This window comes from Schistocerca gregaria, chromosome 1 (assembly GCF_023897955.1).
Source record: "Schistocerca gregaria isolate iqSchGreg1 chromosome 1, iqSchGreg1.2, whole genome shotgun sequence".
Lineage (NCBI taxonomy): Eukaryota > Metazoa > Arthropoda > Insecta > Orthoptera > Acrididae > Schistocerca > Schistocerca gregaria.
The window spans coordinates 584,830,821-584,902,909 of record NC_064920.1 but is presented as its reverse complement, the minus strand read 5'-3'; the positions used below and the strand labels follow the sequence as shown (position 1 = coordinate 584,902,909).

The window sequence follows — 72,089 nt, the reverse complement described above, 5'->3', positions numbered from 1 at the left end:
GAGGACATCCCATCCCTTACCCCTCACCAACTCCCTCCACACCCCTTCCATAAAAAATTGGTGGGGTAAGACTCAGGCTCATCTGGAGAGGAAGGATCTCATGATATGAAATTCAAATCCATATCAATAACATATCGATGCATATCCTTTATTTAGTTAGTTTGCAGCAGACAGTGTCCCCCACTTGGGTAGAGCTCACATCTGCATCCCCATTCCCGCTTCTGATTACATAATAATTGTAAGCACTGATGAATGGAATAAAGTGTGGTACAGCAGCTGAAATTTGAGGTTTTCCACGTGTGTGTCTGTCCTCCATGGATGTCATTCAAAACCATCCTAGGTCCTATTTACAGAACATGATGCTAAATACCGCCGACCACAGATCTGATGTTGGTCTCCTTTGATCTCGCAGTGTTAAACAAAGCATCAAATGGTCAGGAAATTCCATATTCACTTCCTATCTCTGTCTCTCTCAACAGGGTACTTCCTGTGTGTGTGTGTGTGTGTGTGTGTGTGTGTGTGTGTGGTGTGTGTGTGAACCAGTGCATCAAAACACAGAGACAGAGGACTTCATGTCAGAATACAGCCTTCCAATTGGGTAATGCTGGGTACAAAGGGAGGGCTGATGCAATTTTGTATCAGAAACATAGTTAAACAGTGTCTTTGCACTACTGTACGAAACTAAATGTTTAACAATTTATAAGAATCAGACAGATCAGTTAAAACATATTCCTCCACTTCATGATGATCCTTCTTCATAGTAAAACATATTTTCAGTATTTGAGTATCACACGCGAATATTACACAAAATTTCTGCCACAAATAGATCGTAGCACTAAATATATTTGAGGCCTCGCGGGCAACAAAATTTGACAATACAAGCGCCCACATCAACTTATCGTTTCCACCAAATGTATCTGGTGAAAAAATGCTACCAGTCACACAAACTAGTAATTGCATAGGGTCATTGTCAGCAGTCCGTTACACCATATCACAGCACAGTGCTGCATGTATTAACTGCATCGACAGTCTCCTGATATTCACACACCAGCTGTACCGGATACTCAGGGACTAGAAAGAGTACCACCAAGCAGTCAACCAATAATCGTCCAGCAGAAACGCCCATGATATTGAATTTTCTCACACAAAACACATGTCCGCTTCTGTCGCTGCTCACCCAGCACACGGGTCACTTTGCTAGCACCCATTGAAGGAGGAAAGAGCAGATATGTTGGTGTATTCTTTTTACTGAACCTTGTGTCACAGGCTAAGCTAGTCCATGATTTCCAAATGCTGAATTCTTCATGACTCAGAGTAGACCTGAGTAAGTGTTCGAATGTGGATCCACTATATGTTACATCTGCAAAGGTGTCTAGAGATATCCACAATGCGTTACATGCAGGATGGGGCTCAAATGTGAATCCACTATGTGTTGTCTGGATATCTGCTCTATGTCTGAAGGTAGGAGGACTGAGGTTAATGGCAGAATTTATGACAAACACAGAGATATATACAAAATAGTGCAAATGGACTGCAAATGTAGAATATGTGGTTGGATACATTCAGATACAGTGCTATACTATACTGTCCAACAAATGCGTTATTCTGTCTTATACATAAGAAAGATAATGATAGAGGACTGTCTCCCTCCATCCATCGGACGTCTAGTGCAAAAATGACGCGATTGGGGTGATCATGCATCTTTAGAGTATAAAAGCGGATGTGATAGGTGCAGCAGGATGCTTTGAACAGTTGTTATTACTGGAGAATCTAGACAATGTTGTTACAAATATTGGCAATATAAATTGTATCCAAGATATTATGCTCTTTAGCAGGATGAATCTAAAATACTGTAGATCGCTTCGCTATTTGCTGGGCTGTATCACTGTCGAAAATAATGTACAAGTGGTTGGAAACAAGACTTCACGTTTGTTAATATGTGTGAAGTCTCTATATGCATGAGAGTAGATCTATCAGTGGTTGCAGTTACAATTCTTTTCTTGATCATCTTATCCAAAATGCATGTATGTGAATCATCAGAAAGAGGGGAAGTCAGGATTTTCTAGTCGGATGGTGTATAAGACGATGAAATATCCTCGTAGAATATCAAACAACACGTGGTTATGTCAGCAATACGGCCATACACATATGGAAAATTGTGGAAAAAAATACCAAAAACGAAATAAAATCGGTAAAATTCGATCAAAACTTGGTATATTGATAAAAAATTTATGCGGAATATGAAAATGGTGGGAAATACGATGAAATATGTAAAATCGTGAAAACCTGGCAGAATTACAGAAACTGGCAGAGAATACGTAAAATTAGAGAAAAAATACCATGAAATGAGTACTGACCGAAATCAATAAAATTGCATGTTCGGGAGGAGAGTGGACTGATGCTACATATACACACCTTATTAGTGGAAAGAGGACACATTCTAAAGACTTGGTGTCAGGGCGAAATGGCCATATTATCCCACATATGAGTAATACAGGCTGACATTGGACTGTGACTTCAATGTGCAACATTTGTCATTTACGAATTCCTAACCAGGAGCTATATTTATTATATCACCTGTGAGCTTTAACAGTTCAATTTATTGTGTTTCTGCTTGTAAATTTAATATCTAATAGCCACAGTCGTCGCGTTTTTGTTTATGTCGGAAATTAAACCGATTTTGTGACATATTAAAAGTTCCTAGTCAGGGGCAAATTATTTAGTTTCACCTGAGTGCTTCGGTAGATAGGTTTTTGAATATCTACGTATTACTAGACAGAGTTCGTGCGTTTTCGTCAGCGTCTACAGTAGAGCTGCGTAGCGCGAGTCGGTAGATGTTTGTTTGCTTGCTTTGAAAACTAGTGTGACAGGTTGAGGGTGTTAGTCAGCCAGTCAGTCAGGCAGCAGTAGCAGACCGAGACAGACGCAGAAACAGGGAAGTAAACTGCTTTTGTCATTCACGAGTTCCTAACCAGGAGCGACTTCTGTTATGTCATCTGCGTGCTTTAATCCGTTTCTTGTGTTTCTGCGTGTAAATTTGATATCTGATAGCCACAGTTGTTGCGTTTTTGTTTGGGTAGGAAAATAAACCGATTTTGTGACATACCAAAAGTTTCCTAGTCAATGGAAAATTATTTAGTTTCACCTGAGTAGATAGATTTTTGAATATCTGCGTATTACTAGACACAGTTCCTACGTTTTCGTTCGGGTCTACAGTAGAATTGCGCAGCACGTGCCGATAGTCGGTTTAACTGCATAGTTAAGATTTCCACGGCCTTCCGTATGGACAGGGACTGCGACTGCTGTGTGAGGATGCGAGACGAGTTGGTGACACTTCGCTCTCAGCTTCAGGGTGTGATATCTTCGGTTACACAGCTTGACGCTGCAGTGGATGGGCACCACCGTTGTGGGTCGACCGTGGAGATCCAACGGACGTCCAGCACGTCACAGTCCTCCGATCGGTCCTCACCAGAGGCCAACCCAGTTACTGCTGGCACTGAGGCTGGACCCTCACCTGTGGTCGAGTTGGAGGTTGCCCCGGTGCGAAGCAGGAGGCGAAAGACTTCCCAGGCGGCCGCACTTAAGGCCTCCCCAGTTTGTCTGACAAACAGGTTCCAGGTGATGTCTTTGACTGACACTGTCGCTGAGCCAAATGCTGTCGCGTGTTCTATTTCAGAGGAAGCCACTCAACCTGCAACATCTGGGCCATCACAGAGGGTGGGATCATTGGTAGATGGAAGCTCCAACGTTAGGCACGTTATGTGGCCCCTTAGGGACTTCGCGGACAAGGAGGGTAAGAAATCCAATGTGCACTCTGTGTGCATACCGGGTGGAGTCATTCCAGATGTGGAAAGGGTCCTCCCGAATGCTATGAAGAGCGCAGAGTGCAGCCAACTGCAGGTGGTGGCTCACGTCGGTACCAATGATGTGTGTCACTTTGGATCAGAAGAGATTCTCTCTGGTTTCGAGCGGCTAACAGAAGTGGTAAAGGCTGCCAGTCTTGCTCGCAAGATGAAAGCAGAGCTGGCCATTTGCAGCATAGTCGACAAGACCGATTTCGGATCTCTGGTGCACAGCCGAGTGGAGGTTGTGAATCACAGGCTCAGACAGTTCTGCAGATTCCTCTGCAGGTTCTGCAGATTCCTCTAATTGCGCCAAAGGGTGGTTGGGTTTCGGGTTCCGCTGAATAGGTCAGGTGTCCACTATTCGCAGGAGGCGGCTACACGGGTAGCAGCGGCTGTGTGACGTGGGCTGGGCGGTTTTTTTAGGTTGGAGGGTCTTGGGAAAACACAAAAAGGGCTTCAGTTCAAAGGGTGTAGGCTGAACACAGGAAAAATGTAGATACAGGTACCAATGGTATAACAGTTGTAAATTGTCGTAGCTGTGTTGGGAATGTACCAGAGCTCCAAGTGCTAATAGAAAACACTGATGTTCAAATCGTTATAGGCACTGAAAGCTAGCTAAGCCGGATATAATCTCAACCGAAATTTTTGCGAAGGACCTAACGGCGTTCCGAAAGGATAGGCTAAACACGGTTGGCGGTGGCTTGTTTGTTGCTGTCTGTAGTAGTTTAACTTGTCGCGAAATTGAAGCAGATACTTATTGTGAGTTAGTATGGGCAGAGGTCATTGTGGGCAACCAGAATAAAATAATAATTGGATCCTTTTACCGACCTCTCAAATCAGATGATACAGTTGCTGAAAGGTTCAAAGAAAACTTGAGTCTGATTTCAAACACGTAACCGACTTACACGATAATACTTGGCGGTGATTTTAATTTACCCTCGATATGTTGGCGAAAATACATGTTTAATTCCGGAGGTACGCATAAAATATAATCCGAAATTGTGCTAAACGCATTCTCTGATAATTATTTCGAGCAGTTAGTTCATGAGCCTACGAAAAAAAAAATTTTTTTTTTTGGTCATCAGTCTACTGACTGGTTTGATGCGGCCCGCCACGAATTCCTTTCCTGTGCTAACCTCTTTATCTCAGAGTAGCACTTGCAACCTACGTCCTCAATTTTTTGCTTGACGTATTCCAATCTCTGTCTTCCTCTACAGTTTTTGCCCTCTACAGCTCCCTCTAGTACTATGAAAGTCATTTCCTCATGTCTTAGCAGATGTCCTATCATTCTGTCCCTTCTCCTTATCAGTGTTTTCCACATATTCCTTTCCTCTCCGATTCTAGGTAGAACCTCCTCATTCCTTACCTTATCAGTCCACCTAATTTTCAACATTCGTCTATAGCACCACATATCAAATGCTTCGAATCTCTTCTGTTCCGGTTTTCCCACAGTCCATGTTTCACTACCATACAATGCTGAACTCCAGACGTACATCCTCAGAAATTTCTTCCTCAAATTAAGGCCGGTATTTGATATTAGTAGCTGGCCGCGGTGGTCTTGCGGTTCTAGGCGCGCAGTCCGGAACCGTCCGACTGCTACGGTCGCAGGTTCGAATCCTGCCTAGGGCATGGATGTGTGTGATGTCTTTAGGTTAGTTAGGTTTAAGTAGTTCTAAGTTATAGGGGACTAATGACCACAGCAGTTGAGTCCCATAGTGCTCAGAGCCATTTGAACCATTTTTTTTTATATTAGTAGACTTCTCTTGGCCAGAAATGCCTTTTTTGCCATAGCGAGTCTGCTTTTGATGTCTTCCTTGCTCCGCCCGTCATTGGTTATTTTACTGCCTAGGTAGCAGAATTCCTTAACTTCATTGACTCCGTGGCCATCAATCCTGATGTTACGTTTCTCGCTGTTCTCATTTCTACTACTTCTCATTACATTCGTCTTTCTCCGATTTACTCTCAAACGATACTGTGTACTCATTAGACTGTTCATTCCATTCAGCAGATCATTTAATTCTTCTTCACTTTCACTCAGGATAGCAATGTCATTAGCAAGTCGTATCATTGATATCCTTTTACCTTGTATTTTAATTCCACTCCTGAACCTTTCTTTTATTTCCATCATCGCTTCCTCGATGTACAGATTGAAGAGTAGGGGCGAAAGGCTACAGCCTTGTCTTACACCCTTCTTTATTCGAGCACATCGTTCTTGATCGTCCACTCTTATTATTCCCTCTTGGTTGTTGTACATATTGTTTATGACCCGTCTCTCCCTATAGCTTACCCCTACTTTTTTCAGAATCTCGAACTGCTTGCATCATTTTATATTGTCGAACGCTTTTTCCAGATCGACAAATCCTATGAACGTGTCTTGATTTTTCTTTAGCCTTGCTTCCATTATTAGCCGTAACGTCAGAATTGCCTCTCTCGTGCCTTTACTTTTCCTAAAGCCAAACTGATCGTCACCTAGCGCATTCTCAATTTTCTTTTCCTTTCTTCTGTATATTATTCTTGTAAGCAGCTTCGATGCATGAGCTGTTAAGCTGATTGTGCGATAATTCTCGCACTTGTCAGCTCTTGCCGTCTTCGGAATTGTGTGGATGATGCTTTTCCGAAAGTCAGATGGTATGTCGCCAGACTCATATATTCTACACACCAACGTGAATAGTAGTTTTGTTGCCACTTCCTCTAATGATTTTAGAAATTCTGATGGAATGTTATCTATCCCTTCTGCCTTATTTGACCGTAAGTCCTCCAAAGCTCTTTTAAATTCCGATTCTAATACTGGATCCCCTATCTCTTCTAAATCGACTCCTCTTTCTTCTTCTATTACATCAGACAAATTTTCACCCACATAGAGGCTTTCAATGTATTCTTTCCACCTATCTGCTCTCTCCTCTGCATTTAACAGTGGAATTACCGTCGCACTCTTAATGTTACCACCGTTGCTTTTAATGTCACCAAAGGTTGTTTTGACTTTCCTGTATGCTGAGTCTGTCCTTCCGACAATCATATCTTTTTCGATGTCTTCACATTTTTCCTGCAGCCATTTCGTCTTAGCTTCCCTGCACTTCCTATTTATTTCATTCCTCAGCGACTTGTATTTCTGTATTCCTGATGTTCCCGGAACATGTTTGTACTTCCTCCTTTCATCAATCAACTGAAGTATTTCTTCTGTTACCCATGGTTACTTCGCAGTTACCTTCTTTGTACCTATGTTTTCCTTCCCAACTTCTGTGATAGCCCTTTTTAGAGATGTCCATTCCTCTTCAACTGTACTGCCTACTGCGCTATTCCTTATTGCTGTATCTATAGAGTTAGAGAACTTCAAACGTATCTCGTCATTCCTTAGAACTTCCGTATCCCACTTCTATGCGTATTGATTCTTCCTGACTAATGTCTTGAACTACAGCCTACTCTTCATCACTACTACATTGTGATCTGTTTCTATATCTGCTCCTGGGTACGCCTTACAATCCAGTATCTGATTTCGGAATCTCTGTCTGACCATGATGTAATCTAATTGAAAACTTCCCGTATCTCCCGGCCTTTTCCAAGTATACCTCCTCCTCTTGAGATTCTTGAACAAGGTATTCGCTATTACTAGCTGAAACGTGTTACAGAACTCAATTAGTGTTTCTCCTCTTTCATTCCTTGTCCCAAGCCCATATTCTCCTGTAACCTTTTCTTCTACTCCTGCCCCTACAACTCCATTCCAGTCGCCCATGACTATTAGATTTTCGTCCCCCTTTACATACTGCATTACCGTTTCAATATCCCCATACACTTTCTCTATTTGTTCATCTTCAGCTTGCGACGTCGGCATGTATACCTGAACTATCGTTGTCGGTGTTGGTCTGCTGTCGATTCTGATTAGAACAACCCGGTCACTGATCTGTTCACAGTAACACACACTCTGCCCTACCTTCCTATTCATAACGAATTCTACACCTGTTATACCATTTTCGGCTGCAATTGATATTACCCGATACTCATCTGACCAGATATCCTTGTCTTCCTTCCACTTCACTTCACTGACCCCTACTATATCTAGATTGAGCCTTCGATGAACCCTCTGCCAGACACTTAAATGTGATTTGCAGAATATCCATGTAGATGCAGATGTAGGAAGGTTGCTAGTGGCTGTGGCCAACTGTGATAAGGCTGTTAAATATCCTCTGGCTACTGATCGTGTAGTTTATCTCCTCATAAGGTGCTTCTGTTACTTTTTATGCATTTTCAGCTGCCAATGACCATTTTACAGGACTATTTGAACCTATCACAATTTATGAACGGTAATTGGGCTTGAACTTAATAAACCGCAGGCGTCATACACCTTCGGAAACCTATGTAGTGTTTGTTTTACAAAGGACCGATATTTTTTGTGTGTAGGGTGGTTATTTTATGACCTTACAGTCTGCGTCCATAGTTTATCGGAGAGATACTTGCAAGTAGAATGTGTACCATGCGCTGCAAATATATTTCTTACATTGGAATATTAACAGCGTTTCATTCCACACGGCTACACGGCTACACGGCTAATAAGTCGGAAACCGCACAGATCTAGCATTACGGCATCTTTAATTACAAATCTGTGTAGCCCTTGGAATGTGTTTATGTGCCCCTATAATTTCTCTCTTTCTATTACTTTCCTGGCACTGGCACCAAACACTGACCAATACTTCTGAATTTTTAGCAAAAGTGATTTACGTAAAATAATGCAGACTCATTTCCTAAGTCACTAACAGATATTGGTGAGGAACTGCAAATCCTGTGTGTGTATATTTGTTTGGTAGTTGTTCCCTTTACAGAGCTAGTGCAGCATCGTATGTAATTTCATACGCCAAACATCGCCCTATGCATGTGTTTATTTCCTCATGAGATACATTACTTTCCATTGCTGACGGTCATTTTATAGCACTGATGCGAGCATAGCGTTAAGTTCTGAACTATAATCGGGTGTGAGTGTGCTATATAACTCCAGATAGCTGTATTTTGATCATAAAGAATGTGTTTTTCTTTGTTGTGCTAGGAACTAGCTTTATCATCTTCAAATTTGTCACCATAGTGAGTCATATAGGAAACATTCAGGTTAGATGTCTGTCAGATATTGGACTTATAATTAGAGTACTTACAGCTTTGCACTCTGCATGATTAACACATCAGAAATGATATGGCTTCAACATTATAATAAGGTTTAAGTCCAGAAACGTTAGGTTCAGGTGCACATATTTTTATGTTCAACGATCATTTCTCTCTTGTCAGTACCTTCTTGGTACTGATCTCAGACACCAAAACAATAATTCACAATTGGTAGCACAGTTGATTTACACGAAATGCTTCAAACCTCATCCACATGGAGGTCCATCATGCATCCTTCATGAGACATGGAATGCAGCAGGTATAGTACCCTCCTACTTCTTGTCAGCAGCAAATTAAATCGACGACAGTGTTGCAGGGAAGACTGGTCAAAGACAGCCCCTGACTTTATGCTATGAATGCCAATATTCTCTGTGACTTCCTTAAAAACTACACAATACGATCAAAGTGCTAGAAACATGTAGACGATCTAACAGCGTCGGTATAGGGCGCTTCTGGTATACTTTGGTGCACATGTCCGACAATTAACCAAAAATGGACGTATTGCACAGTTATCTACATTCACAATCAAGTGTATGGTACTCACAAAGTAGTGGAGGGGTGGTTTAGCGAAGCTACAGACATTGGGGGGCATGCTGCCATATTATTGATTGGCAATGAAATGACGGAAAAAGTGGTAAAATTTCTAAAACTGATCAGACTATCAACTATGGTGCTTATTACAGTACATCGTCCGACATCTACGGAGTCTTTTCCGTCCCATCCATCCACGGGTACTCTGTTGATTAGCACTTAATGATTGACTGGCAACACTTGTTGCAGATGGAGAGAGGGGGTGGGAGCAACACCTTCAGGGGATGTAGAGCACCGAAATAGGTGTCGCGTACATGGCTGCAAAGTGAGGAATCAATGCCCTTGGTGTCTTCGAAATGGAACATCGAGACATCAACTGACCTGTCATTGTGGAAGCTTAGATTACATGTAGAGATCAGCACCTTTAGACAGCTGTTTGCAAATGCTCCAAATTTTCGCAAATTCTTACAGTTTCCATATTTTGCAATGCCTTTCACATTTTTGTCAATAAGCAACAACACCTTTGTCTTCTATTTCAACCATTCTGTCTCTTGCGGGAGAGCATACTTTACGCCATGCAGTGTCCAGCTTTCTGTGAGAGCCAATGGATCGAAGCATGTGAACGTCGGCTTAGCACGTGACACAAACTTCGAATTTATGGTAGATAAATAAAATGAACTGCTGTTTACGGAGCTGCTTCGATGTGTTACAAACAGCTTGTCAAACAAGAACACAAAACCCCTTTACTTGTGACCGGCAGTTGATTAGGTTTTCCACCAAGTACAGGGACTAAATATTACACAGGTCTCTGGAAACGACTTCGGTGACTGGTCGCCTGCTTCAGTAGGCGAACAAATGTACGTTAATTGAGATTTGTGGTAGTCGTCAACATGCAAACAATATTTATTTCCCAATATATTGCAACAGAAAGAAACGATAAAATCTTATTGAGTTCTTCCACAGGTGACTTTAGCGAAGATATTATAGTTCTTTACGAGGAGAGAGAGAAAGAAAGAGAGAGAGAGAAAGAGAGGAGGGAGGTAGAGAGGGAGGGAGGTAGAGAGAGAGAAAGAGAGAGAGAGAGAGAGAGAGAGAGAGAGAGAGAGAGAGAATGTGTTGTGAACGAAGCCACCGAGACACTGTCGTATTTATAGTGTGGTAAAATAGGACACAATAAAGGATATTAGGACCTGTACAGAACGATATTTATAGACCGTAATTCGTTATCGATGAATTGTAGGTGTTATGATTCTGAATTTTGTTCTACAGTATGTGTAGACTCTGCATGGTCGTGAATTTCCTCCTGTAGGCTATAGTGCTATTTTTCTCGTTGTGACAGTTCTCTGCCTGTCAGCCTTCTAACGGGACAGAGCTATGGGAACGTGATGGGATTTCACGAGAATTAGCACGGATCTGTGACTTAGCGGGGGACATATCTTAGTCGTAGAAAAGATGTGTATTAATATGCTATATATTCAAGACTGGAAGATCCGTGAGTATATGGTAGTTAAGCGATACTCCGACGAAGGGGGAGGTGTGAGCTCTACACTGCTTCTTGAAAGTGTGATGGGCATCCGGCCGCTGTGGCCGAGCGGTTCTAGGTGCTTCAGTTCGGAACCGTGCGACTGCTACGGTTGCAGGTTCAAATCATGCCTCGGGCATGGATGTGTGTGATATCCTTAGGTTAGTTAGGTTTAAGTAGTTCTAAGTTCTAGGGGACTGATGACCTCAGATGTTAAGTCCCATAGTGCTCAGCGTCATTTGAATAATTTTTGTTGTGGTCAAACATATTACAACCTCTCACGATTGTCTCGAAAAGTGACTGCAATACGAAAATTAGGAGTTAATATGGAAATTTTTAGCGAGAGGCAATCAGCAAAAGGTTCGTTCTTTTGCTTTGTTGATAAATAAAAGGCCACCTTCCTCCGTGAGTTTTGTGTGCCTATAAGTGGATGGACGACATCTTAATATGTAGACTAAATTTAGTTTTATCTATATGCTAAACTCTCAAACCATCGTACACTGTATGGCGGAGGGTACCTTGTGCCGCTATTAGTTATTCCCTTTCCTATTCCACTCGCAAATAGAGGGAAAGATGTACTATATGCCACCTTATGAGCACTAATTTCTGTTGTCATGCCTCCGCAGTCCTCATGCGAAATGTATGTTGGCGCTGGCAGAATCCTTCTGTCGTCAGCTTCAAATGTCACTACTCTCCAGGCATACGCGCTACAGTCTGGAACCGCGCGCCCGCTACGTTCGCAGGTTCGAATCCTGCCTCGGGCATGGATGTGTATGATGTCCTTAGGTTAGTTAGGTTTAAGTAGTTCTACGTTCTAGGGAACTGATGACCTCAGAAGTTAAGTCCCATAGTGCTCAGAGCCATTTGAACCATTTCTTCAGGCATTCACATGTGAGTTACCTGGCGAGTGTAAACCGACTGGTAAAAAGAAAAAATACTCGCCACGAAAAGTGACATCTTAAATTTAATTAAGTAACCTACCTATTTTGTATCAATGATGTACCGCCTGGCAGGTGGAAGCGAGGAATAGGGTACCACGGCTATGATTCGGAAGTTGAAGCGTTAATCATGCGTATTTTTTCTTTGCGCCGATAACTTTTAACGAAATTTTTCAGTATCTCCCTACACAGGTAGAGATCACCATCATAATAAAATGGGATTGTATTACCAAATTTATAAAGTGATATGTAGTATAAACCTCATATTTATAACTTCTCTGTGCGGAGACTTCGTACGTGGTGATGCATTCTGTCTTTAAGAGAGTTCGAAAGTGAAGAAGCATCCTATGACTATGGTAGATCTTACCACTGTAGTCTTGTGATGCAGGGCGTAGCGGATGTTAAGCTGATTAGAACAGATTTTTTTTCTAATAATACTTATAGGAAATATTGCATATGTCATACTTTTACAGGATTTTCATAACAAGTAAAAACAGTTTAATGATGTGAAGAAGTTTGTATGCCCCAGTTGCTTCTGTCTTCGGAAATAACTCGTATAAGTGGGATAAATCTACATTTTTCGAGAGAAATTCGAGGTACAATATATGGTCAACAACATCTTCAACAACATCCCTATCTTGGATAGAGGAAAGTGAGTTTTTTAAACTCAGTGGTTTGTATGTCACGATGAAATTCGTTAAAGCTTCAACATACATCCAGGCCACTGATAGTTGACTCGTAGTGTGCCGCTGCTGGCGACAGAGGTGGTCATTTGCACCTGGTAACCAGAAGTCTCGTATTACCTAAGCCTACAGCAGGTGGCTAGGTACAAAGAATGCACCGATCGTCTCCTCTTGCCTGCGGCAGCGGCAGATAGCAAAGTGACCAGTGTGCTGGGTGAGCAGTGACAGAAGGGAACGTGTGTGTTACTTGTGAAGATTCAATATGACAGGTGGTTGCGCTGGACGATTATTCTCTCCCCCTCCCCTCCCCCCCTCCATGTAATTTGATCGATTGACTGTTTGGTGATACCCTCTCCGGTCTCAGGTCCCTGAGCATCTGGGGTGACAGGCATATGAATACCGGGTGGTTGGTGTTTCACTGTCAGTGCAGCCGACGCGCTCAGCACAGTTCTTTCTCCATGGCGGATGACGCATTCTTCACAATCATGAGTTTGTGTTCCGACTAAAGTGTTGAGAAGATAGTAATATACAAGACAAAAACTATTTTGAGGTAAGACTTAAACCCTGATATGTGGACTAAAAGGAGAAAGGGGTACTGTAATGACAAGAAGTTAAAGCGATTGATAAGAAGTTAAAGCGGAAGCGATTATGGAGAAACTGCAGATATAACGACGAGTGTTGTCAGATAATGAGTAATGTGCTAGGTGGAACTTGTTGACAAGTTTGTAGCTCGCCGACACGTATACAAAGAATTCAGAAATCATGAAGGCGTCTCAAGAAAAGAAGACAGAGGACGTACACTCCTGTAAATTGAAATAAGAACACCGTGAAATCATTGTACCAGGAAGGGGAAACTTTATTGACACATTCCTGGGGTCAGATACATCACATGATCACACTGACAGAACCACAGGCACATAGACACAGGCAACAGAGCATGCACAATGTCGGCACTAGTACAGTGTATATCCACCTTTCGCAGCAATGCAGGCTGCTATTCTCCCATGGAGACAATCGTAGAGATGTTGGATGTAGTCCTGTGGAACGGCTTGCCATGCCATTTCCACCTGGCGCCTCAGTTGGACCAGCGTTCGTGCTGGACGTGCAGACCGCGTGAGACGACGCTTCATCCAGTCCCAAACATGCTCAATGGGGGACAGATCCGGAGATCTTGCTGGCCAGGGTAGTTGACTTACACCTTCTAGAGCACGTTGGGTGGCACGGGATACATGCGGACGTGCATTGTCCTGTTGGAACAGCAAGTTCCCTTGCCGGTCTAGGAATGGTAGAACGATGGGTTCGATTACGGTTTGGACGTACCGTACACTATTCAGTGTCCCCTCGACGATCACCAGAGGTGTACGGCCAGTGTACGAGATCGCTCCCCTCACCATGAAGCCGGGTGTTGGCCCTGTGTGCCTTGGTCGTATGCAGTCCTGATTGTGGCGCTCACCTGCACGGCGCCAAACACGCATACGACCATCATTGGCACCAAGGCAGAAGCGACTCTCATCGCTGAAGACGACACGTCTCCATTCGTCCCTCCATTCACGCCTGTCGCGACACCACTGGAGGCGGGCTGCACGATGTTGGGGCGTGAGCGGAAGACGGACCGTAGCCCAGCTTCATGGAGACGGTTGCGAATGGTCCTCGCCGATACCCCAGGAGCAACAGTGTCCCTAATTTGCTGGGAAGTGGCGGTGCGGTCCCCTACGGCACTGCGTAGGATCCTACGGTCTTGGCGTGCATCCGTGCGTCGCTGCGGTCCGGTCCCAGGTCGACGGGCACGTGCACCTTCCGCCGACCACTGGCGACAACATCGATGTACTGTGGAGACCTCACGCCCCACGTGTTGAGCAATTCGGCGGTACGTCCACCAGACCTCCCGCATGCCCACTATACGCCCTCGCTCAAAGTCCGTCAACTGCACATTCGGTTCACATCCACGCTGTCGTGGCATGCTACCAGTATTAAAGACTGCGATGGAGCTCCGTATGCCACGGCAAACTGGCTGACACTGACGGCGGCGGTGCACAAATGCTGCGCAGCTAGCGCCATTCGACGGCCAACACCGCGGTTCCTGGTGTGTCCGCTGTGCCGTGCGTGTGATCATTGCTTGTACAGCCCTCTCGCAGTGTCCGGAGCAAGTATGGTGGGTCTGACACACCGGTGTCAATGTGTTCTTTTTTCTATTTCCAGGAATGTGTTAACGTGTGGAGAAGTAGAATTAATTTTCTGTTTAGGATTTCAAGACAAGAAGCAGCAGAAAAGAGAAATCAAAAGTAAGGCGAATGGCAGGCGTGACACTGTTTCGAAAAAATGAGTGACTGACTTGAATCAGTCTAGCAGAAGCTGAATGAACTGTGTTCGCGGAGCATAAAGTTATGTGAACACTATTGTTCGGATTGTGGGTAGTAATATGTACTGTGGCTGAGAACTGTTTACCGCAAAGTGTTAATTTTGTATGATTATTCATCAGTAAAATGCTGTTTTGAACATTTTAAGTTAGTTTTAGGGTTCAGCCCGCGTGTGTGAAAAAGTTTAAATAAAGTGCACTTCACGCATCAGAAACTTTGCTACAAAACAGTTTCCGTTTGATAAATACACCATATCTAACTCCCATATACTCTTTTTCCCTAGAGAGAGTTTTAGTCGTAGAATTGATTTCTGGAGCCACAATTTTAGCAGAAGTATTGATTTTTGGATTTATAAAAAGCTTACAGCTGGAGCGGTCACCATCTTGTCGCCATCTTATAACAGCAGCAACAAGTGATCGAGATATATCACGTCAGCCAGCTTGTTCTACCGACAGCTACAACGACCAAAGGCTGGAGAGTCGCAGATTTACATGGTAAACAAAATCTTCGGCAATGGCTGTTAAAATATCTTAATTAAAGAGCCACGACCGGTTTCGCATCACTAGAGATACATCTTCCGTGGGTCTATACAAGAAATTAAAACAGTAAAGAATTAAAATGGCTTTAAAAATTGATGTGTCGTACCATAAAGAGCCATATATCAATGCTACGCGCCATATCTCACTGTTCATTGTCGAGACGGAAGCAACAGTGCGCTAAAAGCGGTTGTCCATGATTAAACTGACTAGGATCACATCGCTGCTGTAAGTGATAGAAAGCCGAATAAAACAATAAAAATTTCTGACCCCCGTGTACTTACGGGAACTGACCGAAAACAACACATTAGCATGTCTTAACTTTGACAGAGAAGCGTAATAGAACCGTGATAGTTTACTGTGCCGTAGACATCACAGAGGTGCGTACGGCGCCAGTGTAAACGGTACTGATGGGTCGGTATTATGAGCCGTGCGTACAGGGTGGTACTAGCACGAGGCTCGGACCGAACTGGTGCTATCTGTGTCGAGAGAGGTGGTGGTGGCTTTATGTGTTACATGAGTATTAGGAATATCTTTTCTAAAATATTCGTTCTTAGAAGCGGCTAAAAACTTTAATACAAGTTAATGCACCACTGAAGAAACCTAGCTAATAACATGAACATCTTTTAATGATACATTGCATTATTTTTTTTTTTTTTTTTTTTAGAACCAGCAAGCTTATAGCGTATCCATACTACCTCAGGCCAGATAAAGATGTGTCATTTTTAAAGAATCCGATTAAGTTGATTAAAAATAAAACTGAATTAAAACAAGTCTTATGAAAACCGAAGTCACAACAATGAGTAACAGTGTTGTGTAGGGATGCAACAGCTACGTGAGCTATTATCTACATAGGTAATCAAAACTGGATAACTGACTTTCATCCTGCGGCTCGGTCTGCACATTACTAGCAGTTTCGCTTAACTTTTTTAGTGGCCTATAAATTTCAATCCCCTCTAAAGTGTTCAGTGTAGCAGCCTTATTTCCGGCTTATCTTCAGAGTGCAGCACCTTTATATTCAAAACAACAACAGTAAAACTTCTGAACAATAACATAATATGAGAACGGTCTTGATGAGGAATCGTAAATTACAAAAGTTAAACTAAGTGGCATTACGAAAACAGTGGGAAAGAAAAAGAAACAAGATTTAGCTTATCTGTCACTGTGTACACAGCAATAGTGAATTCTCTGGCTGCTCTCTGACATACATTTGCTGCGTATACTTATGCTTGTACATAACTAGTTACACTTAGGTTGCTTGTAAAGTTGAAGAATAAGAACAGATTAAACTTTTTAATATCGTCTTAGGGACCTATAGTCGTAATTCACTTTAAAATAACGAAAACATTGTGAAATCCCTGGGATAGCAGGATACATACGAAACCCAAACGATCTCACTGCTTATAACCCAGACAAAGATAGTTCCAATTTTTAATTTAAGCTGGAAAACTTGGCTGAAGGCCATATAAAAACTAGAAAATATTTCATACGGCTTAAGGTCTAGACAAAAATTTCAAGTTTTGATTTGAAAGGGCTGAAGACTTGAAACCCATTTACGGCTTAAGGCCTAGGCACAAGGAATTTTCAATTTTAATTTTGAAAGTTTTAAACTCGGCTGAAGGTCACATACCAAACAAGAATCAATTTTTTTACGGCTTAAGGCCTAAGAAGAAAAGCTTAGTTTTTGAATTATCTGTAAAAGTAATTTGTTAGGTGCAAATCCTCAGAATGACGTATGACACCCATCTTGTGTTGGTCTAGAAATTCATGCAGCCTCCAGCTGATTGCGTTATCGTCCTTCCTATGCGTGAGTAAGAGGCGAATTTTTGTCTGATCTTCCGCAAGTTCATCGTGGTGAGCCCCTCTTCATTCAGGTGATAGTGAATTTGAAAGAGCTGGCAAGTTACGCGCTGAGACCTCATATCGCCTACATCAGTGTTCTATTGCTGTCGTACGTACCCCAGTGCTTTCTCCCCACTACCAGAATGTGGATTCATTTCTGCTGCATCACACTTCACTTGCGATAACGCAGTTTGAGAATCTACTTCTGTTGCATGGGACTGCGATCCACGAACTCTTTTCCCACTGTGTTGCCTTTCTTCTACTCGCAGTTCTGTACTTTGGTATCTGTCTAGTAACTCTGCCTAGTAATTCGATCCATAACTTCTTCTCTTAAGTATCAAAATATTCAAGGGTAATATTTCGCTCTTTCTGTCACCTAAAAAGAATAGGTCTTCCGCACTACAAGACTTAGGCAATATTTACGTTCCGAATCCACATTGAAACGTGGGACTTAGGGAAAGCAGGAAAAGGTGTGAACGGGGCCTGATCAGTTAACGTTGGTTGCACAGTAAACTCATACACTTTATTTAAGGAAATAATTTTTTTGAAACAATAATTTGAAAAAAATTAACTCCACATAATTCACTTCTTTAAAGTTAATACCGCCATTAGACTTTTTTATGTGCAGTGTTACATTTACACGATCATGATTTCGGCTTCAAAGTGTCATTATCAAGTACATTAATGTTATACAGTGCCTAATATGGCATACTGTCGTATTTAAAATACACTATTAGACACTTTTTTCACCAGAAATATTGGCCCTTAGACAATGTGTCTAATAGTGTATTTTAAATACGACAATATCCCATCTTAGACACTGTATAATATTAAAACACTTGATACTGGCATTTTGAAGCCGAAATCATGATCGTGTAAACGTAACAGGGAAATAAAAACCAGTCTAATGGTGGTACTAACTTTAAAAGAGATGTATTATGACTGTGGCCCCACATTATGAAAAAACCACATAGTTAACTCTATCTCTTTCACGGTCGTCCTAAACCTCTTCTTCCTGATGGATTGTACTTGTCCACGACTGTAATTTCGTCTTCATTCATCCGCTTGAGATGCTGTCTCCATTCATCCCTGCAGTCTTCAGTCTTCTCATTTAAATTACAGATTCCCAATTCTGCATCAATGTTGTCATTTTCATATGGTTTATCCTTGATCAACCTTTCAAAGTTCTTAAAATGCTATTTCTCCTGACTGTACCTTCCAGTTCCAGGACTCGCTGCCATAAAGTACCCAGCCAATGCCATAGTTTTATACAGTTTCATTTTCCTGATTTGTCTAGCTACATCCTTTTTAAGTTCTGTTTACAGTCCCACATATATGTTGTTGAAATTTGTTAGTTTCTTTGCCTAAATAACTGAAACTGGAGATTTGCTTAGGTACCTTCTTTTCGATAACAATCTTAGATGTAACTTGGAATGTTCTGTAGTCAGCATTAAGTTTTGTTTTAGTTGCAGATATTTTTACATTGAAATATTTTCTTCCTAACTCTTATGACAACATTTACAGTGTTGTAAGTCTATCTCTGTATTTTGCAATATAATTTCATCATCAACATATAACATAGCAACTGGATGGTAGTTTCTCCTCGTACCGGTGATTTTCCTCACAAGACCGCTATATAAAATTCAGTTAAGGTTTGGATGAATTAAAATATTCATTCACCTACACAAAAGTTTTAATTATTTCTTAGTTAATAAGAATATGAGGTAAATGTAAATGTCATGTGGCTAAGGACTCCCGTCGGGTGGACTGTTCGCCTGGTGCAAATCTCTCGAGTTGACGGCACTTCGGCGATTTACATGTCGAGGGGGTTGAAATGGTGATGATAATGACAATACAACACACTGTCACTAAGCGGAGAAAATCTCCGACCCAGCCGGAAATCGAACCCGGGCCGTTAGGTATGACATTCCGTCGCGCTGACCACTCAGCTACCAGGACGGACAGAATGTGAGGTGAAACGGAAGGCTTGCGGGGTAGCATAATCTCACAATCCTTTTCCAAACCAGCCAGTGACTGGTTGTAAGAGACAGTTGTGCATACTCACTAACGTGCACAGCTTGTCAAAGACCATTCGGTCCGTTAAATTATAAGCAGATGCATCATTTCTCCTATCACAGTGAAGTTACAATAATACAAGAGCTATTGTATGCGAATCCTTTCCTAAACAGCGAAAAAATTATTCGAAAATGCACTCAACGTGCTCGAAATGGATACATGCACCGTCCACCTCGTTATCGCGAATACAATGAAAATGACGCTCTTACGCTTACCGTTCTCGCCACTGGATTCCGAAATTAGTAGTCGTACAATTGAGAGACAAACTGGAATACCGAAATCTACTGTTTGGAGGATTTTGTAGGCACATAAATATCACGCGTACCACATCACACTGACACAGGCATTAACGCCGAAAGGTACGCAAATATACGCGCATTTCTGTCAATGGTCCTTGGAAATAATAAGAGGTGACAATGAGTTTTTTTAGATACGTTATGTTCACCGATGAAGCCACATTCAAAAACAACAGTGAATTAAATCGTCATGATTGTCATTATTGGTCCTCTGTCAATCAACACTGGCACAGACCCGTTGACAATCATCACAAATCGTCGTTAATGGTCTGGTGTGGAATTTTAAATACTTAATTGATAGGACCGTATTTTTTTGACCGAAATGTTACTGGGGAATCTTATTTACAACTTCTCCGCGATGATTTGTTGGAGCTATGGAATATGTTGATTTAGAAACTAGGCAATTAATGTGGTTCCAGCAGGACGGAGCAGCTCCACATTATGCTAAAAATGTGCAGAACGTTTTAAATTTACGGTACACTGGCCAGTGATTGGACTCGGCGGACCAATTCAGTGGCCTCCACGTTCACCAGACCTGATTTTTTCTTGTGGGTTTATTCAAAAAATTTTGTTTATGAAAGACAGCCCATAACCAGAAACGACATGGAGCAACACATTCGAAGAGCGTGTGCACCAAGACCACGGGATGTGCCGCTCAAAACTGTGGACAATTTCGCAGACGATTGACTTTATGCACTGAATCAAATGGGGTTCATTTCGAGCAACTTTTTCGTGACTAACTTCATTAATTAAACACCCCAAATTGTGAGACGTAAGGGGGCACACACTAATGAAGCACCCCAACATGTGAGAGGCAAGGAGACTCAAACTAATGAAGCACCTCATGGGAACATCATTCTACTACGTCCATGTCGTTGTTCCTGGGTAACTCTAAAAGTAGGATATAGTACATTTCGTACAAAAATAGCTTAATTTGGAGTTACGAAAGAATTGGTGCGCATTTTTTATCGATTTGGCGCGTCTTTCTCGGATCATTCTAAAGAAATCAGATTTCTTCTCCAATGTTACTTTTTTTCTCAATTTCAGCGCCATCTGTCAGTGGTTTAAAACATGTTTCAGACGCAACGGGTGTTTCCATTTAAGATTTATAAGTTGCCCCCCACCCCACCCATGGGGGCGGGGGCTGGAGGTCACGTGTAGTATCATTTGATGTCCCCTTTGAGCTTACGAATTTATCTTATCCACTATTTTTACCCGATACATAGTTTTCGAGATAATCTCATCCGAAACTGCAGATAGACCACCCTGTATATCACCACATAATAGCCTTGGGAACCGGAAGCGATTGTGATTTTCATTAAGAAAAAAATGGTTCAAATGGCTCTGAGCACTGTGGGACTGAACTGCTGTGGTCATCAGTCCCCTAGAACTTAGAACTCCTTAAACCTAACTAACCTAAGGACATCACACACATCCATGCCCGAGGCAGGATTCGAACCTGCGACCGTAGCAGTCGCACGGTTCCGGACTGCGCGCCTAAAATTTCATTAAGAAGGAAAGGGTAACTGTAACGGACATTTTCTTCAAAATCCTTGTATGTGTCTCATTTCAACATGTGGTAACACGTGTTAAGGTAAAAGAGGAAGATAGCATCTCGCAGGGAACATTCCATCTAATCGCTCATTCTTTCCTCCCCACGGAAGTGATTTGTTAGGGAAGAATACAGGCGATAATTCTTGTCAAATGAGTATTTCCTATTGGTTCAGGCGGTTCTCTGCGCCAATAAAGGTGCACAATAGGCGAGGAACACTTTTGTATGCGGCAATCGAAAATACTATTGATAGCTCAGCCAGAACTGCTGTACGTTCAGGGAATTGTGATTTTAAAGGGAAAGCAGATTAATGTTATCAAATGTCACTGTTCGCTATACATCCAACGTTATACCCAACCCATAATTCACAGCAGGTCAGCAAACGATCGCGCCGTGACATTTGTGTCAAAAGAGATAAATATGTCTACTATCAGTGTCACAATACTCGTATTTCCGGGCTGGTGTATTGGCACCGTGCCGGCGACGCGACAGCAATATGCGAGCGTGGTACGGCTGATGCGTCATGTCCCTTCCTTTTCAGCTCAAATAAAACGATGAATTACTTGGCTGAAATTCACAAAACATGTGCTGAAACTCGTCACATCACGTTTTTCCAGAGGAAGCTGCGTACACCGTACTTTGTCTCAGAACTGTATATCAACGTAAAGCAGTGAGAAATGTTTTAAATTCCGACACTGTTATCGATTTACTGTCTCACGGCCAGAAGGAGAGTCAGTGAAATTTTCGATGATCTACATTAAAAAGTCTGGTTTCGATCCCTATTACATTAGATCTTTGTCAGTATCCTGTGGTATGTTGTAGCAACTTGTACTCATTAATGCTTCTCCACCACTCACTTCGTCTTCGTAGTCCACGTGAAGACTGGGTTTCAGTACTGTGGTAGCTTTCCTTTTTTCCACAGAATACGCGTCAGCAATAGCTTCACCAGCCAGCGGTTGTTCTACGCTGATGAAACGGGACAGCTTGTTGACATGTCCGTTACAGAGGACAAGTGGCATCAACTGTACGGTAAAAAAAAATGTAGTACGGCGACGGCGGAAAAACACGACTCTGCAAAAAGCACAAAAACTATTGAAAGTTCGAAACTGTTTGGACAGACACTAGAACAAAAGATGCTGCAGGACAAGCTAAATCTCTGACAACGGGAACCGCTTCTATTATTGTTAACTCCCATTATGCTAATGCTATCGTCAATGATTGTCAGCGAATTCCAGACCATGGTTAGGAAACGGGATACAGAGACGGTTTAATATTCAGTCAACGACTAGATCGTTAGCGGAGGAGAACAACTGGTTTGAGTATGTAGGAAGGGGGATGAAACCAGTCGTGTCATTTTCAAAGGAACCACACAAGCATTTTCCATAGTATGTTTGGCAAATTAAGCGAGACGTGTATATAAATGTCAGGAAGGGGATTTGAGCTCATTTCCTCCCAGATGTGAGCCTAGTGTGCTGACAACTGAGCAACCTCGCTTGGGTAATGCGGATGCTAGAATACTGAACGAAAAGAAGCGCTGGTAGGTTCCAGGCTTCACCAACAGATGTGTAAAAGCAGTGCAAAGTGCCATCAAGTTTTCGTGTAATATTTATAAACTTGTTATCGGCTGAATTGTTAGTTTTTCATACGATTTCAGTAAAGAGAGCTGCTACTAGTAGGGAGACAAAACCGGTATCAGTGCATTTTGTTAGTGCGGGATTCTGGAGCAAACTTGATTGATCAATATCCCTCTCCCATCGTCTTAACCTATTGTTCTGTTAATTGATTTATGACCCTCAGAGGGTTGCTTTATGACCCACTGATGTTATTGGTCCTTCTGAGAAACCCGCCAAACCTCCCCCTGACCCCCCTCCTCCTTCTCCTCCTCTATCCCTCTAGGAAATCCCATCACTAATACAAGCACACCTTTCATATCAAGTTAAGTGACTAATTAATTAAATATATAAATTAATTAATCCCTCCTTTTCTGGGGAATCCCTCAGCACCCTCTCTCCCCGCTCCCCGTTACCACCGCCACCTGGAAACTGTCTGTAAAATTGAGTCGCTATTCAGCGGGACGTCGACGCACACACAGTCGCTGAGATGTGCAGCCGCGAGGAGGACGTACCTGCGCTTGCTAGCGACGCGAAGGGTGTGGCAGATCGCCGTCCGGCCGCGCTTGCGCCGTCGGCGGCCCCATCTGGCCCCCCACTTAATGACGACCAGTGCTATGGCCATGGATTTGGTGGACACAGCTCCGGAAACTTTGAAGACAGCACTGTCTGTTCCGCTCCCCGATTCTGAAGATGAGAACTCCACCGCCCCTCAGCCACACGGACGAAGCGGGAAACAGAAGAGGAGGGCAACAGCCGCGACGTCCGCTGTTCGCAGCTCGCCGATCGAGAAGAGGGCCAAGCAAGATTTCGCCCCTGACGCTGATGGTTTTGTCCCGCCCCTGCGCACTGCAAGACGCATGCAGTCATCGACGACGCTTCCAACTGCCGTGGCCAACTCATTCGACGCGCTCGCTGACTCGCCGGACCAGTTGCCGCGCGATCCTGCGCCAAAGAAAGACTCCCATCTCCCGCCGGTGGTCCTCCAGTTTCGGCCGCCCTATGGGGAACTGCAGAAGTTGTTGCGCAGCTGGACAACGGCCGTGTATACTGTGAAGCCTGCCGGACGAGACCTGTACAGGGTCGTACTCCGAACTGCTGACGACTATCGCCGGGTTACTCAGGAGGCGTCTGAGCGTGGTATCCCGTTCTATACCCACGCTTCCGCACCTGACGAAGTCTTGAAGATTGTCATCCGGGACCTCCCATTCAACATGGAAGCCGATCACCTGCATCGCGAACTCGCTGACCTGGGCTTCTACATACGGGCAGTCGTGAAGATGAAGTCGCCTAAATCGCGCGATGATATGCCGCTCTTCCTGGTCGTCTGCTCCGACACCGTGGAGAACCGCAATCTATACCAATTGACGCGGGTCGCCGACGTTCCGGTTCAGACCGAAGATCTTCGCTCCAGGAGAGGCCCTGTGCAGTGCTTTCGCTGCCAGGGGATCAATCACGTCGAGCGCCACTGCTCTATGCCGGACAGATGTGTTAAATGCGCCGGCGCCCACTGAGAAGCCGACTTGTGCACTCTGTGGCGGTGCTCACGTGGCCAGCTATCGTGGGTGTGAGGTGTGGAAGCGTGCCATCGCTCGCCAACGTGGCCAAACACCAGCGCCACATCCGAAGAAGCCAGCAACGAGACGGCCCGGCGTCTCTTTCGCGGCGGCAACGTCAGGGGCGCCCTCCGCCGTCCCGGCTGCGTCGGCTGCTCCTGCTCCTGCCGCGTCCGATGCCGTGCCGATACCTGAGGCTCCTGCGCCTCCACCACAGCTGCTAGTGGCGGACCCGGGTACTGCCTCTCCCGGGCCGTCGGCCAGACCGCGCCCCGCCAATCGCCTGCGCGGGGGTCAGCGCCCCGTGGGTACCCAGCGCTCAGCACCGTCAGTCGAGCAGCCCCAGGTGGACTCTCCAAGCGAGTCAGCCACGCCTCCCCCTTCCAGCGACGGGGCCGCGCCGGCTGCCTCCACCGCTGACCTGGCCAACCTCGTCGCGCAGCTCTCTGCCTTGGTGACCAGTGCTACGAAATTTGTAACTAGACTGTTTACGTTTTTTTATTGGTAACGCCGCCGCTACGTAGCGCTCTGTATAAAATCACTGGCTGTGCCGTGTGCAGTCTGTGGCTGGTTTGCATTGTTGTCTGCCATTGTAGTGTTGAGCAGCGGCAGCTGGATGCTAACAGCGCGTAGCGTTGCGCAGTTGGAGGTGAGCCGCCAGCAGTGGTGGACGTGGGGAGAGAGATGGCGGAGTTTTAAAATTTGTAAGAATTGGTGTCACGAACTGATTTATATATTATGACTATTAAGGTAAATACATTGTCTGTTCTGTATTAAAATCTTTCATTTGCTAACTATGCCTGTCAGTAGTTAGTGCCTTCAGTAGTTTGAATATTTTATTTAGCTGGCAGTAGTGGTGCTCACTGTATTGCAGTAGCTCGAGTAACGAAGATTTTTGTGAGGTAAGTGATTTGTGAAAGGTATAGGTTAATGTTAGTCAGGGCCGTTCTTTTGTAGGGATTTTTGATAGTCAGATTGCGTTGCGCCAAAAATTATTGTGTGTCAGTTTAAGCACAGTCGTGTATAAATTGTTCAAAGGGGACGTTTCAAATTGATTGAAGCCCTGTCGCAGCAACTCACCGCTGCAGTGCCGCTGGCCTCTCCGGCCCCGACCGCTGTCAACACTCACCAGCTGCACCATGGGCAGCGTTAGAGGGCTCACGGTCGTCGCGTGGATTGCCAACGGCGTCCGCACTCAAGCTGGTGAACTTCGCCAATTTCTTCGAGATGAAGCCGTCGACGTCTGCCTTATCAACGAAACCCACCTGAAGCCTGGGGTCGACGTCAGGGCGGCCAACTACTCCAGCTATCGCACCGATCGGCTGACGGCGGGTGGTGGGACAGCCGTTTACGTCCGCAATGGTATTCGTCATCACGTGATACAACTTCCACCACTGGCAACCCTGGTGGCCACTGGTGTCGTCGTTCACACCTCGGCGGGCGCCATCACGTTCGTCGCTGCCTATCGGCCGCCGTCTCGTCCACTGGATCCTGCTGACATCGATGCTCTGCTCTCCTTGAGGGGGCAGGTGTTCGGCGCCGGGGACTTCAATAGTAAACATGTCTCCTGGAACTCCAGGATCACCAATGCCCCTGGCCGCTGCCTGCCGCAGAACGCCACCATGCGCTTGTGGTGGGGCCGTACGATTTGACAATCTTCCCTGCCCGTGGCCTCCCGGATATCATCGACATCGCAGTCATCAAGGGCATCCCTCATCAGATCACCGCCACGACGAGGACGGCTCTGTCTTCTGATCATGTCCCAGTGGTTTTCGATATCGGCTTAGACGCCCTGCAACAGCCCAGGCGAGGCATCTCACTTGCTGGCATCGACTGGGGCAGGTTTCAAACAGCCGTGACGGACTCACTAGCCGCCGCGCCGCCCCCTGCAGCAGCTGGTGCGGACGCAGCACTTCTGCACTTTGCGGCAACCACGATCGACGCTGCCAACATAGCAACGCCGTCCCGACCTCGAACTCCGCCTGACTACTCCCGCCAGCTGCCGCCGGACATCCTTGCGGCCATCACTGAGAAGAACCGGGTCTACCGGGAGTGGCAGCGGACAAGAAATGCTGACACCAAGCGCCTCCTCAACAGGATGCGGCGGGATATCCGGGTCGCCATTGACAACCATCGCAATCGCGACTGGAATAACAAGGTCGCCACCCTCTGTCTTGACGACGGCACGGCCTGGCAGACGACGAAGCGTTTCCTACGCCGCACGCAACGTATCCCTCCACTGCTGGTCAATGGTCAGGCTGTCTGCGAACCAGCTGCGAAGGCTGATGCCCTCGCAGACGTCTTTGAGGCTGCGTTTACGCCGATCGAAGACCCGACCGACGCTGTCCACGACGACCTGGTTGCTGACTGGCTCCCACGCTACTTGGAGGCACGCGACGACGATGACGTCATTGAAGAGACGACGGCGGAGGAGGTGTCGTCCATCCTGCGTGCCCTGAACCCCAGGAAAGCTGCGGGCCCAGACGAGGTTTCCAACGCCCTACTCCAGAAGTTGCCGCCGGTGGCTGTCACTCATCTCGCCGCCGTCTTTAATGTAATCCTCCGGTCCTGCAGTTTTCCGCAGTCCTGGAAACATGCAGAGATCGTGGCGATTCCGAAGATGGGGAAGGATCTGCGTCAGCCCGCGAACTACAGACCTATTAGTTTACTGCCGGCCGTCTCCAAGGTCTTTGAAATGGTGTACATCAGGCGGCTGCAGCGCCACGTTGACGAGGAAGGCCTCCTGCCCGAAGAGCAGTTCGGCTTTCGCAGGGGCCACTCGGCAGTTCACCAACTCCTACGGCTAGTGGAAGATGCGTTCGTCGCCCTCGAGCAGCGTGAGTTCTTCGGCGCGGTGTTTCTGGACGTGTCGCATGCTTTCGACAGTGTGTGGCACCGCGGCCTCTTGTTCAAACTTTTTGAACTTGGGGTCCCGACGTCGCACGTCCGTCTCATCCATTCCTATCTTGCCGATAGGACCTTCCATGTGCGGGCCGCGCATGGCTTGTCCTCCGTCCGTCGCATCAACGCCGGTGTGCCACAGGGCTCGGTCTTGGGACCACTCCTGTATTCGCTGTACACTTCTGATGCGCCGAAGATCGACCGTGTGCGGCTCGCCCTGTACGCGGATGACACGGCTCTATATACGAGGAGCCTCAATGCCGTCGTCTGCAGCTCGCCGTTGACACCCTGGCAGCCTGGGCCGTCAAGTGGCGTCTACAATTCAATGGGGCCAAGACACAGTTCCTGATCGTCACCAGGCGACTCGTTCCTGCGGGTCTGCAACCGCTCACCGTCGGTGGCAGCCCTGTCCCGGGGCGTCCCACGGCGCATTACCTCGGCGTCACCATCGACCGCCGGCTCACGTGGGTTCCGCACATCCGCGAAGTGAAGGCCAAAGTGCGGAACCGGCTTCGCGTCCTGTACCCCGGTGCTGAACCCCGGCTCCCGACTACCACCGCGGCTGGGCATCACTCTCTACAAGGCGCTGCTCCGCCCTGTAATCCAATACGCCGCCGTCGTCTGGGGGAACGCCACCGACACGAACCTGAAGAAGCTGGAGACACTGCAGAATCGCATCCTTCGGCTGGACTTGCACCTGCCTTACGATTTCCCCACCGCTCATCTTCACGACATCGCGGAAGTCCCTCTGCTCCGTGACCTCTTCCAGGCGGCCGCCCGCACCTTTTATGAACGTGCTGGCCGGTCACACAACACCCAAATCCGGACGCTGGGCCGCAAACAGCCGCGCAGCGTCAACACCCGCTGGCCACACCTGCTCGCTGCATAGCTAGCACTGCAGAACTGTGCTGATGAGACACCCAAGAAGACATTCTACATGTGACGACGCATTACATCGGCATGCATGGGAGGCAAAGCACTAACTGCTGCGAACTCCATCACACATCGGAGGAAAAGTTATCTCCGTGCAGATCCACGCGAGGCTATTCGGCGGGAAATGAATTGTAGTGTCTGGAATGTTGATTCATCGATATGTGGTAGAATGTGTGATATATTGTTTATTCAAACAGTTTATTGGATAGTGTATAGAATATAGTTTACTCATCAGTTTAAAGAATTTGGTGCGTAATCGATTGCAGTGCATTGAATATTGTTTAAACAATTTCTGGTAGACAAGGCATTGTGTAGAATATTATTTGTTTAAACAAAGTGAGATATAAGACCGTGCTCTTAATATAGGAATTTGTAGATAAATACCGGACGCTCACAAGTCAGAGAGAGACAGTAAAAAAAATGGTTGAAATAGCTCTGAGCACTATGGGACTTAACATCAGAGGTCATTAGGCCCCTAGACTTAGAACTACTTAAACCTAACTAACCTAAGGACATCACACACATCCATGCCCGAGGCAGGATTCTAACCTGCGACCATAGCAGCAGCGCGATTCCGGACTGATGCGCGTATAACCGTTCGGCCACTCTGGCCAGCGAGAGACAGTCACCACGCAGTCAACCGATCAATCTACATGGAGGGATTAAACACCCATCATACAGAATTTTCTCACACAACACACACACACACACACACACACACACACACATCTACTTCTGTCACTGCTCTACTATCAAACTGGCTAGTTCATTATTCAGCTATCCAGAGTGGGCTGCGAATCCTGCCACCAGTAGTTGTCCCTGCAGCTGTGTGCATGAGTGGACTAACTGGCCAACCACAGCTTTTCTTTGTATGCATCACTCACTACAGCTTGAAGCTAGAATTGTCAATTCGTTCCAGTTATTGTCTATCTCCGCACACCACATGATGTTCTAGGAAACTAGCCAAGTATTTACCACAGTAATTACAATTAAGATGACATTCAACAATGATCAAAGTATCACAAACACATTCTTTGGATGTCTGTGGCTCTGAAAGTATCAATATCTATACACTTTTTATGACTGGTCATAATTCTTCACATTAAATGTTTCATATACCTTACAGCTATCCATTCCTTTAAGTCCACATTAGATCCATACCTCTCTTATGACAGACAGTCTATCACACACCCTCTGAGAAGGACAACACTTCACCAATAACTGTATGCCAGTGTTATGCATCTAACATAAAAAGCAGTCTCTGTTCTACAAGTACACACAAGTGTCGTTGATGCTATCCATAATAAAAATTAGACGAGCTTTTTGGATCGAGGTATGCTACTGCTTCCGAACAAAGTGGTTCAAAAAAATGGCTCTAAGCACTATGGGACTTAACATCTATGATCATGAGTCCCCTAGAACTTAGAACTACTTAAACCTAACTAACATAAGGACACCCAGTCATCACGAGGAAGAGAAAATCCCTGACCCCGCCGGGAATCGAACGCGGAAACCCGGGCGCGGACAGCGAGAACGCTACCGCACGAAAACAAAGTGGTCTTCCACACAAATAGCATGGCATTGAATACAGATGGCGATAGCTGTCTTGTGTATTAACAGACTGGTAGTCCAGGTACACTTTGCCAGTGGCGTAAGCTAGAAATAAAATTGCACTTCTCACTGAATTTAGAAAGTGACTCTGCTGGCATTATGCTAATATTTGCAACTCTCTCATCCTGCTGCTAGATATTTTTCACACTTATAAATAGTATTCGTGATGAATTATGTCTCTATGCTATGCAGACAGTGTAATAGAGGAACTGAGATATGTATTGATGGAGTTATAGGCGGGGGAGGATGATGGTTTATTGAGAATGATCACATTCAGTAGGTGGTATGCTATGTCAGGAATCATTTAAAAAATACAACGATAGATTGAAATTGTAAGAAAAGTACAAAATTCATATGACCAAAGCACTGGCGTTTGTGATCTTTATTGTTATACTTTCAGGTACAAATTCTGTCTGCGAGTTGAAAGTAAGTCTCTCCACTCAGCCACACACTTCGGTTGAATCCTATGGACATGTTGTTTAATGATTACATCCACTGCTGCATCATATTTTTGGCACTCTCATATGTCAAAACGAATCACATTTTTGGAACCTATCTACTATGGACTACTGCAGCATGGTTTCAGACAATCTCTCTGCATCTTACAACTGCTCCTCAGTCTCTGGCTGGTCCTCCCGGCAGTTTTGTAGGAACTGAGCAGAAGTTGGAATGCACTTTGTCTGCCACATTCTGCATCCCATGCAGAAACACGACGAGCTGAGTTAATGTGAAAGGGCTATGTTTCGTCCACTCACTGGGAATGGGAATATGTTGTTGTACCTCCGCCAGTTACGTACAGTGTGTAAGTATAGCACCAAACAAAGCTTTCTCCTACATCATGAGGTAGTATAAAAGATAGTACAGCAGTTATGATGGTGTTTTTATCAGTAAAGTTAGGAAGACTCCATATTGTATGGGAACTGGAAGAAGGACAAAGATTTTGCTACTGCATTTCAGTGAATTTCTGAACTGCATAGAGGCACTGCAATTTGAAGAACGTATGCATCAGTCAGGGTGAATTCTTGTCTGTTGCCCAAACATTCTCTCTCTCTCCTCATTATTTTGTACCATCCAAGAAATAAAAACTACAAACTATAAAAACATCACTAACATCACCCAGTAGAGAAATCGGTAAGTTATTACCACATCTCTGTCTCTGACATACCAAAAACAAACACCATCTGTGAGCTGACATCGAGCATATGTGGCCGTCCTAACAAATTTAATTAAAATTACAGGTATTTGTCCACTGGCATAGGTATCCAGTGGTAAAAGTCGCTTGCACAGACCAGTGCAATGTACAATAAAAGTATCATATCCCACAGACTATGAATCACAGGATTCCTGCGTTGTTCTTTCATAAGCAGTTTTTCAGCTGTAACACATCCAAGCAGTGTATGACTACAGCTTGGTACACAGCCATACATTTTGTTTTTCCACCACTACTTTGAAGTCTGCATCAGATTATAATCTGACATTAACATGATTCGATACATTGGCTCTCACAGACAGGTGGAGATTGCGTGATTTTTTCTTATAAACAAAAATCTGAAGAACATCATAAGACATGGAAACTGGAAGGATTTGCTGCATTGGACAGGATTTCCAAACAGCTATCTGGAGGTGATGATCCCTACCTTTAATTTCATCTTCCACATTATTTTCAAAGTGACCCAGACCATTGCTTTCTCATATTGTTGGTGTATGTTGCACACAGGCATATGATCGCTATTTTGGTACCCTAGGTGGTCGTTATCCTGACCTCCAAATCTTTGGACTCTGCGTTTTTATGACTTACAGTTCATAACTACATGTGGAACAATGGGATATTCTGCAGGTCTTAAACCCATAGAGCATGAATAGGATGCACCAACAGTCATCAATCCCACTAGTGAAGAGGTGGAATGATTTCCACACAAACAGGTGAGCACATAAGTAACAAAATGCCTCCACCTTTTTTGTCATATTCTCATCATTTTTATGTATTTTCCATCAATTGTAATTTTGCCACGTTTTCCGTGATATCAAAACATTTTACACCATCACTCAATGTCCAAACCATCACTCTTGACAAATTGTCACATCAACGCCAATGACAATGCAGCTTGGTTCTCAGTCTCTGTATTATTGTTAAGCCACCCCCTCCATAACCTTTGAACGGTCAAATACGTATGGGCATATTGTGAACCCTGTTACATGATCTACATCGCATGACATAAATACTCTTTCTTAGTGTAGAAAATAGCCATCAGAAGAGACGAGGTGCTGAAAACTACGTTTCTTAGCCGAAACACTTTATAAATTCGGTAAGATTTTATTACGATGTGCTATCTCCCAATATGTGGATGGAGTTACAAAGTATTCTTGCATTCATGGATCAATAGCAAATGGATGATCTCTCTGTGCATCCTGTAACTGTTCCTCTGTCTTTCACCAAACCTCCTTGCAGCATTGTCTCTGATTTAGTTGGGAACTGGCCATAAATTGGAAAGCACTATACCCGCTACATTAAATGACCTTTGAAGGAAAAGAACGAGATGAGTTCCACGTAATCAATACAGTGAGATATAGACTAGTTTGCCATTCTGCAAGGACTGCTCTGTCCCAGTCTTCCTCACGTCACCTGTATTATTACACATGTTCTCTCTAGATGTTTGCATGCTGAAGAGTTTGTCATTCTTTGTTGGTGTATAGTATATAGGAACCTGATTCATTTGAGTGTTTCATGTGTTGAAACAGATGATTAAGCAGCAGAAGAAGAAGATGAAGAAGAAACGTTTGAGTCATGCATGATTGACCTCCAAACAGAAGGAGTTTGAAACATTGTACGTAAATTACTTGTGTTATGAGTCAGATAGAATAGTTGTAGTATCCATACACCATGCCAGGAAGGTCCTGGGAAGAGAGAAAGGATCGTAAAATGTAAACACAAACACATAGCCGTGGTGTCTGGTATATGAAATTAACTCACCATGCTGCATTAACTACATGATCAGACAAACTCTCTTCCACACACTAAATTTGTCTAGAAAATGTATGCACATGGTTTCCAATACCTCACGAACCCCTAACTTAGAATCACTGCAGCTATGAAACTGATACTCGATATACTCGATTTATGTCCAAGTTATGACTGTGAAATGGAGTATTTCGCCTACATCTTCGTTCTTCTAGAGAAGGATTCTGCAGTAGGTTTTCCATCATTCTAGTGAACATGATCAATCACACGTGTGTTACTGTGGTACTGTCGTATGAAGAGGTTCAATGTTAACGTTTGCTGGTACATAGCACAGTACGTCACACACAGATCGCAATTTGTACTACGCAACTGATGCACCCTGATAACGCAACGGAAAAAAATGGTTAATTGCGTGTAAAGTGGCCTGTCACAGCATCTCCGTCCCTCTAGAATGCCTCGATAGTCTACCATTAAATCATACCTCATTACAACCCCTCTCAACCAATCACTCCATCTACTTTCTATCATCCTTTAAAAGAGATCCATGTCAGTTTAGAGGCTGGTGGTTCTCTTTTCCAGAAAAGCATCAAAGACACCATTCAACTTGCGTAGATCGCTATTACTTCAATAAACACATACCAGAATGATGTTAAAAGCCATGCAGCAACTGTCCTCTAAGGCATTTGTTAGCTAACACCGTATGGTTGTGATTGGTAGAGAGTACATAGAAGCACATTGTAAATGCTGCTTGTAGGGTTTAAAATACCTAAACAGACTTGCACAGTGTCAAACACGTGATCAATTCTGTAGTTATGCATTGCAGCACCTCAGATGGTAATATAACGCTCTTTACTAAAGCACAATTTATAAACGTCCATAAGGTGCACACCAATAACTTTGTGGTCATGTCTGAGCTTGTGATCCAACATATATAAATTTATTACTCCCATTAGGTGGTCATCCAAGTTAAACATTCTCTTCTAGCCGTCTTATCACTCTCGATGAAAAACAGCTGTTTCCCTCGTTCACAGTGCTTCCATATCATCTTTTCTCATATTCCTCTTGCTGCCACACACTCGTTCCCATGTGTAAGAATTTCCTGCACCAGTCAGTAGACACGAAAGTGCTTTTTCATTCCCCCTCAGTTTCTCCGAATTTTGGTGTATTTTCCCGCAGTTCAACGGTATTTTCCATCAATTTTGAACCGAGCGAGTTATTGGAGTGATTAGCACCCTGGACTCGCATTTGGAAGGATGACAGTTCAAACTCGTGTCTGGCCATCCTGTCATAGATTTTCCGCCACTTCCCTAAATCACTTCAGGCAAATACTGGGATGGTTTCTTTGAAAGGGCAAGTCCAACTTCCTTTCCCATCCTTCCTTAATCTGATGAGACTGAAACTTTCAGGTACCTCCAACATAACGAAATTCTTACAAAGTGACCTAACTCTGCAAGTATCCAGCTATTGGAGGCACAGGGAACAAAATCCAGTAGAGGTTGGAAACGAAGCAGTTGCAGAATCGAATCCCACTAAATGTACAGTCCTGGTATCCGCCAATAGAATGCAGGGAAAAACTGCACACAGGCACAAAGGGGATAGACTTAAATTGAAAGAACAATATGTTCATGGGAATGTGAAGGTGTCATAAATGATGAATCAAGTTTGCCCCTGTATGTATGCAACCTGCACTAACAAATGCACTGATACTATCTGTGCCCCCTACCATTCTATCTGCTGATATCTAATGGAAAGCGCCAAGTACTCGTTAAAACATTTGGTAATAATTTAATTAACTAATTCACCGAAAAAGAATCTCTAATTATAAAGAACCATTGATTATCAGAAGCAGAGTCATCCTGCCACTGCCTGTGTAGAACCCTTCCACTATTAGCGAACAAGAAAGAAGGTACAACTACAGAAATAACTTATATGTACGAAGAGTAGTTTCACTAATAAATCGCAGCATGTTTTTTAATCAGAGTGTGAAAACTACTCTAAACTGCCTGTTTCGCTTAAATAGTAACTTGTAATAGACATTTTAAAAAGTGCCATAACAGCGAATGTCTTTAATAACAGTTATATAAAGTCATTGGAAACGAGAAAGTTTGGTTCAATCAGCACAGTTTTGTAGTGCGCTATATCCTAACCCTCTATCCAGGTATTCTAAAAGTAAACCACACGTTAACCTGGAATTCGAATTACAATGCAGTTTGAGTTTCTCGCAGAAGAAAACCGGTGCCAGATGCAAACTTTTCCTACATTTCAAACAGAAACACTAAGGCCAAAACTGGGAACCATACAAGCTTGCATTAGTACTATGACATGTAATTCCCAACCACAAAGGCACTCAGATGACAGTTAACAAGGTTAATGAACTACTTACATAACACAGAGTGTTATTTCTAAATACAAAAGCACGCTATTGAGAAGGGAAATGCATACCTTATCCTGCAGAAAAACTGTGCAACTTGACACATTTGGTTGGGATATTTGATGTTAAACTTCGTGATGAATGATTAGCTCTTATTATTTCGTTGACCTCAACACTGAAAATGAGTTTGGCTCGCTGACAACGCAGTTTTCATGACGTCTGAATGAAAATTTCTGAAGGACATGAAGGACAATGAACCAGTGCCAGCGTGGCACTCATCACAGACATGCGTGCATTCGTTCTGTGATCAGATTGCAGTATATTTTACACGGCTTGACAAAAGACTGATGGATTCACAAGGGAAGAGAGAGGAACAAAAATACTTCACGGTTTGAGGAGGTATTTTGCATTATTTAATTTCAATGCCGAATGAAATTTATAAAAAAAACATTTGCCAGTGTAACGAGGCACCCCCTTCGGCCTGGATACCTATACCGTTTGAGCTCGGAATGGTAATACTTTCTTCCGTTTTTTGTTTAATTTATTAGTTTCCACGACAAAGGTAACATAGAGCGTTGTACCCTATCCTGTGGCAAGCTGCCCACCAGTATTGTGAATAGTTCTTGATATCCTCTGTACGACTTATCTTAGAAAATAGATTAAGGAAAGGCAAACCTACGTTTCTAGCATTTGTAGACTTAGAGAAAGCTTTTGACAATGTTGACTGGAATACTCTCTTTCAAATTATAAAGGTGGCAGGGGTAAAATACAGGGAGCGAAAAGGAACCAGATGTCAGTTATGAGAGTTGAGGGGCATGAAAGGGAAGCAGTGGGTGGGAAGGGAGTGAGACAGGGTTGCATCCTCTCCCCGACGTTATTCAATCTGTATATTGAGCAAGCAGTAAAGGAAACAAAAGAAAAATTTGGAGTAGGTATTAATATCCATGGAGAAGAAATAAAAACTTTGAGGTTCGCCAATGACATTGTAATTCTGTCAGAGACAGCAAACGACTTGGAATAGCAGTTGAATGGAATGGACAGTGTCTTGAAAGAATGATATAAGATGAACATCAACAAAAGCAAATGAGTATAATGGAATGTAGTAGAATTAAGTCGGGCGACGCTGAGGGAATTAGATTAGGAAATGAGGCACTTAAAGTAGTAAAGGAGTGTTGCTATTTGGGGAGCAAAATAACTGATGATGGTCGAAGTAGAGAAGATATAAAATATAGACTGGCAATGACAAGGAAAGCGTATCTGAAGAAGAGAAATTTGTTAACATCGAGTATAGGTTTAAGTGTCACGAAGTCATTTCTGAAAGTATTTGTATGGAGTGTAGCCATGTATGGAAGTGAAACATGGACGATAAGTAGTTTGGACAAGAAGAGAATATAAGCTTTCGAAATGTGGTGCTACAGAAGAATGCTGACGATTAGATAGGTAGATCACATAACTAATGAGGAGGCATTGAATATAATTGGGGAGAAGAGGAGTTTGTGGCAAAACTTGACAAAAAGAAGGGACCGGTTGGTAGGACATGTTCTGAGGCATCAAGGGATCACCAATTTAGCATTGCAGGGCAGCGTGGAGGTTAAAAATCGTAGAGAGAGACCAAGAGATGAATACACTAAGTAGATTCAGAAGGATGTAGGTTGCAGTAAGTACTGGGAGATGAAGAAGCTTGCACAGGGTAGAGTAGCATGGAGAGCTGCATCAAACGAGTCTCAGGACTGAAGACCACAACAACAACAACAACAACATCCTCTGTACTGGTAATGAGGGGTAGCTGACCTCTTAGGTGCTTCCACAAGTGATCTATTGGGGACACCATTATGCAGTTGTGTTGGCAAGCACTGCCCCTATGAAAAATGGTACCATGATCCTGCAGGATGAGGGGTAGCACGTGAGGATGCTGGATGTCTGTGAGGTATTGAGTGATGTCAGATCTCCCTTAGCCACTAACTGTAACCTGTATACTGGTACTGAGATGGAGTCGACTTCCGTTCTCCTCCCGTTGGGGATAACCATATGCAGACAACACCTGCACGGGCAAGCATTGTCCCGTTGCGCCAGAGTTCCCTCTGTCACTAACCGTATCCTGAAGGCTCTCCACACCATGATTTCAAGAGTAATACCGCTGTGTTTCTCTAAAATATTGAAAGAAGGGGACCTCTCCATATTCGCCGACTTAGGTTTTCTATGGCCTACTAGAGCGCCACGATTCTTAGCTAAACACAGTCGACGCCATCGGTCAGCAGTACATGGTCCCCGGCCCCGATATAAATCCCAAAAAAAGCCAGAAGCGCAAACATGGGACGCTAATTGCACAGTCCGACTGCTGCTAATTTCCAACAAGTACTGAGTGATGACACATAATGTGACAGGAAGTTAGACGAGGTTACGAAGTGCTTGGTGCACAATATGGCGATCCTCCCCCTTGATGATCAGACCTAATCGATCTGAACCGTGGTGAGGAGTATGTCTGTCCTCATGTTCTCACGCAGTCCAACATCGGGTCACTGTCACATCCGACAGCACCAGAAATCTCGATATTGCACAATTAGACAAGCCGACCAAATGAAGGCCTACAATTAGGCTCCTATCGAATGCATTTAAGTGCTGATAACGGTGTCTCACACCAGTACTTGTCCTTTCCGTGTCCTTACCGGTGATCAATCAACTGCTCACGCACTTGTCTACCTTACGAAGCCTGGTAACATCTCTAAACACAAACAACACCAGCTTCGCCTGGTGGTCGTTCTATTTGTCAAAGATAATTGCATCTATAACTGTTTCCATACTCGTACGTGCACGAAGTTTTATTGACAATGAGTGCTCTACCCTTTTTTGGCAGGCAGTCTGTTAGCAACTACTTTCAGAATTTATTTGTCTAGGTACCACATTTAAGAGGTTAACATTGCAAGATTACATGTTAAGCCATTGGATATGTAAAATGATGGTACATTAATAGGTGCCAGTATATTGAATGCAAGCATGCAAACGTGCATGCCATTTATTTTACAATCACCGGATGCCAGTTTGTGAGAAGGAGTTGAATGCACGTTGCACTTTGAAGTTCAATACAGGAACGGTTAATACTTGTGAATGATGCTAGAGTTGTCGTCCAATGATATCCCATATTTGCTCCATTCGAGACAGATGTGGTGATCGCATGGCCCAAGGCAACAAGTCAACCCTCTGTAGAGCAAGTTCGGTTAAAACAGCGGTATGTGGGTGTTGGAAAGCATCCTCTGAACGCTGCTCATGAACGGCAGCACAGCAGGCCGAATCGCCAGTCTTCAGTCAGAGTGCTTGGGATAACAACGAGAGTGTTCTTGTTGGTCTAGAACTGCGCGACCGCTACGGTCTCAGGTTCGAATCCTGCCTCGGGCATGGATGTGTGTGATGTCCTTAGGTTAGTTAGCTTTACGTAGTTCTACGTTCTAGGGGACTGATGACCTCCGATGTTAAGTCCCATAGTACTCAGAGCCATTTTTTTTTATGTTCTTGTTGTCGTACGAAATCGCACCCCAAACCATATATCCAGCTGTAGGTTCAGTATGTCTAGCGCGCAGATAGGTTGGTTGCAGGCCGTCACTGGCACCGAGGAGAACCAGCTTCCATCAAAAAATACAAACCTACCCTCCAATGAGCCTTCGCTAGACACTACTGAAGTCGCAAATGGTTCAAATGGCTCTGATCACTATGCGACTTAACTGCTGAGGTCATCAGTCGCCTAGAACTTAGAACTAATTAAACCTAACTAACCTAAGGACATGACACACATCCATGCCCGAGGCAGGAATCGAACCTGCAGCCGTAGCGGTCACGCGGTTCCGAACAGAAGCGCCTGAAGTCGCAAATGGCGGTGGTTCGGGGTCAGTAGAATGCAAGCTAAGGGTCGTCCGGCTCGGAGCAGTGCTTGAAGTAACCGATTTGTAGCAGTTAGTTGTCTCATTTTGATGCCAACTCCTGCAGATCCAGTACATACGGTAGAGTCAACCTCTGAACTTGTTGGTCTTCCCTCTCGGTAGTGCCTCGTGGCCGTAAGGGCTCCAAACGACCACGTGGCACTACCGAGAGGGAGAGCATTCCAATGACCATTCCTGCCAGCAGTAATCTTGTACAGTGGCTGCATTCTTTCCAAGTCTTTGTGTAGTATCGCAGTAGGAGCGTCCAGTTCCTCGTACCCCTAGTACACTACGCAATTCAAACTCAATGGCATCTTTGACGCCTTAAATACATTCTTTACTAACATCAACTCGCCACATTATAGCTTAAAGGTAAATAACACTCACGATCGTTACAGCGCGTATTTAAAGCAAACTCGTTTTGCATTCTCATTGTGGCACTATTAGCGCCATACGTAATCGACTGGTGTTAACTCTGAATGAGTAGCATCTATCAGATGCAAAAGCATGCCTACCAACTTTCGTTTATGTCGCACAGCTCCTCGGTGTTGCTACTTATTTTCATCAGTATATATAGATCATAGAACTCCACTATCAGTACAATGTTAGGCTTTTTAAAGGGGACGTGTACGTTTTTTTCTACAGAAATGAAAGCTAGAGATACAATGGTTCTGGCAATTTAGGTTTCACTCTAGTAAAAAACTTCATACATTCTGAAATATTTTACTTTAAAAGTTGGCAGCGGCGGCGCGGTTACGAAGTAATGCGCAGGTGCACTGCCCTGCAGCCTACACCAAACAGACCACTATCACACGCACATTCTACCTACATTATTGTCTACTAGTGTTTCCTTCTCTAGTCTGGTGTACTGTTGTCGCTATCAAATAGGAAAATACACCGAAACTCATTCCACGTACATTTCGGACAGTGCTTTCCCTATTTTGGTGTGGCTTGTGATATTTGCGGTCGTCTCATCAGTATACCGGTTTTCAATAATAAGGAAAAATATGTGTTATGTTAATTTACTGCTAATGTCCCAGAAACGCAACCACAGTTGCGGCAGTGTAGGGTGAACTATACCATATCGACGGCATCGTTCACGTTCTACAGTTTCCAATATCCGCACAAGTGTCATGGAAACGGACACATACGCACCCAGAATGCGTCGACGTACAAACACAGCAGCTAACTATAACAAAATTGCTGCTATAGCGCACAACCCTGAGGTAAGTGTACGACGGACTGCACACGGTTCTGGAATGAGCTGTAATATTGTGTGGGGAATTGTGCAGAGGCATATGTTCGTTCAGAGAAAGCATTTTAAACATGAGCTGTTTAACTTAATGCACGTATCGTTAACCGGTTTCGGTCATAGATCATCGTCACTGGGTGTAAGGTAAAAGAGATCAGTTGTAAACGTATCCCACTTTACTTTTAAGCTGTTACCTCATCTGGATTGTCACAATGAACCCACACAAACAACTATCATAGCCCATCCTAGAAATATAACATTGCATCGGTATCATATCGCACTCCACCAGGAACTGAACTGTAAGGGAAATACTTTGGATGCTGCATTGAATTCTGACCTTTAGTACTTCAGCGTTTCGAGGCTCATCTTTGATTTCTTACGTGATACTACGTTTTCGGATGAAGCTTCGTTCACAAATCAGGATCGTGTGAATCTGCGGAATATGGACCATGCAAAGCCCCCGTCAACGATAGTGAGGTGTCGGTGTTCGGTGCGACATCACTGGTACCAGTGCTGTAGGCCCCTATTTTTATCAGGGAACGTTAAGCGAATGCCTATATGGATACTTTCTGGACACTCTACCGCTTCTCGTGAAGGAACTGGAAACTGGTCTATCAATATGGTTCCAGCATGGTGGATGCCCCACACACTACGCGTGTGTTTCCAGGGAAGTTGTGGAGGCAGTGTTTCCAAATAGGTGGATAGGACGAGGAGGCCTTGTGAGCTGCTCATCTCGCTCCCCTGACGTGACGCAATTAGACTTCTTTCTCTGGGGCGCAGTGGAAGAGCATGTGTACCACAAATTTCCGCTACCAGAGAATACGCAACAACGTATTACCGCTTCGTGTGCCGCAAAATCTGGGGAAATACGAGTACTACAGCCTGTGTACCTCTCACTTGTTCACCGTCTCCACAAATGTAGTTATGCAAATATAGGGACTTCGAGCATCTGTTGAAGTGACACACCTTCATCAGCCGTGACGTTACTAATTATTCGTGCATCCGTCTTCCTTGCTGGACGTCATGAAAAAACTTGAAGTTTTTGTTGGCTATACAGGGTGTTACAAAAAGGTACGGCCAAACTTTCAGGAAACATTCCTCACACACAAAGAAAATAAATATGTTATGTGGACATGTGTCCGGAAACGCTCACTTTCCATGTTAGAGCTCATTTTATTACTTCTCTTCAAATCGCATTAATCATGGAAAGGAAACACACAGAAACAGAGCGTACCAGCGTGACTTCAAACACTTTCTTACAGGAAATGTTCAGAATGTCCTCCGTTAACGAGGATACATGCATCCACCCTCCGTCGCATGGAATCCTTGATGCGCTGATGCAGCCCTGGAGAATGGCGTATTGTATCACAGCCGTCCAAAATACCAACACGAAGAGTCTCTACATTTGGTACCGGGGTTGCGTAGGCAAGAGCTTTCAAATTCCCCCATGTATGAAAGTCAAGAGGGTTGAGGAAAGGAGAGCGTGGAGGCCATGGAATTGGTCCGCATCTACCAGTCCTTCGGTCACCGAATCTGTCGTTGAGAAGCGTACGAACACTTCGACTGAATTGTGCATGAGCTCCATCGTGCATGAACTACATGTTGTGTCGTACTTGTAAATGCACATGTTCTAGCAGCACAGGTAGAGTATCCCGTATGAAATCATGATAACGTGCTCCATTGAGCGTAGGTGGAAGAACATGGGGCCCAATCAAGACATCACCAACAATGCCTGCTCAAACGTTCACAGAAAATCTGTGTTGATGACGTGGTTGCACAATTGCGTGCGGCTTCTCGTCAGCCCACACATGTTGATTGTGAAAATTTACAATTTGATCACGTTAAAATGAAGCCTCATCCGTGAAGAGAACATTTGCGCTGAAATGAGGATTGACACATTGTTGGATGAACCATTCGCAGAAGTGTACACGTGGAGGCCAATCAGCTACTGATAGTGTCTGCACGCGCTGTACATGGTACAGAAACAACTGGTTCTCCAGTAGCACTCTCCACACAGTAACGTGGTCAACGTTATCTTGTACAGCAGCAACTTCTCTGACGCTGACAGTAGGGTTATCGTCAACTGCACGAAGAATTGCCTCGTCCATTGCAGGTGTCCTCGTCGTTCTAGGTCTTCCCAGTCGCGCGTCATAGGCTGGAATGTTCCGTGCTCCCTAAGACGCTGATCAATTGCTTTGAACGTCCTCCTGTCGGGACACCTTCGTTCTGGGAATCTGCCTCGATACAAGCGTACCGCGTCACGGCTATTGCCCGTGGTAATCCATACATCAAATGGGCATCTGCCAACTCCGCATTTGTAAACATTGCACAGACTGCAAAACGACGTTCGTGATGAACACTAACCTGTTGATGCTACGTACTGACGTGCTTGATGTTAATACTGTAGGGCAATGAGTCGCATGTCAACACAATCATCGAAGTCAACATTACCTTTCTTCAATTGGGCCAACTGGCGGTGAGTCGAGGAAGTACAGTACATACTGACGAAACTAAAATGAGCTCTAACGTGGAAGTTAAGCATTTCCGGACACATGTCCACATATCTTGAAGCAAAGCAAGCGCTGTATCATGTATAAGATACAGAGGCGAGCGAGTGCACGGGACTTACCCTAGTTCACTGCTAGTAGCGTCACGTCATCGTAACGCGCCTGCATATAGTATTGCACCACATTTAACATAAAAGTAAAAATTAAGATTTGTGTGTAAAACTTTGTTAAAGTATAGTTCTATGTAATAATGTTTCAGGTAACAAATCTTAATGTTATAAAATTAGTAGTTTACGTAAAATTCACGTTTTGAAAGAAAAATAGGAGGCGCTAAATAATGACGCTAGGAAGCCAAAATTTGGTGAGAAGGTGCAGTAAGAAGTCATTAATGAGTGGTGCTGGTTTCCAAAACCATAAAACTAAAATTGACTCCAGAATCCGCGTTTTTCGGAAAAATCAGAGGCGCGAAATAATAGAGCTACAATATTGAAAATTGGTAGGATGCTTCAGTTCACCCTAATAATAATAATGGAAATACCACAATCAGTTACCTCTTCTAGTTTTTTAGTAATTTAGTAAAAACTACTTTTGTGAGTAAAATGTACATAAGCATTATAGATTAAGTACTTTAAATTTTAATGATAAAACAAATTCTTTAAGACCAATGATCAGATAGGACAATTAACAAAGCTACACCAAGTTTTAGTCTTGTAGCATAATTAACAGCTGATACAAGTATTGATAAAGCTATGGTTCAGAGGTAACAATCTACCGTTAGTTCCATTGTAAAAATTCTAGAGAGTAAAGTTTTAATTTTAGCGGGCTGAGATTTTCTACGTGCTTCTGTACTGCTCAGATGTATGTATACAAAAATTGAGAAGTTTGTAAAGCTATTATTAAATGTGATATTTAAGATTATGTGCCTGAGATAGCGATCATTTGGAGGCTGCAGGCACCTGCATAGGAACGGAAAGAACAGATGCTCTCTTGGCGGTACGCGCCGGAGCTATATAAAAAGAGCGGCAGAGGCAGTAGTAAGCTCACTCCGCATTAGACCAACGCCTAGTCCACGCGAGCTTAACGTCCGATTGCGCCTCGCCTCGGGTGACGTCATAGCGGGCTGTGACATGCGCGTACTTAGCAATGTAAACGGACATTGAAAATCGCGAGGACTGTACACCGTCCTGGATCGTTTAGACTTCGGTAACAAACTGTTATTGTGCCGTCCGTGTGAAGTATAATTCCGCGTGGCAAGTGGTGACTAACTCCACTTTTAAGGCGAGCATTAATCTTTTTTTTTAACATTATTGCGAACTATTAATAGAGCACCGTTAGTTAGAGTAATGAACTATTCGGGAGGAACTTGCTGTAGAAGTCGCCTCTGAACTATTAAACGATTGGCTGAATTAACAATATTTAATGTCTTTAGCATTTTCAGAAGTTTCGAGTAATTTGTGTGAGCCTTTAAGATAATAAAATCTTGTTTGGAACTTTAAATTTTATTGAAGCAGCCCTAATCCCGTGAAGAACTATGGATATTTTTCGTTTACAGGAATGTGGCCGTGCAGACTGGGAACTAAGGTCAGTAAGTTTCCCTTCGTTTTCTGACTGGCCACCAAATTAGTTGCCAGGCTCGCGTGATTTAAGGTGGCAATGTTCAACTTTCATTCAACATTAAACAACGACTTCTTCGCCGTCCCACATATGTTGCATCGGCAATAGTCTGTTACGTGAAATGAACATTCAAACAACTCATTCGACAACTTCTTCGCCGCCCCACAATCTTTTCTTTATTTGTGTGTGAGGAATGTTTCCTGAAAGTTTGGCCGTACCTTTTTGTAACACCCTGTATATCATTAAGCATTGTGTTCAGGGCACCAGAACCAAGTCTTATCACTAAACTGTACCTCTTGTTTTCATTACTCTAGCAAAAACATACATATGATACTTTTTTAAAAAATCTTTGTGTTGAAATGGTTTTCGTCGATTTTCATTGGTTCTGCATTCCTGCCCATTCTGTGTGGCCCTGACGTAAGTGCATCCCTAAATTTTTTTGCGATTTTGAGATGGCAGAGTTAGGTAGGCGCACCGACAAAGTTTAGGAATAGGTTCTTCACACCAAAACAAGAAAAATATATCTAGTAAACAAGGGACGTAAAACGCATACATTAAGAGCTATCAGCTCAGGCTCAATAGAAGAGTGTTTTCTGTTTCACACTAAGAAGTGCTGATAGTTGTGTTTACTAGACATTATTCTCTTGTTTTGGTCTATACTTCATCCTTCTAATATACATAAGCATAGTCCTTTCTGTAGAAGAGACCTATTTCATAGTATCGAATATGAGCAAGAGCTCATATCTCTTAACGTATGCATTCTACAGTCCATGTTTACTAGAATTTTTTTTTACTTTTTTCAGTATAAGGAACCCTTCACTAAAGCTTGTAGGTATATTTTGGGACACCTTGTCATTATTAACTTTTGTGAAAATTTCAACATACAAAAATAAAGGTACAATGTGATTATGACGGAGATTGCTCCAAGTGACAGTGTATTCTTATTCAGACTGTCCCCTCAGCTAGTGAAGTAACTCTTCCCTAAGCCTCATCAGGCACAAAGGTCACATTACCATTATGGGCGTGGATCCCAAGCGACTGGAGAAAAGCGCTAGTGACTCCTGTGTATAAGAAGGGCAAAAGAACGGTCCCGCAAAATTACAGAACAATGTCCCTCATATCGGTTTGCTGCAGAATCCTCGAACATATTCTCAGTTGGTATGTAATAAATTTTCCTGAGACCGACAGTGTCAAATGGTGCAAGATGTTCGAAAATCTGAGGAAAATAGGAGTAATCTATAGGGAAAGACAGGTACAAGACCCAAGAAGGAATAATAAGATTATAAGAAAGAAGTCATTCAGATTAAAAGGGCTGTAAGACAGGAATAAAAGAAAGGTTCAAGAGTGGAATTCAAATTCAAGGTGAACGACTTTCAACAAAACTTGCTAAAGACACGTTATCATCGGTAAAAGTAAAAACAATTGCAGGATCCACTGAAAGGAATAAACAGTCTAATGAGTAGAGAGTACTGATTGATAATGAATCTAAAAGAAGACAAAAGTAATGAGAAGTACCATAAATGAAAGTCGAGACAAACGTAACGTCAGGATTGATAGTCACGAATTAGTTGAAGTTAGGGAATTCTACCAACCAGTCAACAAAATAACCAATGACAGACGGAGCAAGGAGGACATCAAAAGCACACTAGCACTGTTAAAAACGGAAGTGTACACGTTGTAAGTAGGCTGTTTAGGTTTTCTTATTGGTAACGCCACGTAGCGCTCTGTATGAAAATCACTGGCTGTGCCGTGTGCAGTCTGTGCCTGGTTTGCATTGTTGTCTGTCATTGTAGTGTTGGGGAGCGACACCTGGATGCTAACAGCGCGTAGCGTTGCGCAGTTGGAGGTGAGCCGCCAGCGGTGGTGGATGTGGGGAGAGAGATGGCGGAGTTTTGAAATTTGTAAGAATGGATGTCATGAACTGCTATATATATTATAAATATTAAGGGAATACATTGTTTGTTCTCTATCAAAATCTTTCATTTGCTAACTATGCCTATCAGTAGTTAGTGCCTTCAGTAGTTTGAATCTTTTATTTAGCTGGCAGTAGTGGCGCTCGCTGTATTGCAGTAGTTCGAGTAACGAAGATTTTTGGTGAGGTAAGTGATTTGTGAAAGGTATAGGTTAATGTTAGTCAGGGCCATTCTTTCATAGGATTTGTTAAAAGTCAGATTGCGTTGCGCTAAAAATATTGTGTGTCAGTTTAAGCACAGTCATGTATAATTGTTCTAAGGGGACGTTTCAACGTGTCCAATGTAGACCGTAATTTGAGGAACAAAGTTCTGTGAATGTGCGTTTGGTTCACAACATTGTATAGTAGTGAAACATGATGTGTGGGAAACCGAAACAAAAGAGAATAAAAGCATTTGAAATGTGTGCTACAGATGATTGTTGAAAATTAGGTCGACTGATACGTTCAGGAATTTGGAGGTTATGAGCAGAATCGAAAGGAATATGTGGAAATCACTGATAAGGAGAACGGACAGGATGAAAGGACATCTGTTAAGACATCACGGTATAACTTCCATTGTACTGGATGGAGCTGTAGAGAGTAAAAACTGTAGAGGAAGACAGGGATTGAAATATATCCACCAAATAACTGAAGACAGATGTTGCAAGTGCTACTCTGAGATGAAGAGGCTAAAGAGGTTGGCACAGGAGAGAAATTCGTGATGGGCCGCATCAAAGCTTTCAGAAAAGCGATGAAAAAAAGAAACAGTTGTCCTCGACGGCGAGTGCCCATCAGAGACAAGGATATCATTGGAGTGTCCCAGGGGAAGTGTGTCATGACCGCTATTATTCTCTGTTTACGTAAATGACAAGCCGGACAGGATGGGCGGCAATCTACGGTTGTTTGCTGATAATGCTGTGGTGTACGGTAAGGTTTCAAAGTCGACTGACGTGAGTGTAGAAGGAAACAAGATGACTTACACAAAATTTCTAGTTGGTGTGATGAATGGCAGCTAGGCCTAACTGCAGAAAAATGCAAGTTAATGCGGAAGTGTAGGACAAACAAACCCGTAATGTTCGATTTCGGTGTCCTGCTTGACACAGTCACGTTGTTTAAGCATTTGGGTGTAACATTGCGAGGCGATATGAAATGGAACGAGCATGTAAGGCCTGTGTTAAAAAATGTGACTGGTCGATTTAGGTTTATTTGAAGAACTGTATGAAAGTGTGGTTCGTCAATAAAGGAGACCACATATAGAGCGCTAGTGCGATCCATTCTTGAGTACTACACAAGTAGTTTGGATCCGTAGTAGGACAGTTTAAAGGAAGTCATCGAAACAATTCGAAGCGGTCTGCTAGATTTGTTATTGGAAGATTAGCATAACACGCCAATGCTATTTAGATGCTTCGGGAACTCAAATGGGAATCCCTATAGGATAAGGGACGTTCTCTTCAAAGAACAATATTGAGAAAATTTAGAGAACCATCATTTGTAGCTGGCTGCAGAACGGTTCCGTAGACTCCAACATACATTGCCCCTAAGGATCACGAAGCTAAGAGGGCTCGTACAGATATATATAAACAGTCATTTGTCCCTCGTTCTTTTTGCTAGTGTAACACCAAAGGAAATGACTAGTAGTGGTACAAGGTACCCTACACCACGTACTGTGAGGTGTATTTGTGTTCTGAATTCCATTCAGATGAAGAAATTAAGTTTCTTGTATTGTTTACTGCTGCACCCGTAGCTATGCAATAAAGCCTAATTATGAAGTTCAGTATTTAATTATCATCGTTCCTAATTATTAACCTAAGAAGTCTGCATATGTATTCGTCACCTTTTTCATGAATATCATTGTGAGTCCCTCCAGCTTATAGTTGAGCTTTATAACTAGAGATTCAGCTTCTGTAACATATAATAACATTGAGAGCGGACTGCCTTGACTCACTCATCTTTGAATTTCAATGTCTCCAGTACAGTGTCCAATAACGAGGATTCGAGCAATCATTCCTGTGAGGATATTCCGCAGCAAATTTAGAAACTGATCACTAAATACTATTTTTTCAGAATTGTGGAAAAGTAACAGTGACTGACTCGATTGAATGAGTTTGCGAATTAAATAAAGGCTTACGATCATTTAGCTCCCGAAAACTGACACAACAACTCTGTATTCATGAAATCTTTTTAGAATACTGCGACTAAATAAGGCTGTCTGGTCGTTTGTGATCACGTTTTTTGTTATCCTGATCATTCGGGCTTCGATTGTTCGTGCAGCCGTTTTGTAGTCAGAGTTCAGTAAACATATTGATCTCGGTTTGCTAACGTCTGTTGTTCCCTTTGAATTCCGGTGGTACGGAGGTACCGTTGATGATTTCGATAATGAAGTTGGTCAGCTGTTATCCCATTCCACTACCTTTCACAAAATTCCACTCGTAAGCCATCGGGACCAGATGCCTTTTTCATTGGATATGGTTTTAGTAGATTAAAACTGAAGAAACTGCAAAAAGGGGGGAATTTAAGGAGATGGGACCTGGATAAACTGAAGAAACCAGAGGTTGTACAGAGTTTCAGGGAGAGCATAAGGGAAAAATTGACAGAAATGGGGGAAAGAAATACAGTAGAAGAAGAATGGGTAGCTTTGAGGAATGAAGTAGTGAAGGCAGCAGAGGATCAAGTAGGTACAAAGACGAGGGCTGTTATAAATCGTTGGGTAACAGAAGAAATATTGAATTTAATTGATGAAATGAGAAAATATAAAAATTCAGTAAATGAAGCTGGCAAAAAGGAATACAAACGTCTCAAAAATGAGATCGACAGGAAGTGCAAAATGGCTAAGCAGGGATGGCTAGAGGACAAATGTAAGGATGTAGAGGCTTATCTCACTAGGGGTAAGATAGATACTGCCTACAGGAAAATTAAAGAGACCTTTGGAGAAAAGAGAGCCACTTGTACGAATATCAAGAGCTCAGATCGAAACCCAGTTCTAAGCAAGGAAGGGAAAGCAGAAAGGTGGAAGGAGTATATAGAGGGTCTATACAAGGGCGATGTACTTGAGGACAATATTATGGAAATGGAAGAGAATGTAGATGAAGATGAAATGGGAGATACGAAACTGCGTGAAGAGTTTGACTGAGCACTGTAAGACATGAGTCGAAACATGGCCCCGGGAATAGACAACATTCCATTAGAACTACCGACGGCCTTGGGAGAGCCAGTCCTGACAAAACTGTACCATCTGGTGAACAAGATGTTTGAAACAGGCGAAATACCCTCAGACTTCAAGAAGAATATAATAATTCCAATCCCAAAGAAAGCAGGTGTTGACAGATGTGAAAATTACCGAACAATTAGTTTAATAAGCCACAGCTGCAAAATACTAACGCGAATTCTGTACAGACGAATGGAAAAACTAGTAGAAGCCGACCTTGGGGAAGATCAGTTTGGATTCCATAGAAATACTGGAACACGTGAGGCAATCCTGACCTTACGACTTATCTTAGAAGAAGATTAAGGAAAGGCAAACCTACGTTCCTAGCATTTGTAGACTTAGAGAAAGCTTTTGACAATGTTGACTGGAATACTCTCTTTCAAATTCTAAAGGTGGCAGGGGTAAAATACAGGGAATGAAAGGTTATTTACAATTTGTACAGAAACCAGATGACATGAAAGGGGAACAGTGGTTGGGAAGGGAGTAAGACAGGGTTGTAGCCTCTCCCCGATGTTATTCAATCTGTATATTGAGCAAGCAGAAAAGGAAACAAAAGAAAAATTCTGAGTAGGTATTAAAATCCATGGAGAAGAAATAAAAACTTTGAGGTTCGCCGATGACATTGTAATTTTGTCAGAGACAGCAAAGGACTTGGAAGAGCAATTGAACGGAATGGAGAGTGTCTTGAAAGGAGTATATAAGATGAACATCAACAAAAGCGAAACGAGAATAATGGAATGTAGTCGAATTAAGACGGGTGATGCTGAGGGAATTACATTGGGAAATGAGACTCTTAAAGTAGTAAAGGGGTTTTGCTATTGGGAGAGCAAAATAACTGCTGATGGTCGAAGTAGAGAGGATATAAAATGTAGACTGGCAATGGCAAGGAAAGCGTTTCTGAAGAAGAGAAATTTGTTAACATCGAGTATAGATTTAAGTGTCAGGAAGTCATTTCTGAAAGTATTTGTATGGAGTGTAGCCATGTATGGAAGTGAAACATGGACGATAAATAGTTTGGACAGGAAGAGAATAGAAGCTTTCGAAATGTGGTGCTACTGAAGAATGCTGAAGATTAGATGGGTAGATCACATAACTAACGAGGAAGTATTGAATAGGATTGGGGAGAAGAGAAGTTTATGGCACAACTTGACCAGAAGAAGGGATCGGTTGGTAGGACATGTTTTGGGGCATCAAGGGATCACCAATTTAGTATTGGAGGGCAGCGTGGAGGGTAAAAATCGTAGAGGGAGGCCAAGAGATGAATACACTAAGCAGATTCAGAAGGATGTAGGTTGCAGTAGGTACTGGGAGATGAAGAAGCTTGCACAGGATAGAGTAGCATGGAGAGCTGCATCAAACCAGTCTCAGGACTGAAGACAACAACAACAACATGGTTTTACAATGTCTAACAGCTCTTCTCTAGAAAAAGTTGTCACTATCTTCGTATTATCTTCCACTGTTACAAAAGCATTTGTTCCTTCTAGAACCGCATCTGCCAACCGTTGCTCATAAGGCGTCGCAGTGTATAGTTCCATATAAAACCGATGGATTTCCTTGACTATGTATTTTAGTTCTGTGAGTATTTCGTCATATTGCGATGTAGGTTTAACTATCAGGCCCTCGAACTTCTTCATTCTTAACTTAGTTAAAATTGCTTTCGTTTTCTTTATACCTGCGAAATGGTCAACATATAAAACTGGCTTACTATATAGGTCTTGTAAGCAGCAATAATAAAATTCTGTTCCATTGTTAGCGTAGCTTTGCTTTTGCTTGTGAGATCAGTGTCCGTCTGAGATTTTTATTCGAATTGTTGTGACATCTTCACTATGATCTCATGCACAAGTCTCCTATATTTGTGGGTTTAATGTTTCATCGTTGAGAATACTAACATTTAATTTTCAAAATCCACGCCCCCACTTTGTTTTTTGCGCCACAGCAGTAGTAGGGAGATGGTGTTCTCGGCGCAATATTGATATCAAATTGATAAACAAATTAATTAAATTGATCAATTAATTCCTCTCTGACCACGCCTATCTCAACCCTTGACCAAGCCCATTTCCACCCCCAGCCTTAACGTGGGCCCCAGCCCAACCCTCCACAACCATCCCCCAACGTAAACTATTGGCTGGAATTTCGAATTTTTGCGCGAATTTCGAACTGTGGCAGGACTTCTTTGTCTAACCCCAACCCCCCACCTGGAAATTTGTGGGACTCAAACCTGGTCCCGTGGACAGAAAGCCCAAGGGCACCCCCTAACACAATTATACCACCAGAGGAGTTTGGAATTGGCGGAAAACACTGGTCCTACTGGATGGAAAGTCCATGTGCACCTCTAACACATGGAAACTGTCCAAAAGCAAGAGAGGAAGGTTAAATTAGTGTACCTATTTATTTTGGTCAGGGAAATGAAGTAAATATAGCTTATAATTACGTAATTAGTCATAAGTATTGTCTCTTCTTACACAAGGATGGCCTACAATGGCGATACAGATAAAAAACTGACGACACCATAAAATTGGTGCTATCCTACTGGGAAAATATTTCGCAGTACTACTCAAAACTAGTGGCAGACACACTCAAACTCTACTCTTCACCTACAAGCTGGCAATTAAAAGGCAGGGGTGTGGGGTACTACTATTATTCCTTCTTGCTGAGAATGTGCTCAACTGAGATGCTGGTGTTGGACAGAAAAGTTATGTAAGTGTCAGATGCCTGCTCAAAAACCATCCAACAGCCCAGGTAACCAAAGATAATACATGCTACCACAACTGATGGAAAAAAATTATCACAGTTCTAATTATACTTTAAAATTATCATGAAGAAACCAGTAGTCATAATGAATGGGTCATAATGCAACATATCTATCGGGAAAAATCATCGTCCTAAAAGACTGCAGAGGAGGCGGTGCATTCTCATCAAAAGGCGTCCACAAAATGTCGAACATCGAGGCCCTCTTACCCCACTCAGGCCCCTCCCTCCCACCATCCATCCTCCTGCGGGGGAGGGAGGGGCATCGACACAGCCTTTTTTAAACAGCCAGGTGCTCTGCCGAGCACCTCAGAGTTTTTCTGTGGCCAACAGCCATCCCCTTGTGGTTGCTGGCTGCACTCGGTCTTCCGCCATACCTCTGCAGATGCTGACCACCTCGAGGCTATGCTCCCTTTGCCAACACAATAGAATGTAAAGTCAACTAAATAATAGAAGCTAAAAGGATGGCCACCCTGATTGCAACTTGTTTGTCTAAAGTACGGCAAAGTAGCACCATCCTCACATGCTCCCAGGGTTTCCAACACGCCTGTGATTCTCCAATGAACAGTTTTATTTAATGTCAACGAAACTCTTTCTTGCGACATATTTCTCAGAAAGACCTGACCCCTCTGGGACAACAACGAAATTCTGGAGAATGCTCCAGATTTCTTTTTCAAATGGCAAAGCGATTTGGTGTGTTTCTGCGGCCCCACTGTCACTCCTCTGTGGCCCTCCACTATCCTCCTTGGTCACTCGCGGCACACAGCCTGCCTTGAGGCGGCTGCCCTTAGCTAACACAACAGGGAAATTTAGCAGTGCCGCCACAACCCTCGTCGAAGTGTGGAAGTGCCCAGCGACCACCCCCAGTAGACAAGCCCCTCGCTCCCAACAGCCTGCCATTCTGCGATGGAGAACAATTGTATTTAACGTCAATGCAACTCTTTCTTACGATCTTTTGAACGTATTTCTCAGAAAGACTGGACCCCTCTGGAACAACAACGGAATTCCGGAGAACGCTCCAGATGGCTTTTTCAGACGTTGGCTGCATGGGAAATGGGAAACCTTACGCCTAAAGTGACCGCAGCCCCACACCACAGTGTCTTCAGTACAAAGTACCCCGGCGCGCACACTGCTGGGCGGTCAGCATTATCGACGCCAGCATATAATAGAGAGTGACACTGGCATCCCCAAGAACAAAACTGTGATGGATGAGGGCTATCCCAACTGCGGTCTGTTAGTCTAAAGGGACAGCTGCGACCTCTTAGGGAACTCAGCCACCACACCATTCTGAGCACTGGACGGTAACATTTGTATTTGGCATCAACGCAATTCCTATAATAAAGCAACTATAAAAAAAAACGGAAAACACAATCGTAATGACAATAAATGTCCTCTTTGTACGAAAATAGGCACAGTCTATTTTCTTCCAATTTTACAAAGAGAATCTGTATAGCTTTCAGCTTCAATTACAGGATACAATTCACATTTCACTATTTTTCGACATCCAGCGAAGAAAACCGCCGTCAATTACAAATGATCAGCAGAGACATGCCCTCCCTGCGTAAAATTGGGAAGAAACGTCCACTATTTTGATATGAAAACGCCGGTCACTGCACAACGTGCTCGTTATTTCAAAAACGTCTTTGTAGTGAAGAAAAAGCCAGAATTTAAACTCCGAAGTAAAAACATCCATTTTAAGTAACTTCTTTCAGCTTGATGGACAAATTATACGATCTGAGAGCACCTCTCGCGTTCAAATCTATGTCTGCAAATAAACTGTCATGCATGTGTTTATTACAAACATTTCAGACACGTGAAATAACATTAGAGAATACAAACTTTCATGCCATTAGCTCACATGTCGGAAAAGAAACACAGTCATTTTACGTTCGACAGCAACAGGCTATAATTCAAGAGGACATAGCTGTTGTGTACACCACGGCAGGTCTCGTTTCACCATTGCAATGCTATGTCATACAAGCGTTTACGAAACTTATCGTGAGAGTATGTCTTGTAATGGAATAATAAGATTTTATCACGTATTTGTTCAATTACATCGAAACCAATTACCTGTCTTTGCTTACATTTGGCATATTTGATGCATAAGTCACGTCTACCAAGAAGTCTGTAAAGTTTCTGTCATACAGAAGCAGATTCTTGCGTTCTAGTTTTGCAAGCAGTTTGATCATCACAACATGTTTCACACAATCTACTCACAAGCCGGGAAAAAGACCACTATAATTTCTAGATTCCACAACGAACAGTAATTCAAGTGGTGTCTAGTTTATATATACAAGTTATGAAGTATGAAATAACGTCTATTTTTTAAACACAAAATCGTGATGATAATAAACAAACAGTAATCAGTCTACGAGACTAGAGACAGCAAATTCCTATTAGTTTTATGAGCAAAACCGGTGTAGTTTTGAGAGAACTACGTGCATCCAAACTTTAACCAGTTATAGCACTCTTTGCAATAGAACCTTATATAAGACTTTGTCGTGTCTCTCTCCCGATATATCGAAAAACAATTACCGTCCGTGTGTTGTCGTTGAGGATATTACGTATACCGTATCGCTCCAGAGAAGCGAAATTCTTTCCCAACACGTTAACACCAGTTGTATGGTATCATCAGTTTTTGAGCTGTTTAGGTTTTAGGCCACCTATGTGTAGCGCTAGCAATACAGCCAACCTCCCTTTCCTACATCTGGACTGTTTCCATGTATTGCGGGTGCACATGGGCTTTCCTTCCAGTAGAACAAGCCTTCGAGTCCCGGAAAGGGTAACATAATTTTTAAATTTTCGCCAATTCAAAGCGCCTCTGGTGGTATAATTGTGTAAGAGTGCTGCACTTAAGCTTTCTATCCAAGGAGGACCAGGGTTTGAGTCCCCGAAAGGGCACTGCCAATTTGTATTTCCCTCCAATTCCCTTTTACAAGTGAGAAAAACACGTGACGACATCCAGGGATGAGTTTGGATATGGTCAGGGTGGTGGAATTAATTGATCAATTCAATTAATTTGCATATGTATTTGATATCAAAACTGCACCAAGAACCCCACCTCCCTACTACTCACAGTGATCTGAAAAAGTAGCAGGCATTGTTTCCACAGCGAATTAGTCCTTCCAATGTATTGTTCTTACCAGTTATGCTTGCTGCTTGGTTGTAAATCAAAATAACTTTGACAATTGTGTGGTTTTTTTTATTTCCAAGGCGTCCTACGGGTGTAAGGTTTTGACCAATCAGAGAGTTCTTACAGGAAATTACTGTTAGGCATTTGATCCTACCTTGCTAAAAACATTCCCAATCTCCTACAATTATTAGGTTTTCTCGGACATTTTGTAGTAACTATACCAATTCAGTTTTTAAAAAAAATTGCTCTCTCTCTGTCTTGGAATTATTGGTGGAGGAGACATAAGCATTCACTAAAGTTATATCGAAATTTTGACACATCGTACCTCTTCCTGACTCTAAAAATTACAGATTTTGCTTAGATATACTACCTCTAGCCAAAATTGCAGTAGCAAAGTGATATTCGACAACCACATTTAAAATTGTGTTAAAACTTGGTATGCTAAGAACTAGGATCAATACCCCGTGCAAGACAACTATATTGATGTCAGAATTATAAGCAAAATCCTTTAGAGAAGATATTTTATGCGCACTTTGAATTCTCTTCATAATTAATATCACTATGCTGTACGTTTGTTCCATCTCTTCGAATATATTTACACACGTAGACATAGTCAGTATTCACTATTATACTGCATGTATCTCAAGAAAGGCACAAGCAATCGAGTTTCTACGTTTACCGTAAAGATTCAGATTTGATTCCATTTAGGTTGTCGTCAACTTTCACATCATCAATCAGTATTGCTGATGATTCGGTGTGTTTTGCTGCCTGTTGTTCCCTCCATTGCAGTAACCAGTCTGTTCTATCTGAGTTTTTAACTGAATTTTGACCTTCAGATATTCTCCTTCGCGTAGTGCGACCGCTACTTGCTGGGCCTTCAACGCATTTTGTACTTCTACTTTGACTGATAGCTGGGTTGTTCCCTTCGTTTTTCTTGTCGATTCGAGTGTTGGGACCAACAATGGTGTACTTTGTCTTTCAACTGTAGTTGACGTAATTTGTCTCTTGTTTAGGGAGCTTCTATTTCACCTGCTAGATGAGCTATTCGCATTTTCTTATTCTTACGAGATGTTAAGCAACACACTTCAGGCACATTATTGTCCTTTTCTGCGGTGGGTACGTCACCTGGCATTGGTTTCGATTGGGAAACTTCTCCGATTTCGGTACTCTGTGTGTTTCTCATTCGCTGCGGGCTAACATCACTGCACTGTGTCGAGACTACGCGTGCATTTCTAAAGTTGGTATCACTGAGGCATTCTATCTTTCCGCTTCCTGAATATTGCCTGCGGTCGCGCAGCACCGCGGGCCGCGGCTGCATACGTCAGAGGCATGTATACAGCGCAGGTCGTGCGCTCGACAGCATCTCTGGACGGTAGCTGGACCACGGGCAGCCGCGAGCGCTCCGCACACACATCGTCAGTGGGGTTGCAAATTGCGCACGTCCTAAGCTGTCCGTCATAGACGACCAACGCACGGTGGACAGAAACAGTTATGAATGACGGGATTTGTTTCAACAAGCTCGACGAGCTCCACTGAGAACAGGCAAGGGAAACCCATTGCTCCATCTCTCTTCATAAACAGAAATTAAACTCCCATAATCATTGAAAACTCGACTGATGCACATATTAGGTTCTCAAATGGGAGTTCGAATACACGTACGGTGCGCAAACCGAGGCCACCATACTTTATGTGAACCTCACTTACACTTCTGTTTCCGTGTGAGTATTCATAGAACCATCTGTCTCTTCACTAACACGATTACAGTTTCTTGAATCGTTAAGTTTCAAATAAGCAATAATAGCCAACAGCGAAAGGTGTATCCCAATAATTTCAGTCGACGGAATTTTCACCTTCTCAATAACAAACGTTTGAAACTCAAATGCACTATGCTTCACACAATCTTGATCAAATGTAAACTTTAAAGTCTCACGTCTTTAAATCAAGGACGACTTCAAACAGACATCACAATCAGTATAAACTGCAACAACTATGATACAATGTCGACAATAGCAAAGAAGTTGAATAACCGTGAAGAAGCGAAATACTCAACAACCAACACAGCAAATTTGCCTTGCTTTCAGCAGAGCGCAGCTCTACGTAAACACATCCGCTCGTCACGAAGCCTAAAGCCCTACTGCCTCGGCCACCTTGAGATGGTTCCAGCCCCACCGAAATACTCAACCTGTCACACGCTGGTAGCGTCCACTGTCCATTCTCCTACTTGCTCGCACCGTGTCTTTTATTCCCACAAGAGACTCGGATCCTGCTATACATCCGCACTCCCTACATGCGCCTACAGATGTGCTATATACAAGGTGAACATTAATAAAACAGGCAAACTGCTGGGATGGAAGCCTGGCTGGAAATGGAAAAGAAGGGCACTATGAACGCGTGTCCGAAAATGAGTCGTTGCCACGGTAGATGTCGCCGACGAATGGAAGTTACTCTAATCGCAGGCTATGTGTTCCCTGTGTGTTGCAGGCTGTGTTTCTGATGTAGCGTACCATAAGCAGCAGATTGGTCCGGTATTCATGTCCTGAATAAATCGAGATTTTATATACAGCCAAGTAGATGGAAAGGATCGAGAGGGAGCACAGCTATACCAAAACAAGTATCCTAACAGACACCAAACACATAACACAACATTTGAAGTCCTTTTGAGTGTTTGTGTGGTGAAAAGTCCTTTCAGACAGATGAGCGTTCCCGGAGGCGGCGGACTGTTCGTTCACCTGATCTAGAGGACCTTGTTTTACGGGATATTGAGACCGACCCCGGTACAAACTCCTGGATTGTGCCCCGCCAACATGGTGTAAGCCAAAGCGCGATTATGTGTATCCTGCATGACAACCGCTACTATCGCTGCTACAAGTGCGAAGGTTCTCAGCAGCTGATTTCGCGCTGTGGGAAGGACTTTGTAGATGGTTTTTGCACCAGATCAACACAATTATGGGTCTTCTGTCATCAGTCCTCTTTACCGTTTGTAGAAGTTTTTACCAAAAGTGACATCATCAGTGTACATGATAGTCATCTGTGGGCTACAGGCAGCCTTCGCTGAATGGTTGAGGCATCGCATCAGCGTCGGATCAGCATCAGTGTAGGGGGAGCACTGGTTGTTATTCCACAATGGGGGAACGTACCTGGACTTACAACAGATTACTCTGTCTAGGCTGCATTAGAACGTGCCTTTGCAGTACGACGTTATGTGGTTTCCGTACAACGGAGCACAACCCCACTTGTGCATTACAGTTCGCCGACACCTGGACAGTATCTTTTCCGGGCATTGGACAGTACAGGCCTGCTCGTCACCAGACCTTAACCACTTAATTTGCATGCCAGGGGCGCCTGAAAAGTGTTGTGTATGCGGAACCAGTTTCTAATGTGCAGACCCTTCGGCAGCGTGTTCACGACGCCTGTGATGTTATTTGAAGAGAGGCCGGAAAATGCGAAAGAGTGGTGCAATCGCGATGCGACGTGTGAACGCGTGCATTGCATCCCAAGGAGGCCACTTTTAACATCTGCTGTGACGTGGATGTGATACAGCTCTGTACTGTGTTTCGGGACGATTTTATGTCGTTGCACACACACCGTCCATTTCCAGACACACGTTCATAGGTTCTTTTTTCCTCCTTTTCCATTAAGGAATCCGTCCCTGCAGTTTGTCGGTTTTATTAATGTTCATCCTGTGTACGTGTGTGGTGTTCGCTCTTTCTGGCATGTACAGATGCACAGCAGATCCCAAGCCTCTTGCAAGAATACAGGACTCGTTGTGAATGGAAATTGGTTGCTATTAGGACGTGACAAATTAAGAATCTGTGTCAGGCAACTCTGTATTTCCTGCTGCATGCCCAAGAGGACGCACTACGCGAAAGGTGGCACCTTAATCATTCCTTAGTTACCATTGGTAATAAAGTGAGCCTAATTGTACCTAATAACTTCATCAATCGTGTCGTAATAACAAATGTGGAAGAATCTTAAATGACAAATCACCGGCGTCTATAAATCTTGTTATTTATTTCCAAACTTGGTACCACAAAATGGTTCAAATGGCTCCGAGCACTATGGGACTTAACATCTGAGGTCATCAGTCCCCTAGAACTTAGAACTACTTAAACCTAACCAACCTAAGGACATTACACTAATCCATGCCCGAGGCAGGATTCGAACCTGCGACCGTAGCGGTCTCGCGGTTCCAGACAGAAGCGCCTAGAACCGCTCGGCCACACCGGCCGGCAAACTTGGTACCACATTGGACTTGCAAAATAGAGACAATGTTAAACTACTTTAGTCGCTTACGTAAGGACGAAAGAGGGACGAATTAATTAAATCAGCTCGGGGATTTAGCGCGGAAACCTCTTCACAAGTTCAGCATAAGAACGTAGTTTAGAATGAATCTTCTAATATGCAGTCACCTAGAGAATCCAGAGAGACAGAAATCAGCAAGAGCAGAAGACCAATCGTCCCACACTACAATAAATCCCAGGGAGCCTCGGATTATTCACTTGCGACAATAAATATTGGTTTAAGATAAATTCGCGAGCCAAAATTTTCTCCAGGTAAGGAGGTTATAGTCAAAGTTGGAATGGCCGATGATCTCGTAGGGTCCAAAACCGTGGTATGAAAAACCGTAAGCCGTGATCAGCATTAAATTTAGGAGAAACGGAAAGAACACTTCACCCCCATCTAACTGCATCTGAGAATCGCGGACGTAGAAATGAGTATACAGCCCAACGCAACGACTTGACTTCATGGCTTTATGTTCCACGCAAAATGACTAAACCCCACACGTAAAAGCAAAAACATGTAAAGTGAATAACTCTCTACTCCTGATTTTTGTAATAACAGCAGTTTCCAATGCGACCTAATTTAACACGTTAACTCCACGTTCCATCACAATGTGTCTATTCATCGGATGCTAGGTCTGAGGTCTTTACGAAAATTCACAAGCCTCTCCCCGGACCCTGCGTCCATAGTTCTTTACGGAGGGGTGGAAACTGACCAACCCCGGCGCTTGTTAAAAAGCGTGGACCCCTAAGCCAACGGAAGGGCTGGAAAATCGCTGGCGGCCATTGCCCTTAGGTTCTTTCTGAACGGTGGAAGTTTCCAGAAAGTTCTATAAAGTTCTGCACCACGTTCTACAGGGCCAGTCAAACAGCTCAATTTTGAAAGTGGTAGGAAGTCTCGTTCCTGGAGCCAAAGAGCTCTCCCAAAACTCCCAGAGAGAAAAATAATGGGGCTGTCTCAGACATGAAGTTATATCTACGTGTTCCTATCTCATGCTCATGACTTAAAAACTTGGTGACAATACTCAGTAAATGCCTGAAGATGGACGTGAAATCGAAAACCAGTTAACACAATAAAAGTAATACTCTAGAACAAGACTAGTGCTTTCCATTTATTACTTCAGTGGGAAGTGGCATGTAGAAAGGAATGAGGTTGCTGATACCATTAACTAAATGGAAAATAAAATAAATTCAAATTGTGAGACGCGCAAATGGACAAAACATATGAACTGTCTTCTCATGCCCAGGATGTTAAGCAGATATTCTAGATAAATATGAATCTGGCCCTGTAATGCAGCTAATATTAGGTGCAACTAGAAATGCTGCTGTCACGTAAGTAGAATTAATAAATTAATAAAAGTGGAAGTTTGGGATCTATTCTCTAAAGACAAAACATCTATTGCCTTTTACGTTCTACATGTGATTTATCATTGTGCTTTAAGGGGTCAAGTGATACACAACTTCCAACACTCAATGAGAAAATATTTAACTCTAGGCCATATGGAATTGACAATTATTAAATTCGTTATCTCTACAAATGAAAATTTTTATCACAGGCAAGAATGATTAAAAATCTTCATAAGCTAACTTATATATACGATGGCGTAGATGATGAATGCACTGAGTTGGTGGAGAATAATTTTACTTTTTAAACCAATGAAAAACTCTCATGTACTCAATGTGAGGGTAGGTTAGTATCTTAGCTCTTGATATTCAATGGTCAAATAGTACGCAAGCTGGAGTGAGCAAAATCTCAACTCAACATTTACTGTGGTCTAATGCGCGATGGTAATCTACCAAGCGGGATCTTCAACGGCGTTATCTCCGTGCTGGATCTGAAACGCTAATTCCCTACTCTGGCCTTGACTGAATTCACTGTCTCAACTTTCCTGCATTCCGTATAACGTTAATGTTTCCCTGGTCCAAATATGGCAGTTGCACACTTGCTAAGGGTTGGAGTGACATGCATAATTTCTTTGCCCTCAAAAATTCCTGTAGGAATAATTAACTACCTCTTTGCTATCTGTAATCACGATACGTGAAGCATATCGTCCACACTTCACAGAAGCAAAGCTCTCGACGCCCTCGCAATTTTCCCCACACTTGTGCGGTCTGCTGTGAGATGAGAGAGATTTCTAGAAATTTTAATTCCCAAAATCCTTTCATATGATGGAGATCTCCCCAATGTGTCGCGTCTGCGTCGCCCAGTGCGGCTCAAGCCAATCGCCGTCTCGTTGAAGGTGAATTTTATTTTTCTTGCTGGGTCGCCGCCTAGCCCTGTTAAAGCCATCCATCCAGCCACTTATTCTCGGTCCCGGCCTTATTTACGTTAAACGGAATATTGTATTGTTCTGGCCTTATCCCTTTCTGCAGTGAAGCTCACCGTTCTCTTGATGAGAGGGGTTTTCCAATGCCATTAACCACCTGCTCGGTTCGTCTCCAAAATTCGTTTCACTTTAAGTTACTTATGCTCGCCCCTGTCCTCATATTGGTAGATATTATTTTGTTACTTTTCGGTGCATGAGATTACCTCAGTTTCTTTGTTGATACAATATAATTATTATTATCTGAGGATGTCATACTGCATCGTACTGTCGTTATGGATCAAGCTCATGTAAGGTCCGTAAAATAAGGATGCCTTACAAAATGTCCAGCAAAAACTTCTTCTACAAGCATCGACGTATAACAAACAAAAATATATGTCAGAAATACTGAATAAAAGGGTGGTCTGTCAAGAAAAGGTAACATTTTTAAGGAGGTACGGAAACAAAGAACCCGGTTTAAGCAGAGATTACGAGGGGCATTCGGTAAGTAATGAAACACATTTTTTTTCTCGGCCGATATTTGTTGAGAAAATGCAGGATGCGTTCCGGGATATCATGGAATGTTCCTGCTTCAGTTCCTATAGTTGCATGTAGTCCTGATAGGTGGCGGCACTATATGTAACTCCTCCCGTCCAGGCCATGAAGGCTCAAGGTACCGACCGGCCGCCGGGTCACACTCAGATCATAGGAATTACTGGATGCGGATATGGAGGGGCGTGTAGTCAGCACACCGCTCTCCCAGACGTATGTCAGTTTCTGAGACTGCAGCCACTACTTCTTAATCAAGTAGCCCCTCAGTTTACCTCACAAGGGCTGTGTGTACCCCGTTTGCCAACAGCGCTCTGCAGACCAGATGGTCACCCATCCAAGTCTTAGCCCAGACCGACAGCGCTTAACTTGATTGGAACCGTTGTTGCCACTGCGGCAAGGCCGTTGACGGCGCTATACGTATCCTTGAAAATTGTGTGTGTTGCAAGCAGAAAGTGGTCACTGAGTTTCTTTTGGCGCAAAACAAAAGCATTGCAGATATACATAGTCAATGGCACGGTGTCTACAGAGACCTTGCAGTGAACAAAAGCAAGGAGATTCGTTGCGTGAGGCATGTGTCATCATTGCAACAAAGTCACCCAAGCCTGCTCGATCTCACACAATTTTGGAAAGGTCTAACAGTCTCATTCGAGGTGACTGACGGATCACAGTGAAACATCTCGCTGCACAACTGGGCGTCTCTGTTGGTTGTGCTGATGCTCTTGCCCACCCGTTGGGGTACTCAAAGTCTTGTGGCCACTATGTTCCTATCCGCGTAACAGAAGACTATAAAGAGCAACGAAAGATTGATTATGTGCGCGCAATTGCTTGCATACCATGACGGTGTTCGTGACAGTTTTTTTTTCGAATGTCGCCAGAGGCAATGAAACATGGGTTTATCACTTCCAACCGAACTCAAATTGATAATCGTTAGTGTGGCGGCCAGATCACCTCTCCTCCAAAGAAGAAGTTCATAGCTGCACCCTCAGTCAGTAAACTCTTAGCAAGGATCCTCTGGTACTCTAAAGAGGTTACTGCGTGTGACGTTCTCTCTGTTGTTGCAACTACCCCTTCTGAAGTGCATTGTGGTACCGTCAGGAAATTGAAGAAACGGCTTCGGCGTGTTCGTCGCCGTAATAATGGAAACGAATTACTCTTTCTCCATGACAACGCAAGGCCTTACGCAAATCTTAGCAACCGAGAGAATCTGACAAGACTTCACTCTAGTGTTATTCCTCAGCCAGCCTACAACCCTGATCTCGTCCCTTCAGATTTCAAAAAAATGGTTCAAATGACTCTGAGCACTTAACTTCTGAGGTCATAAGTCCCCTAGAACTTAGAACTACTTAAACCTAACTAACCTAAGGACATCATACACATCCATGCCCGAGGCAGGATTCGAACCTGCGACCAAAGCGGTCGCTCTGTTCCAGACTGTAGTGCCTAGAACCGCTCGGCCTTCCGGCCGGCCCTTCCGATTTCGATCCGTTTGCCCTAGAGACGGATGCACTCCGAAGGAAGCAGTGCTTCGTTGGCTTCGAGATCTACTAGTGGCGCGGTACAAGAAATCATACAAGCCGTTCCAGAAAGGTTTCGTAAGACCATCGCATTGATAGTAGATAAAATTGGAAACCAGAGGTTTGTAACGATAGGAGTGGAAAATAATATAGTGCATTGGAATTCTGAATAAAACCAACTTTCTTTCAAAAAAATGTTTTGTGTTACTTATTAAAAAACACTCGTAGTAACTTTAAAGGATCACAGTGGGAGATGGTGTGCAGACGAGTGCATTTTCAGGTGTGGCCAGTTTTCTGACACATAGAAGTACTTTATAATGAAACTTCACATGACTTCGAGGATTTGGAGGCGATGGAAACATTGCAGTGGAGTGGAAACACAGGCGATGTTGAATGAGAAAGGACTGGTCGTATTAAGGGTTTATGTGTGAACTGCTATCATCAGTGTTTTATAACATTTCGTACGTCTCTCTCTCCGTCTCTCTGTCTCTCTCTCTCTCCCCCTTTCTGTGTGTGGGTATGTGTGTGCTTCATAAGTATGGGGCCCCTCCACACCTATACCAACGTGGTGACCAAACCAAAGGTTCTACTGTCACCTCTGTATAACATGTTAGTTTTTTAATCAGGAGTCACAGGATGCGGGCTTTGATGTTATCCATGTGTCTGGGTAATATTACTCATTAACATGGTGCATCAAGAAATAAAAAGTGGACGAAAGCGATCGAAGGGTAGCTGTTGTAAGGGCAGAGGAAAAAAAGTGGCAAGGCAAGCTCCAAGGGAAAAAAACTCTGCGACAGTAGGATGGGTAGTAAGGGCAGTAGCGGCTTGCTATCTGCGACAGTGCATGCAAGGTGTGGTTACGTTAGTGCGAGGTATCGTGCATCGTTACCTTTGTCGTAGCTGGAGCTCGTTGTGGGGCTTGTTGCAGTTGCAGCGTCCCTGCAACAGTTCAAGGTCGTTGTACATTAGTGGGCGATCGGTCAAGATCGACTCACAGTGTAGGGGGGGAGGGGGGGAGGTTGGTTTGCGTGCTGTGTCCAGTACGCTTTCCCTGCGGTTACCTGTTTTTCGGCTGGTCGAACATCTGGGGTTACCAGTAGTAGCTGTGTTGCAGAGGCTCGCCAGTACTGCCGTGTTAGCGTGCTATGGACCATAGATGTTAAGTTCGTAGCCAGTAGTTTCTTTGGCCTGTTATGCTTCCATCTATGGTTATGGTCGTAGTTACCCAGAGAAAGGATAAACGGGTTACGCGAGTGTCTCATGTTATTGTACAGTCGTGTGGAGAGTTTTTGGAATACCTGCAAGATAGTATCTAGCCGGTATTCCCGGTGAAGGTGCGCGATGCGGTGTGTGTGTGCGTGTGTGTGTGAGTCTGTACGCTTCACGTCTCCCGCCAGTGCTGTGAACAAAGCTCCCTTATAGCGAACGGTAGTGAGAAACTGCGACACTGCCGTCGAGGGCACGTGTCTGGGCGCGCGGCGCCACCTGCTGGGAATCTGGCTCAGACGCTGCAATCACCCCGGTAGCAGCGGCAGCAGCAGCGGCAGCTCGGGGCCGCAGCAGGCACTCACGGGTCCTCAGCGTAATCCCATTATCGCAGCGACTGCGTCGTGCCCGTGTCACCCTAATGAGGTTCTCTATGACGGCGGTGCCGGCAAGACGCCCCGGAAGGACACGGCACGCCGCGCCGGGCCGCCATCACTGCGCTCCTGTCTTGCGTAAGCGCGCCACGCTAACGTCAAACTTTGATTGGCAACCACACCGTCATTGCTTTGATGATTGCCATGTTACTACATATTTGTGTCGCATTACATTTAGACTGAGATACATGTGTGAAACGATGATACATCAGATGTCCTTAATGTGAGATTAAATCTTGCTGAGGTACGGAGTACTAATTTGCTGATGTGACTTTCTCTGTGCGACATTACTCTGTGAGATAGAATAAGTAACTTCCTGCAGAATATTAAATGACACCTTCACCATTTCCTGATTCATAAGCGGAGACGTGATTTAATGCTCCATATTTATACAAAACTCTTGATAGCTGATGTTCAGAGAAATTCGTAACAGATGCAGCAACAGGTAACAAGCAAAGATTAAACTTAATCCATTATTCATTCACTAAGGATGAAAGACTCTCATGGGATTGATAAAATATGAAGTACGATTGTTGAATCAGTGTACTCAGTCAACTATGCAATGCATTTTCAGGTGAGGTCAGTTTCCTGAAGTACTCTATAGCGACACTTGTACGCTATAACAAGGGGGAAATACATATGCAGCTACCAGTACTCTCGATCGTGTTTGAAACAAATGATGCGTACGAGACTGTCTACAGTATCATATCCCCTACTACACTGATTCCCTGGTGAGCGGTTTGCGATATAGCTATCGTACAGTTTGGGAATTGGGGACTTTAAGGCCAGCAAAAAAATGGTTCAAATGGCTCTGAGCACTATGGAACTACTGAGGTCATCAGTCGCCTAGAACTTAGAAGTACTTAAACCTAAATAACACAAGGACATCTATCATTTGTTCAAAACTAATAATTCGTGACGTAAATTTCTTATATGGAATTGCGGGGATACAGCAGTCAGTCGCACACCCACTGAATTTTTTTTCTTACTCATCCAGATATCAGCTATAAAGAGCAATCTTATGTGCATTTGTGCGGGTTGTATTCCAACAAACTTCTAGCAGGTCATGTCACAATATGAATTTACTAGTTAACAGGAGATGGAATCAAGTTGGTAAATTTCCTATACGAACGACATCTGAACAGAAACGCATGTCAGAGGCTTTGGCTATGGTGCAGTGTATAAAGTAGTAGCCAATAATAACAGTGTATGACAGTACGTGCGCATATATTTATTTACTTGGTGGACGCGAAATTCTGCTTCAAAACGTTTAGTGCCTATTCAAAATCGAGGAGTTTGTGTATCGTGCAAATGATCTAAGGAATATGGAATTATCTATTTAATAATTTGATAGTCCGTGACTCAAATCCCAGCAGAGCTATATTTCTTCTGGCTGGAAACTGGAATTAGCTCAACTCAGCCAACTAAGTAACTATGAGGATTTTAACTAATAATAGGGTGCAGTCTTGCCACCTCTAATGTTGCCTTTTAACGAAGCATTAGGCAGTAATTATGGACTCTAAAATGTATACCTTAAGAGCTGTGAGCAATTGCTCATCTTCGATATCGTGATACACATCGGTTCTACTGAAAAACTGCTCAAAACTTTGAAGGTATGCATTTTAGAATCAGTGTTTACTGGACTTTTCCCAAAATATGGGAGATAAATAACTCGCTATAAAAGAGACGTGTAATATTTCAGTGAGGTTAGGTTCACCAGCTATAAAGTAGTTTATAAAATGCATTTTAAGCGTAATCTGTTTATTGTCCCATCAGTCGTCTACCGCTTTCGGTTATTAATCATCGTCCTGGATTATGCTTACAGCCGAAACCCGCAGATGACTAATCGGACAACAAGCAGCTGATAGTTAACATGCATTTTACGAAAGAACAGATGGTTCCACAGTATCGAAGACAGTAAGGCTCATGGCTCTCAAGGTATAGCATTTTAGACCCCTGGTTTAATAGCCTTCTTCTCTTGTCTTGGTATAAGTCGCTAAAGAGAATTTAATTACAACCTGTAGAGCAGGCTGGCCCAGAGTGCCAAACTTCACAAGGGCCGTGAGTGTGGGCCAAGGCTACGTCAATGTTGCCTCTGCTCGTTCCTCCCCGGAAGTATTCAGTACAGAATGACACTTCATTTAGTGTTGCATTGCGGCAATTTTCGAACGGCGCAGCTACCCTCGTCTCGGGGCAATCGTGGTGTCAGCACTATTTACCCTTCACTATTTCTTCGAGGTATGTACAGTTCAAATGGCTCTGAGCACTATGAGACTTAACTTCTGAGGTCATAAGTCCCCTAAAACTAAGAACTACGTAAACCTAACTAACATAAGGACATCACACACATCCATGCCCGTTGCAGGATTCGAACCTGTGACCGTAGCGGTCACGCGGTTCCAGACTGTAGCGCCTAGAACTGCTCGGCCACTTCGGCCAGCTGGACGTTCACAGATCCAGTGGATGTTTGCACAAGAAAATGCGATCTAGCGATCTATCGTCACAAAATTTTAAAAATAATTGGCAATATCAGAAGGAATGGTTGACGATTGTAGTTATACACTGAAGAGCCAAAGAAACTAGTACACCTGCTAATATTGTGTAGGGCACCTGAGCCTGCAGAAGTGCCGCAGCATGATGTGGCATGGACTTGACCAATGTCTGAAGTAGTGCCGGAGGGAACTGACAACATGAATCCTGCATGGCTGTCCGTAAATCCGGAAGAGTATGATGGGATGGAGATCTCTTCTGAACAGCACGTTGCAAGGCATCACAGATATGCTCAATAAATTTCATTTCTGGAGAGTTTGGTGGCCAGAGGAAGTGTTTGAACTCAGAAGCAATTCTGGACGTCTCGGGGGCCGCATTGTCCTGCTGTAATTGCCCAAGTTCGTCGGAATGCACAGTGGTCATGAATGGATACAGGTGATCAGACAGGATGCTTACGTTCGTGTCATATGTCAGACTTGTATCTAACGTACCAGAGGTCCTATGTCACTACTACTGCACACGCCCCACACCAGTACAGAGCCTCCGAACACTCGCCTACTGACATGCAGGGTCAGTGGATTCATAGGGTTGTCTCCATACCCGTACACGTCCATCCGCTCAATCCAATTTGAGACGGGAATCGTCCGACCTGTTAACATGTTTCCAGTCGTCAACAGTCCAGTGTCGGTGTTGACGGGCCCAGGCCAGGGGTAAAACTTTGTGTCATGTAGTCATCAAGGTAACACGAGTGGACCTTCGGCTGCGATGGCCCATAACGATGATGTTTCGTTGAATGGTTCCCAGGCTGACTCTTGTTAATGGTCCAGTATTGAAATTTGCAGCAATTTGCGGACGGGTTGCACTTTTGTCACGGTGAACGATTCTCTTCAGTCATCATTGGTCGCCTTTTTACAGGATCTTTTTCCGACCGGTGCGATGTGGGAAATTTGATGTTTTACCTGATTCCTGATATTCATGGTACACACGTGGAATGATCGTAGGGAAAATCCCCACTTCATCGCTACCTCGGAGATGCTGAGTCCCATCGCTCGTGCGCCAGCTATAACACCACGTTCTAAGTCACTTAAATCTTGATAACCTGCTACTGTAACAGCATTAACCGATCTAATAACTGCGCCAGATATTGTTGTCTCATTTAGGCGTTGCCGACCGCAGCGCCGTGTTCTGCCTGTTTACATATCTCTGTATTTGAATAGACAGCTCCCAGACACTATGGACTACCTAAAATCCACAAAGAGGGTGTACCACTATGACCCACTGTGAACAATAATGGGGCAGCCACCTACCCAGCTGCAACATATCTCAAGAAAATGTTGGCACCATATGTGGGGAAGTGTGCACACCACATCCGCAACTCACGGGACTTTGTGGAACGTCTTAAAAACCTACGTTTCACAGATGCAGATTTAATGGCCACTTTTGACGTGGTGTCCCTGTTAATCAGAGTGCCCCTTAAGAACACGCTTGACTTAATCAGTGAGAAGTGTGATGGAGCTGTGCTGGATCTGTTTAAGCATATTCTAACATCGACTTACTTCATATGTGGAGGTCAATTCTATGAACAGACTGAAGGGGTGGCGATGGGTAGCCCCTTGTCACCAGTAGTGACCAACCTGTTTATGGAGAAGTTCGAGGACGAGGCTCTTACATCTGCCACTTACCAGCCAACCTGCTTCCTGAGATACGTTGATGAAACATTTGTCATTTGGCCCCACGGTGGCGAAAAACTGGAAGACATCCTGGACCACCTGAACTCATGGAATCCGAATATTAAATTCACCATGAAGCTAGAAAAGGACGGTCAGCTTCCGTTTCTGGATGTCCTGGTGAAGAAGAAGGCGGATGGTACCTTCAGCCACAGTGTGTACCGAAAGCCAACACACACAGACTTATACCTACAGGCCGACAGCTGCCACCACCCAGCACAGAAGACCGGGGTGTTTAGGACACACCGTACACCGAGTCAAGACACTGTCTGACTCTGACAGCCTGGCAGGGGAACTTGAACATCTTCAAAAAGTGTTTGCTAACAACGGATTCTCATCCAGGGACATCAGCAGAGCTCTACATCCCGCCAGACGTCAGGATACACCGGAGAACGAGCAAGAAGAAGAAATCAAGAAGCTGGCATTTTTACCGTATGCCGGGCCTGTTTCTGCCAAGATCAGCAGAATACTAATGAAACATGACATCAAGAGTGTCATCTACCCACCTAGCAAAATCAGGGCTTTACTTGGAACAGTCAAAGATGACCTGGGCTTAAGGAAGCCTGGCATTTACAGTATTCCATGTGAATTCGGTATGTCCTACATTGGCCGAACGACTAGAACGGTGGAAATCAGATGTAAGGAACACCAGCGACATACCAGGCTAAGGTAGGCCACAAAATCAGCAATAGCAGAACACTGCCCACAGTTGGAACATTCCATGGATTATGAGAACACCAAGGTCATGGTCCAGACCCCCAGGTTCTGGGATAGTGTCATCACTGAATCTATAGTGATAAAGATGGCACAAAACCTGATTAACCGGGAAGCAGGATACCAGCTAAGCACTGAATGGACCCTGGCATTTAAACTGCTGAAGCAATACCGGAGAAAATATGTTTCCAACACCAACAACGAGCCTCAGACATCCGGACACTGCGGGCATGAACCAAGAAGGGAACACCAGGAAGCCTCAGCCGCAGTCGGAGACGGGCAGAGCGGGAGCGGACGGAATAGGGAACGTCCAGAGCGGCATTTCAGCGCCACTCGCGGGTGCGGACCGAGAAGGGAACACCAGGAGGCCACGACCGCAGTTGGAGACGGCCAGAGCGGGCGCGGACGGAATAGAGAACACCTAGAGCGGCAAGATAGCGCGACCCGCGGGCGCGGACCGACTAGGGAACGGCAAACAGAACACCAGGCACGGGGCAGGCATGAATATGCGACCCGGTCCAGCAAGCAGACAGTCTCAGGGAACACCTGATGAAGACGTCAAGTAATGACGTCGAAATATCGTGTTTGGAAGACGCTGATATTCGGCAGAAAATCCGATTTCCACGACACGATTTTGTAGTTATTGGAGTACGCAGCCCTTCATGTATCAGTAAAGAGATTTTTTCTACCTAAACTCTGTATTCGTTACCTCTTTGACTGCACCATAGAAAGAGCAGTAACAGATTTGTGCATTGGAACTCACATTACAAGTAGAGGGAACTTTATAATATTTCCGGGTATAATAATACAGGATACATTTATGTAGGATATCGATCCTCACTCTTTGGCAAGCACGTATGCAAAGAAATAGTCGAATAAATACGTTCAGAAGCTACTGCAATGATACTGATGTACTACAGTACATTTATCATATACTAGTCACATACAGCGTAAACTATGGAACAGAAATGCGAAGAGGCACAACACAAGCAAGCCATTACAACCTTATACTGTTGCAGAAAAACGTTATTACAATGATTTGTGATGAATATCAAAACACTCATTATTTTTTTTCCTCTAAGCGGGAGTACTAACTATTGTTGTTGTTGTTGTTGTTGTTGTTGTTGTTGAGGTCTTAAGCCCTGAGACTGGTTTGATGCAGCTCTCCATGCTATTCTATCCTGTGCAAGCTTCTTCATCTCCCAGTACCTACTGCAGCCTACCTCCTTCTGAATCTGCTTAGTGTACTCATCTCTCGGTCTCCCTCTACGATTTTTACCCTCC

General features: G+C 43.8%; 1 protein-coding gene across 1 annotated transcript; it reads left to right on the top strand.

Annotated features, from left to right (window-relative positions):
- The first annotated feature begins 23,556 nt into the window (after positions 1–23,556).
- On the top strand, positions 23,557–65,956 carry LOC126362645 (translation initiation factor IF-2-like). Its single transcript, XM_050007901.1, has 3 exons — positions 23,557–24,008; positions 24,490–24,943; positions 65,657–65,956. The coding sequence occupies exons 1-3, from the start codon at positions 23,557–23,559 to the stop codon at positions 65,954–65,956; spliced, it is 1,206 nt and encodes a 401-aa protein (XP_049863858.1).
- The last annotated feature ends 6,133 nt before the right edge of the window (positions 65,957–72,089 follow it).

Coding starts and splice junctions, on each gene's coding strand:
- LOC126362645 (XM_050007901.1), top strand. CDS start 23,557: ATGGATTTGGTGGACACAGCTCCGGAAACTTTGAAGACAGCACTGTCT. Junction 24,009..24,489: donor AAGCCTGCCGGACGAGACCT/GTACAGGGTCGT, acceptor TCACGTGGCCAG/CTATCGTGGGTGTGAGGTGT. Junction 24,944..65,656: donor TCGCGCAGCTCTCTGCCTTG/GTGACCAGTGCT, acceptor GCTCCCTTATAG/CGAACGGTAGTGAGAAACTG.